Raw genomic sequence first — 60948 nt, forward strand, 5'->3', positions numbered from 1 at the left:
AGTGCGCATTTATATCCGAATACATTTTACTCGCGTTAACATATACATAAAATGCAATTGAGAACGTCTTGTTATATACAATTGCATGATCATCTATATGAAATCTTACTTCGAATGCGTGTCATATTTCGATATATATGCATGGTCAATAGAGAGCTACAGTTTAGCCAAGCAAATACACTCAAGGGAAAAAAAACTTTAGTTTAAATCGAGAGAACCGTTATACGAATTCTGTTGATGATTTCATCAATAAGCCTGATTTCAATGCTTGGAGGAAAATAATTGCAAGCGCGCCTAATAAAGTGGCCAAGTCATGACTTTCTTATATCATAGCTAATGTTTCATTTAGTGTTCATACCTGGTATTAACCTTTATATATGCTTGCGTTAAAACGCCTTGACTTCTCCATAGATGCTAATATCCAGCAAATATTTGGGACAGTCTTCGCGAAATTATTGGTAAAGATCTTTACCCGCGCGCTCATGCACGCATAAACAGTTGACAGGCGCCATTTCAAATTTGCTCATTTTGCCGCTCTAGCTGGCAGGCTTCAAGGTGCAATGACCATGCATAATTGCAATTTAATATCCGGAATGTAATTTCTAATCATGGGAGCCCAAATCAAAATTAGTGAAAATATTCCTGTTGCCCAACAGCTGATATGTTGTCCAAGCAAGATAAATTCCAATGCTCCTTTTCTGATGAATTATATATAGCGAAATATATGTGGCAAAATATCTGAAAGGTCAAACTTAAATGTTTGTAAACGTTAGCTTGGCAACTTGCCCTTTGGGCTTGTGTCAGCCCAGTTGTGCGCAATGAAGGACTGCACGCACTTTAAAACATAGCGCAAAACTCAACCTCACAAAACACGGAATTTTTTTTGTAATAAAAAAGTCACACAATGAACATCATTGATATAGGTTCATTACTCTCATACAGTCTCTATCATTTATACGATTTTGAGCCTTTTCCGCGTTCCACGTTTCCGATTCGAGAAGCAAGTCGAGAGAAATCAAATTACAACCAAAATATACATGGGGAGTGAATTGTGCTGAAATGTGCATATATCAATATATATTAAGTATTTTTTTGTGAATTAAGAGTCTAAATAAATATTTACAATGCATGAGTTATATTTATGCCATATATAAGTTATATTTATGCAATTGCCACCGTTCAACATGCCAGCAACGATCGAGCCAGATGGCTTAGATCTGGGGAGACAAAGATACCTTTTTAAGGAAATAAGACAATTTTGTAAGCGGGGCACTGAGGATCTTGTTGCTCCGGCTCTAGTTTTAGACTAGATGTACGTACATATTTAAATTGCTATATTCATGCAGTGGCGTAACGAACAGAGCCAAGGATGGGGTCTTGAGGTATACTTGGTACTGCGGGATCCCTAATTCGCTGTTTGTCATAAATCACGTTTTGCTTATACTATGATGTTTCGTTATCTATCCTGGCCCCCAATAAATGAGGATCTTTTAGTTCTCGTCGTAACCCTACCGAACGCGCGTTAGGTCACTGTATTTATGTCTTCAAATATTACCTAGGGTATTTCAATTGTTGTATAATTTGTAGCTATGTCAGACTGCATTAAAGACAACGAATTTCAAGCTGAAAGGTCCGTCCTAGGATGCGGTCCTTAATTTTGAATAGATTTTAATCAGTAGCTGCTTCGTACGGAGGCCAGATAAGTTTATCAGATGTAAATAAATTAGCTATATATACACATGGTTTAAAAGTACGATATTAATATGTAACACGCAAAATCCCTCAATTCATTTTAAAATCTGGTTTTGTCTGTTTACATACATTTAGAGACTTCCGACAATTATGCAACTTAATTAGCACCTTGCCAAGGCATATTATGCCTCGTAATGCTAATATATGGCTTGCGAGTTGTTTGGGTGCGCGGTGAAATTTGGCTTATGGAAGCTACAGAAGTATAGTAAAGCACAAATTAACCATTTAGTGCATTACCGAAATTCAAAAAACGATAATTTTTTGAAAGAAAGCTTAAGACGTGAAATTTGACGCTAATGGAATAATTGCATGCACTGAATCTTAATAGCCTTCTGTCTGCATGACGCTAAGCATAAACCATAACATGAAGCGCACAAAATAGCATTCGATTATAGGCTAAATTGATAGAACCCCACTATTTCCTTTACAAGCCTTCTATACTAAGGAACTGAATACGTTTCTGGGAGTATTTCTGTGTAGCACATTCTGCGCTTCTTCTACAAAGTTGTAGCATTGCAAATGTTTAATCTAATATGTTGAACCAAATCCAATGCGATTGAACGAAATTCCGGCAAACGTTTCAACGAACGGTAAATCAAACGGTTGAACGCTTTCGGACCAATTTTCAAACGTTTTTTCCTAAGCGTTCGAACGGGCAATTTCGAACGATGAACGATCTCGAAAATCGTTTCAACGAACGCTTCAAGCGTTTGAACGGCAAACGAACGGATAACGAACGATATTTTCGAACGAACGAAATAGCGTTAACGTATGTTTTCCCCTGGAAGGTCACATATATCATTTTACTATTATGATGATGGTAATGTATGTAATGACTTACTTGAATAACTTATACAGAAATTATGGTGTGGTTTGTATTTAGAAATTTAAGGTCATACTATAGATTGGAATTTTTCTTGCAACTTGCAAGCCATTCTACTCTTAGAGATATAAAATTGGCAAATATGAGTTTTTTTGCTGATGATGTTTATTGCACATGTCAATTGTCTAATATTCTTCACTGAATTTACTAAATGACATCACTCAAGAGTAGAATTGCATGGCAAGTTGCAGGAAAAATTGCATATTTAAATATAAGGACTCTTCCCTTTGACTAATTACATCATTTGTCTGTTGTTTAACGTGATTGAGTGTTATTTCTTTTGTAATTACCCCAAAAACTAGCAATTTGGCGTGTGCTAAGTGCAAGTTTCTTTCCTAATTTCTCCTCCATAAATCTTTGACAGGAATGGGTGGTAAAACGTTTCCTTTTATCTTTTTCACCAACATCAAAACATTCTTTCATGATTTCTTTTTGTTGTTCAGTAAAACGAGTACGTTTTCCAGCTTTCACTTTTTTACCACTCCCTGCTAAAAGAAAACACCAAAGAAGATTTCGTTCACTTTCGTTATTCTTCTTGTTGCTAATTAACTCCCCAATATTTAGCGTTTTTGCGTTGTTAGTAAGCCCCAGTACCACAGCTAGGGAATGACGCTTTTAAATCATCCAGTGTTTTCCATTTGGATTCTTTAGCATGGGTGCATGAAGCAGCATGTTTTAACATACATCCTCTGCGTAGAAAAACTTTGGCATTTAGGACATGTGGTGCTCGATGGTCGATTTGTTTTATTTGCATTACTTTGCAAAATCCCTTTGTTGGTTTCTTTCATGCCCGACGGCTTCTCCTTTTTGGGTGCTGTTGTATTGTATCTTGGTTCGACATTCTCTGATAGTTTTTCGTCGTATTCTGAGGTAACTCCAGTCGACAAGGACGAGTGTGTCATATAGCCAGGCCATGATGTTAGAATTTTCTTGGGTAAAACCTTCATAATTGTACCTTTATCAGTTAATTCTCTAGCAACAATTGAGTTGTAGGTTTCTCCTGGGCTTTTCACGAAAGTAAAATCTGCAAATGATGTTATACCGTCCAAAGTTTTTGCGCTGCGTGGCTCGTTAAATCTGTTGATGTGTATTTCGTATACGTGTGTTCCTTTCAAGTTCTCTTTGGTTCCTTCAACGATGTCAGCACTGTCTAGTAAATCGTTCCCTTTTTTCATCCAAGATTTCAGCGCGAATTTAAATGTTGCAAAATGCGAATCAAGTGAAGTTTTTCCTTTTGGGCTTCAAAAAACGAATATCGAACAATATCCATGTTCCAAAGTTTGGAAGCACGGCTTAACCAGAAAATGATTGAGGTGTTGTGATAATGTGGCCCATTATCTGACCATACGACGAGTGATTTAACGTCAGAATGCCTTGCAGAAAAATTCTTGAATGTGGCTTCAAAAGCGCTTGCTGAGAAGTACCAATTCTGTGTGCAATCACCGTTTGAAAATACGTCGTGTATTTCTACCATTATGTCCTGTCCTGATTCTTTGGTTCTGAAGAAAAACATGCTTCCGTGGACTGAAACGCCTTTCTTACCATACCAATCCCTTTGCGGTTCCCTGAATTTCTCTAATAGGAGCTTCATCATATAGTCGCAAACCACTATTGCATGCCCAGGACGAAGTTCTTCGATTTCTTTCATGAACTGGGTTCTTTGATGCTTACCCCGAACAAGATGAGCGATGTATAGTTTCACGTTTCTTTGGACATTGATAATTTGCTCTCGGTAATAATTCTTGCGCACAGGATTGAGAGAACTTGCATTTATGGTAGCTAACAGGTCGTCAAAAAGCGTGAACCTCTGAATACACTGTTCGCAAATTTCGTGATGGTTCGTGCAAGATGATTTTTCGTTAAGTAGCAAATCCATACTGTGAAAGGGACAGGTAGAATGTTGCTGAAGCTCGGATGAAAATTTCGACAGGAGATGTCCTTTAAGAATCTTACACCTCTTCGCTAGATTGTCAAGTTGATCCGTTTGTGGATTAACTTCTACCATTAGTACAGGGCAGTCAACTGGAAGAGGGTTGTGTTGCTTATACTCGTCATCTCGATCGGTTATATCAACCATAGTAACGGTTGTCTCATCAATATCTGCGTCTTCAAACTCTTCTTCCTCGTTTTCGACGCTGCTCGTATCGCCATTGATTTCTTTCTCTAGCATTTCGATCAATTCAAACAACTTTTTCCAATTCTGAGCGCCAACTTCGTCGCAAATATTGCACAATCCAGTCATTCTAGCCATCTCTTTGAAATTACCGGCGCTTAACCCATCTCGAAACTTCGATTCGGATATTGGTTTTCTTCCTTCTTTCTTGCATTCTTCAACATATTTCTTGTACAAATGAAGTTTTCCGTCCTTCAGCCACATTACAGGTTGTTGATCGTTTTCAAACATGTCGGAGATCCAAGACGATTTTGATCCTTCACACGATGCCATTCGGTGTGATGATCGACAAGTGTTGTCCGGATGATGGATGAAATTCAGAACAAAAGCGAGATCTTCAGGTGGTATTCGATATCTCTTGACCTTCTCTGTAGGTGGAGGTGTGGCTCCTGGACCATACAGCTTTGCATGCTTTCTGGCTTCCGTTAACTCGTAGTCTGTGCAATGGATTGCTTTCTTTATTTCTTTATTTTTAAAATGTGGCGCAATCGAGCTTAGCAATCGGATCTTTCCAGCCGGGCCTTTACTTTCTTTTTCATACGTGTCGGATATGCCTCCAAATATGTTGCGTACATTCATATTATTTTGCTCATCATTAACGTTTTTGTGTAGAGCAGTGTTATTTATAGCATCTTGTACTAACTGCACTCCTTCGCCACGAGAAATATTATTACAGTCACGTATCACTCCCGACAACATACTTCTTGCTGACGCCTTCATTCTCCTTTTGGTCGCCGCACTTGCCTCTGAGTAGCTAACGCGCGGTCTTCCTGATTAGACGTTTTTTTTATTCTTGGTGTGGAAGGAATAGTGCATGTGGGTGGGGACAGAAGTGGTGTCTCAGGCTTTTTTCTTTTGTTGTAAGATACGATTTTGGTTCTGCATCTTTTGCACACCTTATCATCTTTTGCAACCTGGAACTTTTCTATAGCATTATTAAAGCATTCTTCATCTAATCCACCTAATGGCAACGCATATAGTCTCTTTAACTTTCGTTTTGGGGTGGTGCAGCCAATAACGGGACATACTTTCTCACGGCTTTTTACCATTTTGGACAGCCAACAACATGTACACACTCGGGAGTCCTTGCACTTTTCTAGATCTGCTGTTACAATACCCAACTTCGCAAAATTATTCACTGTTATTCGCCTACATTTGTTGTCCACGCCAACACTGTTGTTACACAGGAAGCATTTCTCATTTTCCTGCGCAACTTCGTCCGAGCCCTAAATAGGGAATTGTAATATGTAAAATGATGCTAAAGTGCCGTTTAGCTTAAGCTATTTCATAAACAATTTTGACCATTTGCTAAACAATGCATATATTTTTGTGGGTAGTAAACACGAAAATAACAAATATACCAAACATAATATTGAAAGACACATTAGACTATCAAACAACGGTTAATTAAACGTTTTATTGACTGCCACTGTCAGCTGTTAAATCAGCATCATCCAGCTATATGATATAAATTTCCGTATAATCAGCCTTATTATTTTTGGGTAAGGGCTAATATATTTGGAATGCTATCAGGAATGGCGTTAGTAAATGTGAGTGTACATGGGGGGCTCTTATTCGGAGGTCTCTCCATAAGACTTAGTCCCACCTTAAAGGTGGTATATATACATTGGGGAGGAGAGGTGCGTGTTTATAGGACTTAAGTAAGTTGGTACTCTTGATACTGTGATTATATATCTAGTATTTGCTTTTTTTAGAGAGGAAAAGTACATATTTCTAGCATAAAATGCAAATGCTTTCACCATTGTTGCGTTATTTAACTTTTTTTGTGACAAGACAAGAATTTTGGTTATGAGCATGCGCAAAATTCAACATACGGGGTAATATATTCATGTGCACGATATCGAGGCAGGCAATCAATCATCGAAATTCGAGTATATTTCAAAAACGTGCCCTCGAGGGTATTTTAGCAAAGAGAAACAATCTCTATATTTCTCCTGGAAAATAATTAACTGCTGATTCATGTATCATAAAAACAAGACCCGTTCACATAAAGGATGCATCGCAAAGGTAGTACAGTTATGATATCTGACATATTTCAAGAAATTTAGTTCATAATGCTGATGCAATGCTTGGCAAAAATAGAGAAGGTAGGCGAAAGTTGTATAATTATATGGGTTTGGAAATTTCTCTTCCTATGCACAAACGAACTTAAATATTGGTTTCTTTTGCGGTTGTTGTTTTGTGTAATATTGCGATTAAAACTAAAAAATCAACTGTTCTCAACTGCTCACGAGTTTCGACTATTTACACATGCAACACAACGTTCGATTCAATTGTCTATAATTCAAAATTGATCCGATCATGTTTATTCGCCAACAAGGAAGGAACAGCTCAATACAATTCTTCTTTCTGCATAACATTTAAATGAAAATAAGAAATGACTTGTAAGTTAAAACTTTTAACAGATGGCCTGTCTTCACGTTCACCTAATTTTATCAAGTTCTTCTCTGATCATGCCTGCTAAAACCACTTTGATCTGGTTATATGAAACCTTTTGATTTAGAGCATCTCTGATCTGCCGAAGGGTCGGTAAACCCCGTTCAATCAAACGAGCAATCTTATCCGTAAGATGGCCGTGAATGTTCAATTCACTTGCTAGCTTTTCTATTGAAATCATTGGAGCTCCAGCACAGTAGGCATCTATTAAGTATACTTCGGCAGTTGGAATCTCCACTTGTAGAGCCTTGGCAATTTCCGCTATGTCTGAATAACTTTTTCCAAACATTTTTGCTGCTTTAATCTTTTTTGGCGATGATTTGTTTTTCCCATAGAGCGCCATTAAACCTTTGTTCTGTTGTATAAAGTATATATACGGAATTACCAGTCAAAACTATCGAAATGTTTTAGCGTTTTCACTTTTGTGCATGTTCATTTCATATATCTATATAATATTGCTTATAATGAAACATACATCTATATGTTTCATAATAAGCTATATGATAGCTATATGTTTCATTATAAACATAATAAAAATTGCATAGTTCAGCCAGGATTTGAAAAAGTAGCTAGGCGATGGCATGTGTGTACATGTACTAAAATAAACCGTAGTGAGTTCATGTGTTGAAAAACTTGAGCCAGTTAAGAAACACGCGATTCCATTTTGTACTTTTATGATATAATTCACGTCGTGAAGGGGTAGTGTATAGTTTTTTTTTCTCTTAAGTGATAAATAACCAGGTATTCTCTTACTAGTTACCAACTTCATTTGAATTATTTCGTATTCGTGAAAAATTCAGTAACCATTACACTGTTTATTATAATTACGGTAGGAGACATAAATTTGTACTATGTATACCTTTATTTCTCCACCACTGCTGGTTGAAATTGAAGGAACTTCGCTTTCCATCTTCTCTTAAATGCAAATTTAGTCTGTAAATGAGCATAATTTTTTATAAACAATGTACTCGGTATTAGGACAGTGGCGTAGTAGTAAGTGTATTTTCAAAACAAACATTTTCCTGTCACAATAATTATAGCGGTTAACAACGAACGGGAAAAATATTGTGAACGTTGTATATTTCGCTTTCACTCAATAGGTATTTCATTGCTTTTGTACATAAACTATATGTATATATAGCCATTTCAATTTCATCAGTTTGTTACACGAAGGGCAAGCCCAAGGTTAAGGCCATTTATAGCGTACGTTTCGACTGTTGCAATACACGAAAGTTGCAGTTAGGGCATATGATGTTACAACAAAAATTGTACTAACCTTTATCAAATGAACTTTATGCTTTTTATGCTTGCTTTTTAACTTTTCATTTTTTCCCGCCAAAAGTTTTTTAGTATCGCTGACTTGCAGTTTGCTGTAATCCGGGTATAAGCACCCGGGTTTTTTACCCTTCGGTGCAAAAGCCTGGTTACCAAGCTTTGATCGTTTTTTTTAAAAATTACGCGAGTTCCTAAAAAATCTCCTCTTAAAAATGATGACCAGCGAAAATATTAAACGGCGGGTACAAGTTTTGGTCTAAAAAGTCGGTTTATAGCGAGTTTTTATTCGCGTATTTCCTAACTTTTTCATTTTTTAACTTTTAATATCATCTGCATACCTGAATGTGTGCACGAAGCATCGACAATTTTATTCACAACATTGTCAAAATTGTCCGAGAGTACTGAATTAAACACTAGCTGTGGTGACGACCGACGCTTGATGTGAAGTTTCAAGTCTTTGATCTCGTCTCCAATGCTTCCAAGCAGGGCAATAATAGTGACATTTTTCTTTATTTTTGTCATAAACTCATCCTTAAATCTGCTTTGATTTTCCACCCTAGCGTCCGTTCCGTTGCTCAATAATAGCAACAAAATGACGTCGTCCACGTTAGGACGGGAAGTTTTGTTGATACTGCCGTTGTTGAACACCTTAAATTGAAGATGAGAATTTGTCGTCTTATATTATTTTCTCTTTTACTTGAAACGAGCAGGCATTCCAAACAAAAATAATTCAAACTTAATTAATTGTTGACAACAATCAGTGAAAATGTAATCGTACTGATAAAAATCTATGTTTGATGATTCAGTAATTTCTTCAAACGATTGCTGATTCAGACTTAATTTGGTCCGTTTTTAGGCTAAAAGCAAGCAAATGCAGTAGAAGAGGGAAACTTTCAACAATTGATTACAGAATGACAGATATTCCAGGAGTTTCTGAGTGCTTTTGCCAGTGGGTGTGACTTACTTTAGTTACGTGCTCGAGTTCATATGATTTTCTTATGATGGTCGTATTTCTGCTCGGATCAGTGCTATTTTCAAAACTATCCAACCACTTTATCAATTCTGTTTTACTCGTAAGTTCCCCTACTTTCAATAATTCTCTTCCTGTGTTGTTGCTTGAGACACTAATGAAACCAAGATGGGTTCCATGTTCCTCCACGCCCAGTATCTCATTTCTAACAAAATTCTTCAAAAATCTTTTCACGTGCGGATTTAAGCCCAAAAAATTATAATCGTCCCAAAGAACGAGAATATCTTTTTTGCAATCTGAAACTTTGTACAATGCACTTGTTCATTAAAAAGTTCATGAAATGATCTAAAATTGCGTTATGATATAGAATGTAATTCTTTAAAATTGAAGGCGTCTTTGCCCCATTTGGTGCTGCTGATAAAAAGAGAAGGGGAGGGGTGGGGAAGCTATATCGTCCTCTCTGTTCGGGCGTTCCTGATAGCAATAATAAGTAGCTAGTGTAGTTCTATACCTCTTCTGTTAGCAAAGTTCCTGACCATTTCTTTAAGCCCTAAATATTAAGTGAAAAACGTGTATAATGTCGTTACTTAACTACTATGAAAATGAGATTTTCTATACAGCATGCTATGCTAACATGCAGATACATTATATACACATGCATGCATAGATGGATGACGCATGACTGCAAAACGTTTTTCCGATTTAAACACTTCTTTATTAACATATATAAGGATTTAGACCTTCACGTGCGTATGGAAACTAGCCCTAATTAAAACAAGCTAAGCGTGGCCGTCAACATTTTTGAATGATCCAATTCTTGAATGTGTTCCATAAATAAATACTTGCCTTCATATTTACAGGAGCGAACATAAACCATAATATCGCATGATTTCTCCCGCCCTCCATACAGTTGAAATATATTCTTGATTTTATTAAAACCAACAGGAAAACTCTGTGGTGATCTTACGTCTGGCTCCACTTTTAGACGACGGATTTGAAACTTGTGCTGGCATGAAATATTTGGTTTCATCCATGATACTGGATCTGACATGTTACGGTATGTAATACGGTCAATTTTTTTCTCTAGAACATCGCATGTGCATTTGTCTTCTAATAAAAAAAAATCAAATCAATCATGATTAAAATAATAGTTTATTAAATGCTTTTGTTGTTTACTTATTTTGTTACGTTTAAAACATAAAGAGCCAAAATTTTTTCCAGTAAAGCTTAGCAAGCTTCTGCATGGCTAGAAATATTTCGAAGAGGTGATCAAATGAATGAATGAATGAATGAATGAATGAATGAATGAATGAATGAATGAATGAATGAATGAATGAACGAACGAACGAATGAATGAATGAATGAATGAATGAATGAATGAATGAATGAATGAATGAATGAATGAATGAATGAATGAATGAATGAATGAATGAATGAATGAATGAATGAATGAATGAATGAATGAATGAATGAATGAATGAATGAATGATGAATGAATGAATGAATGAATGAAGAATGAATGAATGAATGAATGAATGAATGAATGAATGAATGAATGAAGAATGAATGAATGAATGAATGAATGAATGAATGAATGAATGAATGAATGAATGAATGAATGAATGAATGAATGAATGAATGAATGAATGAATGAATGAATGAATTGAAAATGAATGAATGAATGAATGAATGAATGAATGAATGAATGAATGAATGAATGAATGAATGAATGAATGAATGAATGAATGAATGAGTGAATCAACCAATCAATCAATCAATCAATCAATCAATCAATCAATCAATCTAACTATCAATCAACCAATCCACCAAATCTACCAATCAATCAATCAATCAATCAATCAGCAAAATGACAACAACTGTGACATTAGCAATAACAACAAAAAACCTACCTACAATGGGACACAACTTTATGTAGTCATTAAATCTTTCATCAAGATAGTGAAATGTTTCGTTGCAACACTGTGATATTTTGATATCATTGTCATTTAAACATTCTCTTTCCCATTGCTTTCTGTCTTTAACAAATTCAGACCACCCTCCTTCACAAAACTCAGTCTCATCTTCTTCCCCAAAAACAAGGTTTGTGGCAAAATAAATCATTATAACCGTCTTTAAAACTTCTTTACAGTTGCCAAATATGATTGGTTTACGTTGGCTTCGTCCAATTCCCATTCTATGAAAATTATTTATGCCATAAATTATTACAACATTTGATAAATCCGTTCACGGTGAAGGCTATTTCAGATATGTCAGAGCACCTCGGTACCAGGCCATAATATCCAATATGGCAACCAGACATGAGGAGTGCATATTTTAAAAATCCTTTAAAATTCGTAAAGTTTATATAAAAATTTAGGATATATAAGTAGACGTGGTAGTTATTTTTTTTCCCACAAGAAAATTCATTTTAGAATAATTGATACAAGTACATTATTGTATACTATAATAGTAGCTATATGAGGATAAACTACTGTTCCTGCTGTAAGCTTGTAACTATCTGCCAGAAATTATTTAGAGGCACCGGAAGTAATCAAAGGCAGGGGTGGAGGTAGGATAACAGATAAGGCATTTTTGTTTACTAAGTCTGTCTTTATTCAATTATTTAAAATTATATGAAAATGCAAACAGTGACAAACTAGACAATCCTAACTTGGAAAAGTTAGACTGGTAAGATTCATACATCCAATGTCCATGAGCATGCATATATAGGGCAGGCTCCCCCATTGCCCCAGCACCTTTGAAGTTACCTGTTGTGTTAGTGTTACTCAGAAAGTGATTAATATGGAATTACTATGTTAAATTTAATTAGAAAGGTCTATATAACCCTTTGTTAAGATAATATTGATATTTTGTCAGCAAATAACTAGGTTCAATCAGGGAAAATTGGCAACAGCATGCAGTAAAATGTGTTTCTGAGAGTTTCTGAGGGAATTTCTTTAACATTTATTTTATTGATCATGTATTCTGCAGAAATTAAGTTTAACGTTATAGTGGCCAGCGTTATCGGGTACTAATTCATTCCGGTCGGAATCTATATATATATATATATATATATATATATATATATATATATATATATATATAATTACTAAAGGTATATAAAGGGTAATTACTAAAGGTATATAAATGACATTAGGTTATTGACTTCTATATTCATCCTTGAAGAAGGGGCATGCCCCGAAACGTAGGAGGTGAATAAATATTGATTTAGATACCAAAGTTTATTTTGTGATTTACTTATATATATATATATATATAATATATATATAATATATATAATATAATATATATATATATATATATATATATATATAGCTAGAGTCATATTTGCATAGTTTACATTAAGGTCATCAGCTTATTTGTACCTCAATGGGTTATAAAAGTTTTCAATATTATCTAATTGCAGCCCTGGACCCTGGAATCTGGTCTTATTAATGAATAATATTCATTCCTCCATAGACTCAATTACTCCTGATTAGCCTAATGAATTTAGTCTTCTTGAGTTTGTACCATAAACAGAAAATTGTAAAAGTTGCTGCAGATTGAAGATACACTGCTCAGTCAATGCATGTTTAATTATATTTATTTTTTTTATAAAATATAACAATGGTTATAAAAATACCAGCCAACAACATATTAAGGATAACACTGCAGATTCATAACAATGTGTATAATGTGCTTAATACATCTCAGTTCAATGTTCCAGCAAATTGCATGACAATTAATAAGCGATCTCTAGCTTGCTTTATTTCATAGCATCTTCATCCTGAAAAATATAAATGGAGATCTGATCAAGATTTATTCACAATGTGCAGGAAGTTAAAAAATCAATTAATTATAAGCCATGATAATTGATAAATTCATTAAATTGATTTGAATTTGACAAGCGAAACAAGATAATAATTATATTAACTAGGTTTTAACAGTCACCATCATCAGAGGTTGAAATTTGCACTTTTGCAGCAAAAATCTTATTACTTTGTATCAGCACCCACTCAGCACTTTGTTAGTCAGATCATGTTAATTAATGCTTGAATCTAGTAGACTCACTGGAGGAGTGGGGGGAAGGTTTACCTATTTACATTATTGTTTGCTATCATGAAAACAAAACAGACCAAACTCAAAGATTGACATTGCCAGGAATTTAATTCCTTCCCCACACAAGTCAAGAAAAATGATAAAGGCAAAAAACTTAAATTGTTATAAAAACCAGCTTACCTGGATGCTATGAAATAACAGCCGAATGAGAAAAATCATTCCCCCGATAAGTCAATTAAGCCATTCACAACGTCAGACGTAGAGCACAAAGCTACGTCTCCTTTCCATTTGTTGAACAGGAAAAAAGATGAACACTTCCTTTTTTGATGAAATACAAAAATATATACACCGAGAGCAGAAAATATTTTCATAAAAATCGGGAGGGTGATGGACGTAGTTTTTGACTTTGTATCGCGGTATGTCAGTGGTAACTACCATGAGCGAAATGAACCATGTGGCGTCAGCAAAGCTCAAAATCCGCCACCTTCTTGCCGACACGATTTGGCCGGGAGCAAGTCCTCCGGAATTTTAATATAGCTCCGTGGGCGGTAGTCCTAGAACCTGGCAAGCGGGTATGAAACGTACACCCAGCCGCTTCCAGCCGCCTGCGTCTACCGAATGACAAAAGTCGAGTTATCGACTCGTGCCCAAGCCCCCAACTCGCGCGGCCGTATGTGCTTCCACAGGCTGTTGTCACGAATAGGGAGCAATAAGAAAAACATGGATACAGTTTGAGACAAAGCGGAGTAAGAAAAATAATTTATTATATACGAGCTTATAAGTGTTTTAAAATATGGTACGTGCATGTCGCGATAAAAATGTAGTATATTTCTATAATTTTCAGTAATGCTGTTTTGCAAAAGACAGGACGCACAGACAGGACGCACAGACAGGACGCTGGTTTGGCAACGCGGTGCGATTTTTCAGAGTTTTTAAAACTATAAAAGCAAACAAAGTTTAACCGTTCATTATACGTACATTCTTGTTGATTAGTTAATGATAATATTCCCCGAGCGGGCGCGGAGCGCCTGCGAGGGTACTAATTCCGCTCGGAGATTAGGAGTTACACCCGGAACCCGGTAGAACATAGCCGAATCCAAAGTTGTCCAAATTCTTTGTCATGGACGGTCGACGTTGGGTGGTTTTGTAAGTTATGCGCATGCGCGAGTAACGTCTGGTAATCAACGAACGTTCTGATTGGCTAAGACAGAAAGTTTGTATTTCAATAAGAACGTCAGCAATTTAAATTAACTGTCATTTCGTATTTGGTAAACATTTTTGTAATTTGTAAAAGCGTTTCATAAACTTTGTGCAAAGAAAGTAAAACGAGAAGAAACAAGGTATATGAAGCATGACAGTTAGCAAAGATGAACGTGGATACGGTCAAGACAAAGCCGTGTAAGAGGAATAATTCATAATCTGCAAACTTATAAATGTTTTCAAAGACAAAGGGTACGTGTTTACTTTGTTTATTTCGTATTTGTTTCGCGATAAGAAAGCCGTATTTGTATACTTTTCAGCTTTGTATGGCGTTTATTTGTAAAATTTTCAGCTTTTTATGCAAACGCATAAACCTGTGAAAGGCTATTACACCTTTGCTTTAACTTCAAAAAGTGTTTTTGAAAGTGTAATTTGAATTTTGGTATCAAAAATACACACTATATTTATAAAGTATAAAACTTTTAGCCGCCGACTGCAATTACAGAATAAAATAACATTTGAAGTTTTTTCTTTGTCTGTGAAGATTTTGTACTGTTTTAATCGTTTGAAACTTCGATTTTAAATCGTTACTTAATTGCTGGCATGGTATAATGCAGCAAAATTGAACGGGCAATGTTTACACTAGCTTTATGATTATTTTTGTATTGAATGATGGAAACATTAGCTATAATATACTCGGTAAAATATAATAGGACTGATTTGAGTTTTGTGTCATCTCATAATATAAGTTTAGGTCAGGTTAACTCAGGAAATTGTGTACTTGGTTTGAAATAGCGAGGGGTTTCTGCATGCATGCATTTCTAGTATATTTTGAATGCTCTGGCGTCCAAGGACTTAAAATTTTGCTTGTCGGAATTCAACGTCAAAAATTATGCAGTTTGTTCTGTGTTTAATATGAGTTTGTTTTATTCGCTATAGATTTCTGTCCATTCTTCGTCAGCTAGAGGCTCTTCACGATATGCTAAACCGAGCACAATTTTCAGTTGTCATCTTTGAATATTGGGCGCACTTATTAAAAAAAATGCTCGCTTCAAACCACGCTTCAAATTAGGGCTCGTATTCTTTAGAATTTTCTTTTTTAACAATGCAAAACATAAAATTAAAATATTCTTGATAAAATTTGGGTTTGCGGTCGAAAATATTTGAAATACTGTGTACAAAACAGCATAGAACCCCAGGAAATAATACAATAAGTTTACACTGACTCATGCACTTGCGTGATGTCGCGAAAATTGCTAGTACCAGTGTTCTGTTACTGACTGCCATGGGTTCAAAAATATATAGATCAACATTCAAAATGCCTTTAAAATTTTTTCGTTTTGCGGACCCATGCATCGTATTTTCGATTGTCTTTTCATTTAGCATTTTATTTCTGGAGCACTTTAACTGGGGGCTAATATTCATATAATTACTCACGTTCAGCGTCATTAGTTTCTTTTCAAATTGATTTTTTTACTGTCTGCTAACATGATGTACAGCTGCCATCAAAGACCGTTTAAACTCTGTCGGATTCACATAGTCACGACATCAGTTTAACTTGTTATACGGTATCCCCGTACCCAGATTTTTTTCATTTGTAATATCATGCTAAAGTAATCATGCTATCATAATTTTACGATTAAAACTCGCACATGCAGACATGGCTAATTTTCAGTGATATCGGGACCATGCGAATCCGATGTAGTGTAAAAAGGGCCAAAAAGCTATGTTACAGAGGTAGGTTAGGCGCAAAGATAAGCAAAGCCAAACAGAAAGTGCCTTCTTAATCCGTTATACAAAACATTTCAAATGTGTATAAATAATGTGGTTAAATTGCCTGAGGAGACTGATTCTTTTAAAGTTGAAGAAACACTCTCTTAAGAAAAATCTGTACCATGAATACGAAAGACGATGTTATTAATATTATATTTAACGAAATTTCATCGTACATCACACTTAGCTTTGGCCTTGGTTCAACGTCGCACTTTAGTCGCGTCGAATGCAATTCAAACAATAGATGATAATGAGTTTAACATCCCATTAACTATTGTTCGAATTGTATTCGACGCGATCAAAATGCGACGTTTAACCTAGGCCTTTAATTTACTATCGGAATCACAATATTCGAACGGATACTGATTGATTTCATAATTTCGTTGATAGAGCTATAATTTGGAGTAACATATTTTTTAGTTTAGCAGATCGTACAAAATTCCCAAGACAGACAACCGAACCACTACCTTTTTACCTTTAAACTATAGCGGTCTGCTTAATGCCCGGGGTCTGTGCTTAATGCAACAGTTCTATTTATTTTTTCATAATCACACTCGATATAAAACTGAAAATAGATGTAAAATTATTAAATTACAAGCTAGAAAAGCCACAGCTCTTTTGCCATGAACATCTGGTGGTGCACAGTCTAAGACAGAATACATTTTTGCTAAGATTGAAAATAGCCTATAATTTTGTTGTTGTTGGGCTAATGCATATTATAATGTCTACTCTAATCATGTATAGCATTATTGTATAATTTATAATCTACGAGCTTATAGGTCTTTTAAAATGGTACGTGTCGCGATATGGATGTAGTATATTTCTATAATTTTCAGTAATGCTGTTTTGCAAAAGACAGGACGCAGAGTCAGGACGCTAGTTTGGCAACGCGGTGGGATTTTTAAAGTTTTTAAAACTCTAAAAGCAAACAAAGTTTAACCGTTTATTATACGTACATTCTTGTTGATTATTAATTTTAACGATAACTATATTTTGAATGCTCTGGGGCCGGTTGTTCAAAAGCCGGTTAGCTTAACCCTGGGTTAAAACAAATCTTTACGTTAATATTTTTAATCGCTTGTTTACCAAGTTGAATATCTTTTTTCATAAATATATTCTGGACCGATAAAAGTTATATTTTCTAACGTTTCAAAATGGATAGTGGTTCAAAAGCACATAAACTAAAACACTGGATTAAAATTTAAACCAGGGTTAGCGCTAACCTAGCTTTGAACAACTGGCCCCAGGCGTCCATGGACTTAAAATTTTGTTTGTCGGAATTGAACGTTAGAAATTATGCAGTTTGTTCGTTGTTTAATATGAGTTTGTTTCATTTGCCATAGATTTCTGTCCATTCTTAGTCAGCTAGAGGCTCTTCACGATATGCTAAACCGAGCACAATTTTCAGTTGTCATCTTTGAATATTGGGCGCACTTATTAAAAAAAAAATGCTCGCTTCAAACCACGCTTCAAATTAAGGCTCGTATTCTTTAGAATTTTCTTTTTTAACAATGCAAAACATAAAATTAAAATAATCTTGATAAAATTTTGGTCTGCGGTCGAAAATATTTGAAATACTGTGAACAAAACAGCATAGAACCCCAGGAAATAAGACAATGAGTTTACACCGACTCACTTGCGTGACGTCGCGAAAATTTCTAGTACCAGTGTTCTGTTACTGACAGCCATGGGTTCAAAAATATATAGATCAACATTCAAAATGCCTTTAAAATTTTTTCGCTTTTCAGACCCATGCATCCGTATTTTCGATAGTGTAAAAATTGCATTTTGTGTCTGGGACACTTGAATTGGGGGCTAATATTCATATAATTATTCACGTTCAGCGTCATTAGTTTCTTTTGAAATTGATTTTTTTACTGTCTGCTAACATGATGTACAGCTGCCATCAAAGACCGTTTACACTATGCCGGATTCACATAGTCACGACATCAGTTTAACCGTTTTACGGTATCCCCGTACCCAGATTCTTTTTCATTTGCAATATCATGCTAAAGTAATCATGCTATCATAATTTTACGATTAAAACTCGCACATGCAGACATGGCTAATTTTCAGTGATATCGGGACCATGCGAATCCGATGCAGTGTAAAAGGGGCCAAAAAGCTATGTTACAGAGGTAGGTTAGGGCGCAAAGATAAGAAAGGCCAAACAGAAAGTGCCTTCTTAATCCGTTATACAAAACATTTCAAATGTGTATAATGTGGTTAAACTGCCTGATGAGACCGATTCTTTTAAAGTTGAAGAAACATTCCCTTCAGAAAAAATTGTCCCATGAATACTAAAGACAATGTTATTAATATTATATTGACGTCGCACTTTAGTCGCGACGAATGCAATTCAAACAATAGATGATAATGAGTTTAACATCCCATTAACTATTGTTTCAATTGCATTCGACGCGATCAAAATGCGACGTTTAACCTAGGCCTTTAATTTACTATCGCGGAATCACAATATTAAAACAGATAATGATTGTAATAACTTGTAGGTACACCACGTAAGTATTAAATACTGCAAAGCTTTCGGTCCGTTAACCCGGACCTTCATCAGTGCAATTACTTGAATACACGTTTGCGCGTCACTTAAATATCATGTTAGTCGTGATTAGTTTGCTCGCGCTATTAATTAAACCGTTTCATTTAATTTTTTTTTTTTTTTTTTTTTTTTTTTCGATAAAGAAATTATTGCAATTATTATTCAATTTAGTACTAGGGAAATTTACAATAATCAATCATGCATTAAAATTAAGTATAATAGTTCTACAGACTATTTACAAAAACAACTTAACTAGACTACTCGCTAATGTTGGAGTTCCATTCCGACAACGTAATGTCGTTAGTTGATGTGATGGACGCAGTCCTCCAACTTCGACTGCCACGAACACACACCACGCGAGCTCTAAGCAAAGCAAAGGCGATCTTTCGTCGTAACCAGCTAACCACCATAGATGTAGAATGATTCTTCTTGTCAGCCAGCTTCGCACCCAGGAAGGAAAGAAAATGTTGGGTCTCTCTTCCGCATCCGCCAAAGGCGCTGAAGACGACCGGTGTGAAGGAGCCATGCTCGACCTCAACAATCCGTTGGTTGTAATGTCGCTTCTTTTCCCGTTCGTTGGCTTCAAACGAGCTGCTCAACGTCTGGCGTCGATGTGTAGAGGCGTATGGGTTAAACACCCTTACATCAAAAAATGCCTTTTCACATCTCTGCCAGAAACCTCTCGCAGCAATGTCCACTCTGGCGTCATCGGCTGAGTTAGCACTGGATGGAAGAACCTCGCCAGTCAAAGGAGCAAGAGCAGGTTCAATTGAAACATCGTAAGCAACGTCATCGATAGCAGCAGCAAGTAGATCACGGATCTCATTATGTCTTCGATGGATAAAACCTCCTTTCAGGCACGACAGGGCATGATCTACCGTGAACGATTTTCCACAAGCGCAGAAAGATGGAAGGCGTTTCAAAGGCCATCGATAACGCATGTAGATTGCATCAAAGAACTCACGCTTGGTCAAGATGTAGCCCTCTTCAGCAAGTGGCAGAGCAGTTAGCCAAGCTGAGGATCCTTTCAACTGGGCGAGGTCATTTGCTCGAATCTGCTCTTCACTCATGCTCGATCTCAAGTTCTGTAGCAGCAACGAGTTCCTAGCTTGACGTTGTTTTGCAATCTCACGGCGAAGATCGTGGATGGAATCTCCATGTTCTGCTGATGGTGTACCATTCTGGTGGATGATTCTACTTGAGAGAAGATGACAGATGGTTGTGGAGTTCAAATGTTCTTCATCACAGATGTCGTTAAAGATCGGAATACCAAGACCTCCCATACGAGCTGGAAGCGAAACCAATTGTCGCTCATGGATGGACAAGCTACGGTTATCGAAGAGTGCAGGAAGGAGCTTCAGGTTGATGGTGTCGTCAACAAGCTGCATCGCGGTCTTGATACCTGGAACGGCACGAATGTGGTAAGTAAATCTGTGCCGAAAACCCGAGACAAACGCCGTGTATGCTGCTTGGGGTTGGAATTTGGCAATTTCACTCAAAACGTGAAGTTGCTGGCACCATTTACTAACTAAAGAACTAATATACTTATCTTTTCCGTCATCCGATCCAAGATATCCTCCAAGGTACTTATGCCCTTCACTTGAAATTCGTACATTAGTTCCAGCGAAGATCTCAATGGCAGTCTGCTCCAGGTGTGGCTTCACAATCAACCAGGATTTATCAGCTCGCGGGTAGTAACCAAGACTCGGACCATGTACGGCAATCTTCTCCCACCAGGCACGCAGTTGCATTGCATTAGCTTACCTGCCCCACTAAGGTCATCCGCGTACGCAACATGCCTTACATCACTAGCTTCACCAGATTTAATCATGAGCAGGAGTGGAGTAATGGCGACGGCGTATAACGGCATGGCTAACGGATCACCTTGCGTGGTACCTTCAGCTGATGCAATTTCTTTACCACCTTGCACGAACAATCTTGAAGCTGTTACATAACAATTGAACGTATAAACAGCCATTGCAGGACAAATGTACTGAATGTTATGTAACATGATCTTGCGGTTGATGGAATTGAACGCATTGGTGGCGTCTACCAGTAAGACAGCGTCTGTTTCTTCTTCTTCAAAAATCTTCGACATGGCGTGAACAGCAGCCTCGCAGCCTGATTGTTGTCCTGCACATAGCTGCAAGTCTCCTGCGCTATCCATGATTTGTGGTTTAATGGCTAAGACAATTGATTTTCCAATTATCCGTCGTAGAACCTCTCCAATCCCAATCGGTCTGACACCAGGGTTCTTGTCCAGAGGTATTAAGCGACACGCTAAGAAGGTCTCTAAGCTGGTGGTCTGATCTGCTCCAATAACGACCTTCTGGGTTGCAAGTGTTCTCGCCATTAACGCTATTGCGGATCGTAGATCTTTGCCAGCATCTCCATAGTTGCGAGACACCAAAATATGCCGCCATCCAAGTGCGTCAAGACCTGAAGGACCAGCAGCACCTTGAGTCCTCAATGCTGCTTTTGCTATGGCTGCCTCGTCGATGTTGGCGAATAACGATGGATCGACATATGGAACTTCACCATCAATCATGACGGAATGATCCTCAGGTTGTGCAGGTGGATGTTTCTGCAAGAGGTCCTTGTACACAGCGTCATTAAGAGGAAGAACTCCACCACATGATTGTTCATCCAACAAACGTAGAGCTGCGTTCACTTTGCCACGAAACATGAGACTAGCGAAGGTCTTGGAAAGCTGTTCATTCGAAACCTTTCTAGTAGCCAGTAGTGTCGACTGGATGGTTCTGCATTCCCGAAGTAACCCATCAAAGTTACCTTGTTGCCACAAAGCCATGCGCCGAGACAGACAAGTCACATGGTCTTTCGATCTCGATTTGAAACTCGGTTTTTGTAAGAGAAGAGCAGGCATGATCATAGTAAGTTTTAAAGAAATATCATGCAAGATCTCCGAGTTACTGTTCCAAGCGTTAACAAGTCTCTCCAGTTCCCTGACGTATGACTTTCCAGCAGCTCCACTCGGCAACATAAACAGATTTTTGCGCCAAAAAACCACCTCTTCATAGGCTGCGTTAACAACTTGCTTTAGATCGTCTTTAGTGAGGCTGCCCCAAACACATGGTGATCCGCTATTTTGAGAACTTGAGGGAGTAACCGGATCGACAACAATAGAACCAGGCATACTTGATGTTTGTCCATCTTGTTGACTCGCTCCACCAGTTGCGTGTTTTTTCCTGCATGAATTTAAATGTAGCGACCGTCCTCGTTCCGAACCAAATTGTCTCGGGCACAAATTACATTGAAATGCGCGCTCTCCGCCTTTGCTTTCTTGCGGCATAGTTTCTAATTAGCGTGCTTCGTCACCAACCAATTTACCAAATCACGTAGCACGCGGTTAACGGAATAACGTTCGCAAATATAATTTAACGGTCCAAACTCGAGAAATAGCAAAATATTTGCGTAAAAGTTCCAAAAATATATATAATATAACCAATTCGAACTCACAGAATTCACAGTTGAAGTAGCACTGGAAATTATTCACGCTAAAAGCAATGAACGCGTAACCACTCCAATGACCAATGTTCGATGTCCAAATCTTGATAAAGTCACAAAATGCGCGAAAACACCAAGTTAACAAAAAATAACACCAACGTTGTTTTAAAGATAAGATTCATTTAATTAAGTTCTAATCAATGCGCGCGCCCTAGACAAGTATTTGACTAAGAGACACCGAAAAGAGCACGCCACGTACTATTAAGTGGCTTTCCCTCTTGGACGATAGTTTGATGTTTATAAATTTCAATAGATTCTCTCATTTTACGAGAGACAGTAAACTTATCGTTTGCTAAAATGGTAGCATCGTTCCATTTAATGCGATGATCATAAGTCCACGCATGGTGAGCTACTGCAGACTTATCCAGTTTACCTTTCTCGCAGTTCGTCTTATGTTCTTTAAGACGTATTGAGAGATTTCTACCGGTTTCTCCAATGTAAACCAAACCACATTCACATGGAATGCGGTACACACCAGGTTTCTGTTCATCGACGCCATCCTTGTGTGTGTAAAGAGCGCGAAACAATTTGTTATTGCTAGAATGGTAAACTTGTATTCCAACTTCTTTTAAAATCCTAACGATTTTATATGAAGCTGGGCCAATATATGGTAAACAGACAGAGGATAGATATTCCGTGTCTTGCCTCTGTCTTTGCTGTTCATTCATAGCATGTTCTATGAATTTCTTAGGATAACCATTCATGTGCAGAACATCCTTCAAATGCTTTAACTCTGAGTCAATGCTATTTGAATCACAAATTGTTTTGGCACGGTTGATTAATGTTTTGCATACTGATCTTTTAATGCTAGGATGGTGAAATGAACTATAATTCAGATATCTGTCAGTGTGTGTTGGTTTTCTATAAACTTTATGGCCCAAAGTCCCGTTCTCTTTTACATCAAATAAGATATCTAAGAAAGATATAGAGTTATCTTTCTGTATTTCTAATGTGAATTTAATTGAAGGGTGTATACTATTAATGTGATCTAAAAATTTATTCAAATTTTCTAAACCATGCGACCAACTACTTAATGTGTCATCTACATATCTAAACCAGAAACCAGGTTTTAAACATGCTGTAGCTATAGCTTTCTTTTCAAATTCTTCCATGAAAAAATTAGCCATAACTGGTGATAAGGGACTACCCATAGGAGCACCATGAGTTTGCTCGTAGTATTTCTCCCGCCACTGAAAACTAGTTGTATTCAGGCACAATTTCAGTAGTTCATATATACTCTCAGGAGAAAGGCTAGTCCTTTTAGAGAGGGTATCATCGGAAAGCAGCCTGTCTTTCGCAATGTTACACGCCTCATCTACTGGTACATTAGTAAATAAACTAACTACGTCGAAACTGACAAGAATTTCATTTTTACCTAATCTAACATCTTGCATATTCGTAACAAATTCTTTAGAATTAACTACATGATGTTCAGTTTGACCAACAACTGGTTTTAAAATTCTAGCAAGATATTTAGCTAAATTATAAGTCGGTGAACCTTGGGATGCAACTATAGGCCTAAGAGGTACACCTGATTTATGTATTTTGGGTAAACCATAAAATTTTGGGCACACACTACATGAAGGTCTCAAATAATCATGAAGGTTTTGAGACAAAATACCTGATTTCCTAAGTTCAGATAGTTTAGAACATACTTTACGTTCAATATTGGCTGTAGGATCACGTTTTAGCTCTTTATATGTTGGAGTTTCAAGAAGAGCATGGATTTTACTTTCGTACTCTGCACGATTTAATAAAACCGTAGCATTACCCTTATCAGCCTTTAAAATATGTATAGACTTATCTGCCCTTAGGTTCCTCACTGCATCCTTCTGCTCCTTGGAAAGATTAGACTTGGGTAAAGTTGTACGTCGCAAGACCTCAGTTACTTTAACACGAATGTTGGATGCTATATCATCTCTGAGATGATTCAACTTTGGTTCCAGATGTTGAACGATTTCTTCTTTAGGAATCTTGTGTGGTACAACAGCGAAATTTAAACCCAATGCCAAGACTTCTTCTTCAACCGGCATAAGTTTTCGCGCACTTTGGTTAACAACAGTGCGTCTTAGAGTGTCAACAGCCAAATCTTCTTGTCTTCTTTTATCTTTTGATCTTTCGGACGTCAATCTTGTGTATTTGGCGATCTGTGTTGAGCGAGCTTTATTAAAGGTACGCGTAAAAGAAGCATCTATCATTCTTTTTGCAACAGCAAAATGTTCTTCTTCAAAAGTTAACCAAAGTTCTTCTGTAAGAGTAGCGATGTTGTCATCCACTCCGCTTAGTTGTTTACGCGTCCAAGCAATTCTTTCTCGTAACAGTGCCAACTCGGCTTTCTTCAAGATTTTGCCTGCATGCTTAGTATGGAAACAATTAAACATACGCAAACCTTTAGGAACAACTTCGTTGTCTCGACACCTTTTCAGGAAGGTTAAGTTGTTGATTAATCTTGAGCGTTGTTGTGAAAGCCGGTCAAGTCGTTTAAATGATTTATGAAAATACTCTCCATAGAGTTCTGTAATAATTTTCTTGTATGATTGCATGGCGACTTTAGTAATTATAATAACTTGTAGGTACACCACGTAAGTATTAAATACTGCAAAGCTTTCGGTCCGTTAACCCGGACCTTCATCAGTGCAATTACTTGAATACACGTTTGCGCGTCACTTAAATATCATGTTAGTCGTGATTAGTTTGCTCGCGCTATTAATTAAACCGTTTCATTTAATTAAGTTCTAATCAATGCGCGCGCCCTAGACAAGTATTTGACTAAGAGACACCGAAAAGAGCACGCCACGTACTATTAAGTGGCTTTCCCTCTTGGACGATAGTTTGATGTTTATAAATTTCAATAGATTCTCTCATTTTACGAGAGACAGTAAACTTATCCTTCCTGAAAAGGTGTCGAGACAACGAAGTTGTTCCTAAAGGTTTGCGTATGTTTAATTGTTTCCATACTAAGCATGCAGGCAAAATCTTGAAGAAAGCCGAGTTGGCACTGTTACGAGAAAGAATTGCTTGGACGCGTAAACAACTAAGCGGAGTGGATGACAACATCGCTACTCTTACAGAAGAACTTTGGTTAACTTTTGAAGAAGAACATTTTGCTGTTGCAAAAAGAATGATAGATGCTTCTTTTACGCGTACCTTTAATAAAGCTCGCTCAACACAGATCGCCAAATACACAAGATTGACGTCCGAAAGATCAAAAGATAAAAGAAGACAAGAAGATTTGGCTGTTGACACTCTAAGACGCACTGTTGTTAACCAAAGTGCGCGAAAACTTATGCCGGTTGAAGAAGAAGTCTTGGCATTGGGTTTAAATTTCGCTGTTGTACCACACAAGATTCCTAAAGAAGAAATCGTTCAACATCTGGAACCAAAGTTGAATCATCTCAGAGATGATATAGCATCCAACATTCGTGTTAAAGTAACTGAGGTCTTGCGACGTACAACTTTACCCAAGTCTAATCTTTCCAAGGAGCAGAAGGATGCAGTGAGGAACCTAAGGGCAGATAAGTCTATACATATTTTAAAGGCTGATAAGGGTAATGCTACGGTTTTATTAAATCGTGCAGAGTACGAAAGTAAAATCCATGCTCTTCTTGAAACTCCAACATATAAAGAGCTAAAACGTGATCCTACAGCCAATATTGAACGTAAAGTATGTTCTAAACTATCTGAACTTAGGAAATCAGGTATTTTGTCTCAAAACCTTCATGATTATTTGAGACCTTCATGTAGTGTGTGCCCAAAATTTTATGGTTTACCCAAAATACATAAATCAGGTGTACCTCTTAGGCCTATAGTTGCATCCCAAGGTTCACCGACTTATAATTTAGCTAAATATCTTGCTAGAATTTTAAAACCAGTTGTTGGTCAAACTGAACATCATGTAGTTAATTCTAAAGAATTTGTTACGAATATGCAAGATGTTAGATTAGGTAAAAATGAAATTCTTGTCAGTTTCGACGTAGTTAGTTTATTTACTAATGTACCAGTAGATGAGGCGTGTAACATTGCGAAAGACAGGCTGCTTTCCGATGATACCCTCTCTAAAAGGACTAGCCTTTCTCCTGAGAGTATATATGAACTACTGAAATTGTGCCTGAATACAACTAGTTTTCAGTGGCGGGAGAAATACTACGAGCAAACTCATGGTGCTCCTATGGGTAGTCCCTTATCACCAGTTATGGCTAATTTATTCATGGAAGAATTTGAAAAGAAAGCTATAGCTACAGCATGTTTAAAACCTGGTTTCTGGTTTAGATATGTAGATGACACATTAAGTAGTTGGTCGCATGGTTTAGAAAATTTGAATAAATTTTTAGATCACATTAATAGTATACACCCTTCAATTAAATTCACATTAGAAATACAGAAAGATAACTCTATATCTTTCTTAGATATCTTATTTGATGTAAAAGAGAACGGGACTTTGGGCCATAAAGTTTATAGAAAACCAACACACACTGACAGATATCTGAATTATAGTTCATTTCACCATCCTAGCATTAAAAGATCAGTATGCAAAACATTAATCAACCGTGCCAAAACAATTTGTGATTCAAATAGCATTGACTCAGAGTTAAAGCATTTGAAGGATGTTCTGCACATGAATGGTTATCCTAAGAAATTCATAGAACATGCTATGAATGAACAGCAAAGACAGAGGCAAGACACGGAATATCTATCCTCTGTCTGTTTACCATATATTGGCCCAGCTTCATATAAAATCGTTAGGATTTTAAAAGAAGTTGGAATACAAGTTTACCATTCTAGCAATAACAAATTGTTTCGCGCTCTTTACACACACAAGGATGGCGTCGATGAACAACAGAAACCTGGTGTGTACCGCATTCCATGTGAATGTGGTTTGGTTTACATTGGAGAAACCGGTAGAAATCTCTCAATACGTCTTAAAGAACATAAGACGAACTGCGAGAAAGGTAAACTGGATAAGTCTGCAGTAGCTCACCATGCGTGGACTTATGATCATCGCATTAAATGGAACGATGCTACCATTTTAGCAAACGATAAGTTTACTGTCTCTCGTAAAATGAGAGAATCTATTGAAATTTATAAACATCAAACTATCGTCCAAGAGGGAAAGCCACTTAATAGTACGTGGCGTGCTCTTTTCGGTGTCTCTTAGTCAAATACTTGTCTAGGGCGCGCGCATTGATTAGAACTTAATTAAATGAAACGGTTTAATTAATAGCGCGAGCAAACTAATCACGACTAACATGATATTTAAGTGACGCGCAAACGTGTATTCAAGTAATTGCACTGATGAAGGTCCGGGTTAACGGACCGAAAGCTTTGCAGTATTTAATACTTACGTGGTGTACCTACAAGTTATTATAATTACTAAAGTCGCCATGCAATCATACAAGAAAATTATTAGATAATGATTGATTTCATAATTTCGTTGGTAGAGCTATAATTTGAAGTAACCTATTTTTTAGTTTAACAGATCGTAGAAAATACCCAAGACAGACAACCGAACCACAACTTTTTTACATATAAACTATAGCGGTCTGCTTAATGCGCGTTGTCTGTGCTTAATGCAACAGTTCTATTTAGTTTTTCATAATCACACTCGATATAAAACTGGAAATAGATGTAAAATTATTAAAGTACAAGCTACAAAAGCCACAGCTCTTTTGCCATAAACATCTGGTGATGCACAGTCTAAGACAGAATACTATTTTTGATAAGATTGAAGATACCCTATAATTTTGTTGTTGTTGGGCTAATGCATATTATATAATGTCTACTCTAATTATGTATAGCATTATGATAATACCTGTGTACAAGCCAGAGCTAAAAACTTGAAGCTTCACAATTCACCCAAATGATGATAAATGTTTTCTTCGGTTGAAGGTGTAGGACAGCTGAAATCTCCAGCTGATTTTAAAGGTTTGTTGCGACGTCACTAGTCACGGGTGTAGCGGCAGAATAAATTAAAAGGTTTAATTTTAAACTCAAAATACCTTAATAACAACGATATTGGTCATGCATTTCTAAATAATATTTTTTAAATAAAAATCTACCAATGCGATTACGATTTAAGCTGTAGACTGATTTATTCCGCCTACCTTGAACCGCCATTTTTTTTTACACTTAAACGTTTTCTGGGAGGGCCAAATCTAGCCTCGTACCCAGGCGCTTTAATAAAAATCATAGTAAATTATATAACGTTGCATTCAGTTATTATATAAAGATCAGCTGAAAGAAGGCGAGCGCGCGGTGGTGCTTGGGGTGGTTTTGTTTCGCGAGGAAACGCCTGGCAGAAAATGATTGATTTCTGAAAAACATTTTATTTTTTGCGGGGGTTTTTATTGTTTATTGAATTAACGAGTCTAGCTAAATTATTGTAGGATTATACTAAAAATATATGCTGTACAATGACGTTGTCATTGAGAAATAATCCGGATATAAATTTGCCTTTATCTCTCTGTTCAAATCGGTCATGGTTCTGTGGCAATAGCAATATTTTAACACATCGGCATCTTAACATGATGTTTACAACAATTACCACTTAATGAAAACCAGGCCGTGTATTTGTTTGAACATTCATTGTTAATCGCAAATCGCGATGTCTACATGCATGTGTCGGTTTATTTGTAATCTTGACATGTTTTGCTAACAGCTAGATCACAACTATCCACAAAGTTGTTAATGACTAGCTAATGATAAATATAGAAAAACGTTGAATCCGCTTGGCTCCAGAGAGCAGAGGATTTGATTTTACGAGCAATATAATTATATGTTTATTTTTTCTTTCATTTCTATGAAGTTACATCACATGCATGCGCCAGCCACTATAGCGATTTTCTAAAATAAACATCCCCGCGTTCAATATGATAAATTATGAGAGAGGAACATATATCTAACCAGAGAGGTGCTGAAATCACCTTACGCTCGCCTGCACTGTTTGTCTAGAATAAGGCTAAACTCTGTATGAAAGGTATCTGTATGAAGCACAAATTACCGATCTTTTTATTACAAATTACAAGGCTAAAATCCGCGTTGGAAGGTAATATTAAGCACAAACTTCAGATATTAGTTGTGACCTCAGAATTACTGGCCAAAACTGGCCTCGGAATTACATTAGTTTTATTTGTGACCAATATTTCTTCCGTTTCTCGCAATCCGCGCACGTGATATCAACAGGTAAGTTAACGGACCAGGCAAAAGTCCCTGCTTTAAGCCGGGTGCACACACAACGATTTTACGGTAGTTGGTCCATTCTGGTTTAGACATATAGGCAGCCCTTGCCCAGACATGTTTTCCTTCTCGCGGCGCTCGCGCCTCGCGCCTCGCGCGTGTGTATATGGTCTAATATTATGACCAAGTATGGATCGCCAGTCGCCACATTTTGATGAAAACATCCATCTAGACAATCTAGACAGGAATCGGCCGACTAAAATCGTCGTGTGTGCGCCTAGCTTTATGAAATAAACAAGATTGGATTTTTATATCTACACAAAAAAGGATTATGCATCAAACAACGAAAAGGTATGTACATAAATCTTATAGGTGCTTTAATAATATATTTGCATGTGTATCTACATAAATAATATGCAAATATATGTCACATGCGTTGCCATTTGCCTTTGCATTCCGAGCCTATCGGCTTTCTACTTATAAATACTTATGTGCTAAAGCTTGTAATTGCGAATTATCTGACAATATTCTTTAAACTTTAACGTTGGACTATGTTTTATATATTTTCACTCCCTGAATGATTTCTATATTAAGCGATTGAATTTTGATACGGCATGTCACAACACAATCTCATAATTTATAATTGTACATGTACAATACAAACAAATGGTGGCATACGGGTAAAAATATTTGAAAGTTTCTCATATGGCTTAGGGTTGTACAAATAGTTTCGTTAAATATGATTCAGCTACAACTTTGAACTAAAAAAAACAGGGCTACACAATAGCCATGAAAATCGTAATGAGCGTGATAACTCTGGATAACTCTAACATTGACCTTATCATGATGCTAATAAGCTTAACATTTGCCTTATCGTTTGATAATTTTGAGCAAAGCTCTCTTTATTATTGTATAAATGTGTACCAAATGACACTGAATAGTCACAATGCATATCGATGACTTATATTTATGATGATTCCTCTGATGTAAAGCCATAATATTTAAAAAATATAGCATGTTAACATTGACCTTATCAGTATGCTAATTAGCTTAACATTCACCTTATCATTTGATAATTTTGAACAAAATTCCCATTATTTTTGTGTAAATGTGTACTAAATGTCACCATATAGTCACAAGACATATCGATGAGCTATATTTATGATGAATCTTCTGATACAAAGCCATAATATTTAAAAAATATAACATCTTAACATTGACCTTATCATTATGCTAATTAGCTTAACATTCACCTTATCATTTGATAATTTTGAGCAAAACTCTCTTTATTATTGTATAAATGTGTACCAAATGGCAATAAATAGTCACAATGCATATTGATGACTTATATTGATAATGATTCCTCTGATGTAAAGCCAAAGTATAGAAAAAATATAGCATTTTAACATTGACCTTATCATTATATTTTGTTGTATAATGTTCACTCCCCCCTGGTAAATGGTTCTTTGCAACAAATAGACTCCTTAAGTAGATAAGTTGAAAATAATGGGAAAATAAAAGTGGCATCTTAACATTCTACTTATCATGTAGTGTGGACGCGGACGGGGACGGGGACGAGGACGGGGACGGGGACGGGGACGGGAATGCGGACGCCAAGACTATAGCAATAGCTCTCTTGCACTAAAGTGCAGGCGAGCTAAAAAACCATATGTACAATGAAACACAATTCTTAATTCATAATTATGATTAAGAAAGGCTGCTATTTATGCTTCCATGTCCATTTCAGTGAAAGAACATTCCATCTTTCGCCTCGTGAAATATTCCTACAATTGTATATCATAAACATTCATTATTACTCTAATAATTAATAACATTAATATGATCAATTCTACAACACTCTGCTACAGTATTAAAATGCCATTACGCAGTGAAATAATGTTTTCTAGGCCTGTGTTGTAAATTACCAACAATCCTGCGTGGAATACTGTTCTAAAAATCAGGCTGCCGGAGTTTCATCTCACTTTTTGTCATAGATCGTCGATTGTTGTTCCAGTTGTACCATGTCATTCCACCTGAAGATATACCTGCCCTGGGGAATAAACCGTTGAGATTGGAGTTGCCACATGTGTTGTCATGGTTACTGTACCACCATGCACCAGTGTGGAGAACAGCACAGTTAAATTCACTCGACATGTCGTTATCTCTATCTTTGGTACTGAATTTTGCCCCGTTATTTTCAATCAACGAATCTCCAGCATTTTCTGAAATTAAATTATATTAATTTTCAGTTAGCATTGGCTATAGCAGATAAGGCCTTCACCGCGTCTGCAGAAACAACGGTACAAACTTGTTCCGTGTATAATAAGAATATTAGATATAACTATTCTTTTAGGCCTTACTTTGCACACCTTTTCTTGCATATGAACTAAAGTAATCGTATTTCATTGAGTTGCAGTAAAATGGTGACAATTTTTGTCACCTGGGAAATTGGTATGTAAAGGTTGCACTCCACTGTCGCTTTCTTGCACGTAACCTATTTAATCTTTGATTTCATAAGATTTGACGTGCGTGTGCGTCAAAAAACGCGACAGTGGGAAACAGGTCTAAATTTATGGCCCGCCAGAGTCGGCCAGACTTTTACTATTACATCAATCTTATCAGTTACTAGTGCCAGTTCACCTTTTAGGCAAAAAATATACAAGGCTTATTAAAAGCAATTCCACGGTTTTTATCATTAGTTTCTCGTAAGTTATCATGCTTTATAAAACAAGCTATTCTCCACTATTCGGTTTGTCTTGTGTTCGTAACTAAGCCTAGGAAGATTCTAAGCATCACGAGTGGAGCCCCCAAAGTACCAAAAAGAATTAAGCAAACATTTTTCTAAACTCGGTTTACAACCCACTCAATTTATTGGCACGGCAGCTCTAAATTGGGTTCCCGTATCCAATTTTATCCGTGCTCAGGGTACCAATAACATGTTCGACAGACATCGAGATGTTCCCCTCTCCTGCCGGACATGTTCCATTTTAGCCGTGCCTTGCTAAAAATCGAGGGTAGTGTAAACGGGTCTCTAATCTACTGACATGCAGAATGAAGATAACAGTGAAAATAATTTAATAAATCAATGGCATTATTAGTGGAGTGTCTTATGTTACACCAGAAAGCTTAATTTTAAGCCCGAGAGCTTTAGATTTTAATCCCGCTTCCGCTACAAAATTCATCATATTGAGTATAAATGTTGGGAATTGTATTTCAATACGATATCATTCCTGGTCCCAGAGACTCTTTTGCCAAGCAAAACAATTATATTCGTTCAAAGTTAAAACTCGTAAAGTCGTAGGCAAAGAGCTTCTAAGGTTCTAGAAGAATTTTATATTTTGTTAAAATGCTATTGAGATGAAATATATATATATATATATAATTATATATATATATATATATATATATATATATATATATATATATATATATATATATGTTATATATATATATATATATATATATATATTTATATATATATATATATATATATATATAATATATATATATATATATATATATATATATATATATATATATATATATATATATATATATATATATATAGATATAGATTGATAGATACTCGAAATCTAATTAGAATTGCATATGTTGTGTAATATGATTGAAATCCCATGCAAAATCATATGCAATTCTAATTAGACTTCGAGTATCTATCTATCTATCTATCTGCGGCCAACGTTTTTGCAAATGGTGTATATATATATATATATATTATATATATATTATATATATATATATATATATATATATATGTATATATATATATATTATATATATATATATACAGTCGTTCTCATTAAGGTTGTCACCTAGAAATATATAAAAATACCTAAATATCGATCACGTGATTGTACTGCATACGTTAATTTTATGGGAAATCGTTGGAAATGTATCGTGAAAATTTCTTAAATGTCATACTAAGGTAAACAAGATTAATAATAATAAAGAAACAAGAGGTAAGTGAACAAAATAAGCCATGTTTAATGGTCACGTGATTGATATTTAAATATTTGTATATATATATTGACATGGACAACCTTAATGATAACGACTGTATATATATATATATATATATATATATATATATATATATATATATATATATATATATATATATATATATATATATATAAACAAAGCAAAAATGAGGTGAAAAAGATCACAGTAAGACCCATCAAAGAAGCAAGGTTGTTTACGTTTGAAGAATGTATCGGACAAGAGACGTGGTCAGCGGTTTATGATGCTCCATGTATTGACACCAAGGTAAACGCTTTTTTATCGATCACTAATGCAATGATTGATAACTGTTTTCCAACCAAAACTGTGAAGGTCCATAAAGATGATAAGCCCTTTATGACTGGGAGGATTAAACAAATGATATCTAATAGAAATAAAATGTATGGATGCGGGAGAATGGACGAGTATAAATCGCTTCGTAATAAAATTGTTAGAGAAATTCGGAAAGCGAAACAAAAGTATTACAGTGAGAAAATCAAACCTGCTCGATGTTCTAATTCGAAGCAGTGGTGGAATAATATTAAGAACATTATTGGGAAGAATAAACAGGATTTTGTCCTAAGTAACCCAGAATCTGATACCCCACTAAATCCAAAAGATACAGCTAATCTAATGAACGAGTACTTTACCAGTCTTACTAGTAATTACCCTGAAGTACATGATAATTGGCTTAATTTTGGAACGGATGAGCAATTACCGAACGTAACTGTAGACAGTGTAGCAAAAAAGTAAACTTAACCCGAATAAAGCAAGTGGTCTGTTTGACCCAAATGTGAAGATAATAAAACTTTTTGCGAAATATTTCGCTGAACCGTTAAGCTACATTTTTAATGAGTCATTTACCTCCAGAATATTCCCAGACATTTGGAAAATCTCAAAGGTGTGTGGAATCCCAAAAAGTAAACCTTGTGTCGCGGTGGATCTCTTAAGACCTATCTCATTGACGAGTATTCTATCTAAGGTACAAGAATCCTACGCTATTGAATGGATTTACGAGGATGTCCATGATAAGATCAGTGGTAGTCAATTTGGAGGTTTGCCTGGAACGTCGACAATACATGCGTTGATTTACTTGTTACACAAATGGTATAAAGCAATGGATAGCCCAGGAAAGATTGTTCGTATCATGTTTCTTGACTTCCGGAAGGCATATGATCTGATTGATCATAACTTGTTGTTAGATAATTTCATTAAAATTGGCGTTCGTCCGGCCATGGTTGGCTGGTTTGCATCATACCTAACTAATAGATCACAAGTAACGTCCTTCCAAGGAGAGCAGTCCGACCGTAAAAGAGTTAAGGGTGGTGTCCCACAGGGAAGCAAGTTGGGTCCAATCGCTTTTATAATTAAAATAAACCAACTACCAGCGTCTATTGCATCGAATGATCAGGATCAAACACGGAATGCCGTAGAAGAGCAGGATGCAGCGATGTTTATGGACGACACCACAATATCGGAAGTAATCAATGTGATTGATCATCTAGATGATCAACCAATCGGTAATACCCAGGAAAATGTAGATAAAGTGGTACAATTTGCAACGGACGAAGGAATGGAATTGAATGATAAAAAGTGCATGGAGATGATAATTGACTTCAGGAAAAACGTAACCTCGATAGCCCCAATCCTTATTGGTAGCCATAACGTCTCCCGTACAAAATCATACAAGCTATTGGGGATATGGTTAAGTGACGATCTTAAATGGAAAGTAAATACTGAATATATCATTAAAAAAGCGGCTAAGCGTTTGTATTTACTAAAGGTTTTAAAGAATTATGGAGCCCCTACGGGTGATTTGTTATCCTTTTACTGCTCTGTAATCCGCCCTGTGCTAGAATATGGTGCAGAGATTTGGAACGGAGGTTTAACACAAGAACAAAGGAAGAGTATTGAACGTATTCAAAAAAGAGCACTCAGGATAATACACCCAAATCAGGATTATAAGCAAGTAATAGCCGAGACGAACTTGCAAACCCTGCAAAGACGTAGGGACGAATCATGCATATCCTTAATTAAGGAAATGCTGGATCCAAATCATAAACTACATAGCTTATTACCAATGAAAGTAGAACAGGTTAGTCAAAAGGAAACAAGAACTAATAGCCAAACATTATATAATTTCTTTTGTAGAACTGAACGTTTTAAACAAAATCCTTTGGCCTATTCCATAAGTTTATATAACGCTAAATTAGTTAGTTAGCATATTTTTATAATATTTTTCATGTACGGATAGTTATGTATATAGGTTTTTTATATATAATTGCTGTAAATAATTAGTAAAACCTTTTATCTTTTATAGCTATATTGTAAACATATTGTAATTTAGCGTCATCGCTATTTAAAATGTGTAAATAAACCATTACCATATATATATATATATATATATATATTATATATATATATAATATATATATATATATATATATAATATATATATATATATATATATATATATATATATATATATACAGTAGGAGGCAAAAGTTTGAGTCCAGTCGTTGTAGAATTCCAGTATTAAATCCTGGCAGCGTATTGGAGTTAAGACATGCGTGCTAGTTTTTCAGTACTGTAAACTATATTAATTGCACACTGTTTTGGTCCTAATGATCTAAATTATAACAAAATAAAGTTCTCATTCCTTTACACTGCCCAAGATGGGTAGGAAAAAGGGCAAAGTGATGGTGCACAAGGACAAATAGTTCCATTAAGTATTGAAGGATTCTTTCCTCGTAAGATCGCAGAAGAAGTGAGAATTTAAAAAGGTGGTATGCAACTAACCTTGGAGAGGTTCGAAGAAACTAAATCCTACTCAAGCAAACTTTTAGCTGCTTTGGTCATGCTCGGTTTGGCAATATTGAAAGATATAATAGGATCCTAATTAAAGAAAAGTATCATCCAATTCTTCAAGGACATGGAATTTCATCTGGTACAAAGATGATCGCACGTCTAACTACATGATAATCACCCTAAGCACATGCACATCTTCTATGTGCCAGAAATCGTTTAGAAGCAAACTCATTCTGGTGATCTCGTTGTCATGGCTTTCCACCTCATATTCCAGATCTAAAACCTATGGAGCACTTGTAGAACCGTTTTAACCGGAAGAGGGCGAGGCACAGACCCGCCAGCCAGGCTGACTTGAGGCAAGTGGTCAACGAATGCTGGCAAGGTATTGAACGTGTGACATTAAAAAACCTATGGAATCTATGCGAGCAAGAATAAAGGTCATTTCAAGAGCAAAAAAGAGGGAACTAAGCAATGACATGTAAATGCATGTTTGCACATTAAAATACGTAAAAATGAATATCATAACATCTCATAGTTGTTGTACAGCATGTATTTTTCTGTTTACTTGTTTACTTTTTTCTAGTTCACTTATCGGTAAGGTTTTCTGTAGAATATTAATATATGCTGCTGAAACAAAGAAATACAGTCACTGGACTCAAACTTTTGCCTCCTACTGTATATATATATATATATATATATATATATATAGCCGCTGTCATTAATGTTGTCCAAATGAAGTATATCGATATACCTGTCATGTGACTGACAATGACTGTCATCGCTATTTAAAATGTGTAAATAAACCATTACCATATATATATATATTTTTATATATATATATTTTTTTATATATATATATATATATATATATATATATATATATATATTTATATATATATGTATATATATACACCCATTTGCAAAAACGTTGGCCGCAGATAGATAGATAGATACTCGAAGTCTAACTAGAAATGCAAATGACTAGATTTGCATGGGATTTCAATCATATTACACAACATATGCAATTCTAATTAGATTTCGAGTATCTATCTATCTATCTATCTGCGGCCAACGTTTTTGCAAATGGGTATATATATATATATATATATATATATATATATATATATTATATATATATATATATATATATATATATATATATATATATATATATATATATATACATATATACATACATACATATATACAAAGAATTGATTGTAACAAAGAGTTCACAGAACTTGACAAAGGTTGAAGAGCGCTCAATACCATTACGAAAATATATATTTATTTAACGACGTGGAAATTTATCACAAGGAGGAAAAAAACCTCTTCTTTTATGACCGCTCTTCAAAAGACGTCAATTTGCTTTTTTACGATTTTCTACCATAATGCATTCTGGTTAAATGTAAACCCGCCATCTTTTTCCTTATGGCCAATTATAATTATGGACTTTAGGCTCATAACAGTCGCCGCTTATATTGACTATCCGAATAACGGCGGAAATATTTCTTTGACAGAAAAATACCGCTCGTATCTCCTGACCAAGATTTCGAAAATTTCTTCCAATTTATTTCCAAAACATGCAACATTATGTTATCCGTGTTTGTTCTGTGATGACATTAAGAAAAACTAAAAATATTTTACGTGAAAACGTGAAGGAGGCTGATTTGCTAAATGTTTTGGATATCATGATATGAAATTGTAAGCGTTGGATAATTTACCTTTTGGAGCACATTTCACTCCAGCATCTTCAAAATGATAACAGTCATGGACTCCCCAGCCTCTATGGGAACAACTGGCCAGATTTTTCTCGTTCCCAGAACAACGAATATTGTCTAACCATATCTGCCCTGAACCAAACGGAACAAGATTTCCCTTATGGGCCGCAAGGGCTTTCTTGTAACCAAGTTGACGACACACAACTTGAGCATCCTTGATATCCCATTCGTCGTCACAGATTGTTCCCCATTTTCCCTTATGAAATACCTCCACACGACCAATACGCATGAAACTTAATGGCCCTTGCAGCCTCACTGTTTGATCTAAAATTATGGTAATGATCCTGTGAGTTATTACAAACTGTTCACTAAACCAACATAGAGTAAATTTAGGAGCAAAATATCATTCGAAAGACCAAAATAATTCTTTAATAATCCGGGCAAATTTAAGAATTACTATTTTATCTGTTTTAGCATTCCTAAATAAGATTCATTTAAAATGCTTTTAAAAAGAAGATGCTAGCTTTTATTAACGTAATAATTAAACTGCAGTACGTAAACAATTAAACATTCAGTCTTTTGTCATTGAACTAGCTTTTGACCAAGACGTTCCATGTCAAAAATTTATTTCCAAAAGAGGAGAGTTATTATTTAAAATTTCATTTTTGACTGACCAACGAGACATGGTTTAACTGAAGTCTGTTCGCAAGCGGAAAAAAGCTAATTGCAATGATTTCGTTGCAAGGAATGTTGGATTATCAAATTCACCTTTTTCGGAACAATTTACCCCAGCATCATCAGAATGTTGACAATTATGAATTCCCCAGTTCTTAGACGGACAATTAGTTAGTTCTTGTTCATTCCCAGTGCAATGAACGTCGTCTAACCATATCGGTCCAGTGCCAGAAGGAACATACTTTCCTTGCAAGGCCTCGTTAGCTTTTTGATAACCAAGTTGACGACACACAACTTCAGCATCTTTAATATCCCAGCTATCGTCACAGATTGTTCCCCATTTTCCCTTATGGAATACTTCCACACGACCTGTACCACTTGATCTTAATGGTCCCCGCAACCTGATAGTTGGTCCTGAAAATGAGGATGCGATAATAATAAAACGGCTGATTTTTTAAGATCACGATAAGATTTATCATCTACTCAATTATGGCTGGCAAATTAAAATTGAGCCTAAATTTTTGCCTTCCATTTTAGCCATTACTAGTAAAATACAAAATACTTGCCACGAAAGAGAGTTGACCAGTTTTTTGATACTTTATATGATTGCAAGAACCCATGCATGCAATAGACTCAGTTACACAGGGTTGAATCCACACTAAAATTGTAAAATGACTCGAAAATCCGGTTGACTACAGTACTGTCCAAAAATAACTTAACAAATAATGGTTAATCTACGTTAAATCTCGGTCTGATCGCGGTTGAACCGAGCTCAGACCGAGGTCAAACCGTGGTGACACGGAAGTTTAACACCTCGGCTTATATTAACTTGGTCTGACAGACATTTCTTAAGATTTTTTCGATATGATTATTGTGCTGTCGATCTCAGCTGTTCATAAAACTTCGTTAGGAACCGAACAGCAACTGCAACGGTCAACCGCGGTTTCTATTCGGTTGACCGCACCCGAATCGCAACCGCAACTGCAGTGTCAGGGCAGTTTTCCACTAGGCGGAATTTTTCGACCGAACGAAATTTTTTCTTCGATTTTCTTTTTAATTTTGACCGGTGAAGGGAATCCGCTACGGTCGAATTTTCACAATTGAAAAGAATATCAGACGAAAAATTCCGCCTAGTTGAGATTGGCCTATTTCTGGACAGTAGCTACCTGTATATTTACCCTCTGTGGAAAATCCACCAACGTTCAGTTTATAACCCTCAGATTCAGAACTCACAGAAAACATCGAATAGTTTACAGAAGCTATCGCATCACCAGACTTTAGTATAATTCCTGCTGTGTTTTGACCAGATTCTGTTAAACGATGTATTTTGTCTAAACCAAGCCAAAAATTCCCAGAGAGAGTGCCAAATCCTGTTTTATACTCTGACCAACCACGATAAAAATCCACACTTGCATCTTTCCTTCTCTGAATCACCGTCCATCCTCCTCCATTGGTTGTCATATCACACCAGACCATAAAAAAACTCTTACCATCCGGATTTATGATGTAAATTCCATCAGATCTCCTACCAGACTTGTACCAATGTGCGCAACTTTTATCTGAAACTCCTGAATATTTCAATAAACATAAAAAAAATTACTAGGAAATGTTTATGCCTGGTTAAAACTTACAATCTACAGCTGTAGTTGTTTTGCTGTTTCCAGTTATAGCCTCAGGCTGGGTGATTATGAGCCTAAATAGTAGCTGAACGCAACGTTATATGTTTTTCTACTAAAGCGCCTGGGTACAAGGCTGAAGATTGAAGGAAGCTGATTGATAAAATTTGGTTGCAGAAATATAAATGCCGATTACCAATGCAGTTCACTCCGGCATCATCAGAATGACGACAGTCATGGTCTCCCCAGCCTCTATGGAGACAACTGGCCAGATTTTGCTCATTCCCAGAACAATGAACATTGTCTAACCATATCTGCCCTGAACCAGAAGGAACAAGATTTCCCTGAAGGGCCGCAAGGGCTTTCTGATAACCAAGTTGACGACACACAACTTGAGCATTCTTGATATCCCATTCGTCGTGACAGACTGTTCCCCATATTCCGTTATAGAATATTTCCACACGACCAAAACCATTTGAACTTGAAGGCCCTTGTAACCGGATTGATAGATCTGGAAATTATGACAACGGACTAGTAAGCGACCTGTGGCGGTTCCAGCGTGAGTCAGATTAAACTAGAAATACATGTATGCAGCAACCCCTCGCCTCGGTTGAACGAAATTAGTTAAGCGTAGGGATGGTAACGTCATTGTTAGAAAATTTATGTGGGTTGGGGGTTTTGGAGGGTAATAGAAATTGAGAAAAGTATGGAAATATTTTTCTGCACGTGGAAACACTGTAGTCATAGCAACTCGCAATGGCCGTATATTTTTAGGTTTACCCAGTGAACTCTATACAACTGGAACGATGATTCCTGACAAACATCCCTACTTAGCTTGAAGCCAAAATAGTTTTTCTGAGTTTTGAGACGAAATACTTGACGCCACACGTTGGGCTGTGTGTCAAATTAAAGCTATTGAAAAGTTACATTTGGTGTGGAAATTTCAAGACTTAAACTGCAAAGGAAATATTTAAAAAAAACAAAAACAATTACAAATCGGCAAAAAACCGGGAAATTTTCAAATATTTTTTAGATATTTCCCTTTAAGCTCAAGTCTCGAAATTTCTACAGGAAATATAACTTTTTAATCGCTTTAATTTCATATACGGCTCAACATTAAGAGTTGAGTATTTCGGCTCAAAACTCAGATAAAGTAAAAAGCACTGGCTTCAATTTCCCCCCCTAGGTTATCATTCCAGTTTGTTTACAGTTCAATGGGTTTACCCCATTGAACTCAAAAGAACTGGAGGGCTACCTCCTGATTAAAATAGCCAAAATTATTGAAGTTAAATTTTACCTCCAGACACGCGTTTTTTACCTCCAGACACGCGTGTACATGTTGCGAGACATTCTCGCGAGGGTCTTTTCAGGAGTGAACATTTCCTCCTTATTCTTCCAACTAATAGTATAAAGGGTGAAAAATTTAAATTCTAATTTGCAGTTGGGACAAAAATAAACGTGTTTTCACATAAATATAATAAAATTACTTGATATTTTCGAGTGTCGAAGTCTTTTGCAATGAAGGAAATGATAATTCAGTTTTGTCGAAGATCTGGCTTCTGATTGGTTGATTTTTATACCTAGATCAGCTGGATGGAAAACATGAACTGCAGTAGCGGCGAAGTTACATTCGTTCGGATTTATCGTTTATTTTAACGATTTAAGCTATAATTTTGTAATTAATGCTGATTAAAGCATACCTTGAACCGCGGCGTGGTGAAATTATAAGGAAAATGTAAATAGTTTGTTCGAAAACGATCACTACTTCAAAAAGGTTTGCAGGCAACAAAACAAAAAATATATATATTGTTGTTATGTGCTAATAAAACATATAAAAATAAAATTTAACTGTAGTTTGTTGTTAAATAAATATTGTTAGAATGTTTTTTTGTAAGTTTCAGAGGGATTAAATTGATATACAATGAAATTAAATAAGTGAATTCACACAAACACTTTTGAATTGACACGGCTTCACTCCTCGTTCAACATTTTTCATAAAAAAGGGCAATTTAATTGCGAGTTTGATGCAGATAAATTTAATACACTTTACTCTGTAGTTTTCACGGATGTTTTTATCGTAAAAATACTGTGGAAAATGCACTTTATGCTAAAAGATGTTTTTAGTGCTTGCATTTTTTGAAGTTTCAAAAAACCGCGTGTTTAGTTGTGTGAAGACTGGGCATAACCCTAAGATTTGGCTTCAAATCTCCGGCCGGAGGTAGCCTTCCAGTTCTTTTGAGTTCATGGTTAACCCGCATATTTTTGTGAAAAAATGGCAAAAATACGACAAGATTCTTACCTTTTTCTGGAAGTTAAGTTACTCATCTATAGTCAGTGTTATGTGTAAATTATCTTAATTATTAAATGCCATGAAATATAACATCAGACGTCTCATACAACTTTCGAAGTTTTACGTTACCCCTCGACTGGTTTTTGCACGGGAATGTTTTGATTTTCTTTTCTTTTTGTCATTATGAAAACGGAGTTTATAAATTACATAAATGAAATTATAATGTTTATCACATAACACATTCAGATTTATAGTGAAATACATTTGAGAATATTAAAGTTGTGTGTTGTACTTTGCCGGATGAAATATTATCAAGTGTAAAATCTTTCGACTTCATTATACACGGTGAATTCGGTCGAAAATTTCGTCTTTCGTTATTTGTTAAATCGTGAAAAGTCCTGACCTCATTCGAGTTTCCCTCTAACTTAGTAAAAACACGTATATTCCATATTTATGAAAATATAAATTTGTAAATTTCATCAAAATTTTGCTAAATGACAGTTATTCATTGACGTTTGAAAATACAAATTTTTGTCTGGACCAATCAAGAGCTTAGTAGTTCACACTGGCGCATGCGCATAACGTAGGAGACTGTCCATAGCGTGAGGTCCATTGCATAATGGCGGACGACTTTGATTTCGCATTTGCAACATCGTGGGTGTAAATATTCGAGCGGAATTAGTACCCTCGCACGGTGCTCCGCACCGGCTCGGGAATTAATTAAATGATGAAGCCCAGGTTAACCAGCTCAGAGTATAATAAATACAGCGGCGTTACTATGTTAGTTAAAATTCAATTAACCTACCTTTAGTTACTACCACAATTGTTACATGGCATTCAATAACAAATGATTGAATCTCGTTGCTGTACGTGTAGCTGTAGCTCTGTGTGTAATTTCCAACAGCAAAATATCTACTGGTTGTGATCGGATTACCTGAACTTTGTATGGTTGGGCAATTCGGTTTAGGTTCTACCCAACTGACAAAGGCCCCTCCCCAAAAGTCTACATATTCTACTGTTTGCGGACATGGACATTCACAGGCTAAAAAAGGAAAACGTTTTTAAGCAGGAAGAAAAGAAAACAACTAAGGATTCTGTATACCAAAATAGCAACTGACATAATGAGGTGTTTATTTTTAATACCCCAGATCGGTACAAACTTCTAAGCGCGCTTTCCTTCATACGTTAAAAACAGCCAGACTGGTCCTGTTGTATTTGAGTACAGACAGATTACTGGTATTTTAGAGTGTTTTAAGAAATCTGCATTCAGATTTAATGTTATTTACATATATTATATTTTTAACGAAATTCTGTGTTTCAATTCAAAATACGACCGGTCTGACCATTTTGGCCGCTTAATGGAAAGCGCCCGAAGTCATTTTTCTGAGGTAGCTTTGATGGCTTATGATTGGATAAAATATTTTAAATTTTAACTTTGAGCTGAAAAAATATGAAAAAATATTTAACAATGAGTAACAAAACGAGTTTCTTGCGAAAACATCGGTATTCCATACGTCTTTAGCGGAAAGTCAATAAAAATTAACCTTCAACTCTCCCTCTCCTTCGAATAAAGCAACATAATCATGTTTCCCTTATGAAAGATAAATCTTGTTTTCTTTCGGAATTGCATGTGTTATAATTCTAATGGTGTGATGTAACACCATGGTGAGCCCAATGAAATCATGGTAATTGGAATATAAAAGGCAAACTTTTTTTAACATGCAGTCACCCTATGGTAGCCGAGCGTCCGTCATCATCTGTTTGTATGTAATTATGCAACTAATACGTGATTAAAATTTTCAAATTCGATGGGAAAGATAGAATTCTAACCCTAGAATTAGGTGAGAAAAACAGTTGATCTAACTGAGGGATTGTTGTTTCCTTGCCTCTTAGGGCTGCTTTCCACTGTCGAGTTTAATTTTTCAAGGACGGAAAAGTTTAAATGCTTCCAAATTTTTATTATTTACCACGTGAGTCAACAAATACTTTTTAAAATATGCGGAAAACTAAGTTCCTTAGACATGTATAAGGATTTAGACTTTTACATTCGTGTACGTGCGTATAAAAAACGCGACAGTGGAAAGCAGCCCTAACCTTAGCCCAGTTTATCTGCGTTACTAATCCCGGTTGTGAATAAATGAAACCAGCTAAATACTCACGAACAACAGTAAAGTTGACAAAACATTTAAATTGAACCATTTTGCCACCACGTTTATACGAGTACGGGTAGGTAATCACGTGCTTGCCCACTGAGAAATTTGCAGGAGTTGTGAGATCAGGTGGATCAACCTGGCCCCTTTTGTAATCAGAACACGTGACTTCGGGTATTGTCCAATTAACCAATCCAGTGAGGGCTCCTGGTTTTGTATATACAATGAATTCCTGTTCACTTATGCACCCACATCCTCCTAAGAAAAAGGGAAAATGGCAGGTTGTTTAAAGAAGCTGTTACTCATTGCTAGTGACATAAATGGGCAATCAGAATCGTGCATTTTGGACCTAACCATAATTTAGCAACACGTGAGTTACTTGAACAAGAAGGAATTTCGTTTTAAACTAATCGCCATATTTGTTTACATTTTTTAGGCAAAGGTAATCAGGTAAAAAGGTATATATTGTACTTCAGCAATTGAGGCATTTGAGGCAATATTCATAAATTATACGAACAATACAACAGAACACAATAAAATAAGCCAATGGACCCCTTTTGTTAGCTCAGGGTAAAACATATATAATAGAACTTTTTTTTTAATTCTCCGCGGGAAAATATTTTTTTATCCACTGTAAATAACATATATCTTATCATCTGTTTTTAAAATGATGACCGGGTACAAATTTTGGTTTAAAAAGTCGGTTTATAGCGAGTTTTCATTCGCTGACTTCGTAGCTTTTTTATTTTTTAACTTTTAACATCATCTGCATACCTGAATGTGTGCACGAAGCATCAACGATTTTATTCACAATATTGTCAAAATTGTCCGAGACAATTGAATCAAACACTAGCTGTGGTGACGACGAATGCTTGATGTGAAGTTTCAAGTCTTTGATCTCGTTTCCAATGCTTCCAACCAGGGCAATAATAGTGACATTTTTCTTTATTGTTGTCATAAACTCATCTTTAAATCTGCTTTGATTTTCCACCCTAGCATCCGTTCCATTGCTCAATAATAGCGAGCTTAAGATCACGCGACGCGGAGTGACGACGCCGCCGCTTTGACCCCAAAAAACGAGTTGTAAGTGACGGCGTCGTGCCAAGTAAAAAGAGCTTAAGAAATACGATTTCGATACACGACGCCGCCGCTTATAGCACGCCATAAAAAAAAAACGATTATAAAATATTTATCCTTTGTCTTTGATGCTCTTATACGTTAATTTTCATTGTATTCATACTGCAGCGATGTATAGCTTTAGGGAAACTAGGCAACAACTCGCTATTGCACTTGGTGAAAATATTGTTAACGATGAGGAGTTTTTGTTGTTGTGGGATGCAAACAAGTCAAAAAATCCAGACTTCCCGGTGACTATTTACCCAAAGTTTAATTTGAAGGAAAAAGATGTAGCCGAAGTCAAAGCTGAATTTCGTTTCGAAAAAAATGACCTACCTTCCTTACACGAAGTCCTGAGAATACCCGACGTTTTTAGATGCCAGCAAGGGTCGGTCTGCGATGGAATGACGGGTTTGTGCATCGTGTTGAAGAGGCTAACATACCCATGTCGATACAGTGACATGATTTCAACGTTCGGTATTTCTGTTCCTGAGTTGTGCATGGTTTACAACACTGTTATCGACTATATTTTTAACGAACATGGCCATTTAATAAGTCAATGGAATCATACATTATTAAGTCCCCAAAATCTTCAAAGATACGCTGATTCTATCGCTGCCAGAGGAGCTGCATTACAAAATTGTTTTGGCTTTGTCGATGGGACTGTTCGGCCTATTTGTCGCCCGAAACAACACCAAAAAGAAGTCTTTAATGGCCATAAAAGAGTACACAGTTTAAAGTTCCAATCTGTTGTTGTACCAAATGGCATGATTGCTAATTTGTATGGTCCAGTGGGTACGTAAGGCAATACTTGATTTAATATAAACAAATATTACACAAGGGCGTGTTCACTATGAGGGAGAGAATATTGGACAGTGGGGGAGGACACATGCTTTTAAAATTTGTTTATCACCATTATTAATCAAAATATTATAAAATTCCAAAAGGATTTGGGAAGACTTTAAACTTTAATTTTACTAAAATGGAGGGATATCTGTGTTATGTTAATTAAGAATGTAGTGCATTTTACTCATTCAAACTATGATACTCTTCTATAGAAGGAAAAAGACATGATTCACGAATGCTTGTTGAATCCAATTTATTACAAGACCTTGAAAACCTGGCTTTCTCTCCTACTAATGAGCCTTTGTGTCTCTATGGTGATCCAGCCTACCCCCTTCGATTGCAACTACAAGCTCCATTTAGAGAAGTTCAGCTTACACCCGAAATGGTAGCATACAATGAGAGTATGAGCAAAGTGCGTGTGTCTGTAGAATGGCTCTTTGGAGATATTATTAACTATTTCAAATTTATGGATTTCAAGAAGAATTTAAAAATTGGTCTTAGCCAAGTAGGCAAGATGTATATAGTTGCTGCTCTTTTAAGGAATGCATTAACATGCCTTTATACTAATGAGACCTCACAATTTTTTGATTTAAACCCTCCATCTTTACAAGAGTATTTCTCTTGAATATAATTATAATATAGTATGTGGAAACATGGAGCTTTTAAAAGACTGTTTGCAATTGCAGGCCAATTTGATGCCTTTAACCAATGAATATCAGCCCTGGGTTTGTATTATTCTGTAAGGATATTTTGATGAACAAATATACATATGGGACTTATATTCATAAGTTTATGGTGGTCAAATGACAAGAAAAAATTTCAGCTCTGACTGGATAAAGTAAAGTAACATGTTTCACTTCTCAAGAAATGTACATAGTTTGTATTAACACTAAAAAATTAAAAAGATATAAACAGTGTAATTTAATTATAACTTTTTTATAAATAACAATTTGTACATAAATTCTGAACATTTTCTCAATTTGATTAATTTAATTATATGTATTTCATATACCATATTTTATTAACAATTTAAACTACAAGCTTACTTGGATAGTTTATCAAGAAGTGCAATCAATGCTTGACTCTGTTGCTGTTGTTGTTGGAGAACTAGCATTTGCAAGGCTTGCATTTGTTGTTGTTGCTGTTGTTGCTGCTCCATCATTGCCTGCATCATATTACCCTGCTGCTCAAATAAGGTGGCTTGCTGCTTCATTTGTTGCTCCATTTTGTTTTTTTCCAATTCTACTTCTGCTCTTTTAATCTCCATTTCTTCCTTTCTCAGCTCCATTTCAATCTCTGTCTTCTCTTGCAAGTAAGCGATTGTTTCACTGCCACTGCTTCGTCTTTTCTTCTTTGGTGTTTCATTGCTTTCTTCAGCTTTTCGCTTGTTTGTTTGTGCCAAAGTCTCCATGGCTTTCCTTCTAATATCATCTGCTGCCACCTTTTCAGCTTCCATTCTCCTGTTGTTTTCATTATCAATATTTTCTTTCTCTGCCACTTGTGCTGCTTCTCTTTCCACTATTTCTTCCAATAATATATCAATCTCAGTTTGTTCAGGACTTATTCCACTTGCATTTAACTCATCTCGCATTTTTCTTTTGTATCCTGCCACTAACTTCTTGTAGTGATCCCGTACCGATTTTTGATTCACCCGGAAATTTGGTTGCTGTAGCTGACACAATCTGTCTGCAATGTCATTCCAGACTTGCCCTCTTTCAGGCGAAGATTTCTTTGTCACAAAAAGCTTGGACACCAAAATCTCTCTGCAGAAAATTACATCCTTTTCATCTGTCCACGACATGATGATAGTGCTTTTTATAGGCCTTTAAATTCAAATACAAGAAATGTGAAAATATGAACATGTCAAAACCAATAAAAAATAACGATAAAGAATATTACACAAACAAATTATTATAAAGCAAAAATTTATTTGCAAATTGCAAAGCCTTGCAAACGACAAAACTATATACAATAATTTGTTAACATTTGGCGTTTTGGTCGTGAAAAGACAAAAGACCGTATACTTACTTGGTGCTTATGGTTTCTTCAGCCATATTATACACTCAATACACAGAAAAACCTTGTAAAAACACCTTTGTTGACGACGCCGTGAAATTGTTAAAACTCGCGGCGGCGTCGAGACAAAACTCGCCAATTCCCAAATATGCGCATGCGCAGTTGGCACGATAGAAAAAATTTACTTCCGGTCGGCGGCGTCGTCACTCCGCGTCGCGTGATCTTAAGCTCGCTAATAGCAACAAAATGACGTCGTCCGCGTTAGGACGGGAAGTTTTGTTGATACTGCCGTTGTTGAACACCTTAAATTGAAGATGAGAATTTGTCGGTTTATATTATTTTTTAGTCTCTTCCTTGCATTAATTGAGCGAGCGAGCCTGAAACGAGCAGGCATTCCGAACAAAAATTATTCAACCTTAATTAATTGTTGACTACAATCAGTGAAAATGTAATCGTATACTGATAAAAGTCTATGTTTGATGATTCAGTATTTTCTTTAAACGATTACTAATTCACATTTAATTTGGACCGTTTTTAGGCCAAAAGCAAGCAAATGCAGTAGAAGAGGGAATTAAACTTTCAACAATTGATTACAGAATATTGAAAAAATGACAGATATTCCAGGAGTTTCTGAGTACTTCTGCCAGTGGGTTTGACTTACTTCAGTTACGTGCTCGAGTTCATATGATTTTCTTATGATGGTCGTATTTCTGCTTGGATCAATGTTATTTTCAAAACTATCCAACCACTTTATCAATTCTGTTTTATTCCTAAGCTCCCCGACTTTCAATAATTCTCTTCCTGTGTTGTAGCTTGAGACACTAATGAAACCAAGATGGGTTCCATGTTCCTCAACGCCCAGTTTCTTATTTCTAATAAAATTCTTCAAAAATCTTTTCACGTGCGGATTTAACCCAACAAAATTATAATTGTCCCAAAGAACGAGAATATCTTTTTTGCAATCTAAAACTACAAACAATTTGCAATAATTATTCTATAAAGAGCATGTTGTTCATTACGTTTGGCTAAGCCCGACGAACAAGGCTGTTATCAACAGTTGCCAAACTAGAACAATAAATGAAGGGGCTCATATAGTCATTTTGTCCGAAGGATCTCTTTTGCAAATGGAATAGCTTACGATAGAGATCCGACGGGTGTAACTGAATATATGAATGAGCAACACCCCCCCCCCCCAGATATCGTTCTAGTTATGTTTTTGTTCATCATCCGGGAATAACGTGCGCCTTTTTATACCTGCATGTACGTTATGTTAAGCTACATTGCATGCGAATGTGCCTTCCGGCCTCGATAGTTTAAGGACATTTTACTCCTGGAACATGTTTAAATGAGGAGACTTCTCTTCTAAACGTTAATTCAAACGAAACTTCAATCCTGATGCTAAAATGCAAAGTACTGTATAAAATATGGATGGAGCACGGGCAGGTATAGACACGTTGTCTGAGTGCTGTCCTTGAAGTTCATTTGTTGCATTTGTAACATTATCATATAACATTATATAGAATTGCATTATGATAATTATTATAGAATGTAATTCTTTGAAATGGAAGGCATTTTTGCCCCATTTGGCCTTGTTGATAAGAAGAAAAGTGGGGTGGGCAGCTATATTGCTCCCCCCTGTTCGATATTCCTGATGGCAATAATAAATAGCTAGTGTTGTTCTATACCTTTTCTGTTAGCAACGTTCTTGACCATTTCTTTAAACTCTAAATAAGTGGGAAACGTGTATAATGTCGCTGCCTAAACTACATTGAAAATTAGATTTTTTATACAGCATGCTATACTTAATGCAGATATATTACATAGATGGATGACACATGGCTGTTACACGGTGCAATTTCTCTTGCAACTTACAATGCATATCTACGTTTGAGAGATGTAAATTTGGCAAACTGTCAGGAAAGTTGTACCGTGTAGCATGGACTTAAATTCTTCCGATTTATTCACTTCTTTATTTCAAAGTTAATATACTTGACGTGCGTATGAAAAACGCTTGAGTGGAAAGCAGCCTTAATTCAAACAAGCTAAGCGTGGCTACGCTAAACACTTTAAACGATCCCACTCAGATCTAAGTTTCTGGGGGGTTTTCAACTCTTGAATGTGTTCCATACGTTCTGTTTCTTACTGCTGTTTGCAAGCTACCATGAGACGTGCTAAATTTTTTATGTTTGTTTACGTTTCAAAACTTCGGGTTTGACCGGAAATCGTTGACGTTTTTAAATAGACCAATCAACGTTTGACCTTGAAACGAACAACGTTTCGCAAGGCTTTACGAACACGTTTCGCGTTTTTAGTTTGACAGTTGCTTTGGCTACTTCCTCTTTTTGTTCGGTATGTATCAAGTTAGCAAGTATGGCAGATCCTATAGAAATGGAAAAGCTGTAGAAGGTGACCTTAGGCGGCTTGTTATTGATAGGTGTCTAGCTGCTGGAGGCGATAGGATTTCGGGGTTTCTTTCAACCTCGTTTACTGCTATCGCACACGAGTTGAAACTAAGTCCAAACTCAGTTTCAAAAATTTGGCGACGGTTTTGCGAAAGTAATTCAGAAGATCCCATTCAACGCGGTGGAGATTTTAGCAGCAAATTGACACCAGGAGATCTAGAATTAATCGAGACTCTTACGAAGATACGAGGGTCGATTTCCCTACGAGAACTTTACTCCGTTTTGGATGAACTTGGTGACGTTGGAGGCGACATTTCTCTATCTTCAATTTCGCGAGCAATAAAAAGAAAACTTTTGTCAGGGCATAGTTACTCCCGAAAACGTATTACACATGTTGCAAGAGAGCGTTTCACTCCGGAAAACATGTTATATACACAGTTGTTTGTTAATTATCTCTCATCGAAAGATCCAAAAAAAATCAAGTTTTTCGATGAATCAGGAGTGAAAACCCCAGACATTGGCACTCGTCGTTACGGCCACGCGCCTTTAGGACAACGATGCGTCGAAGTAATTAGAAAAATGGAATCCCCAAACATTACTTTAAACTTACTCGTATCATTAGATGGACCGATGTACTTTAATTTGGTTGAGGGCCCAACAAATACTATTCAGTTTCTTAATTTCTTTGCGGAAGCTTCCGAAGCTACTAACTTGATGTCGGAAGGTCCCGCCATTGAAGTTGGAGATATCATTGTTATGGACAATTTGGGAATTCATCATTATGACGGCGGTCGTATTTTGGAGGAATATCTTGAAGAAATGGGAGTGGAGCTCATATTCACCCCCACTTACTCCCCTGACCTAAATCCTGTTGAACTATGTTTCGCTAAGATAAAAACGAAATTGAACGGAGAATTTTCCGATACTGTACATGAAAACCTTAAACTTGCCGTCATGGATGCTGTTGAAACAATAACCCCAACAGACATGGTGGGTTACTACCAGGCTACTTCGTACATGTTCCCACAATGAAACTTACTTGTCAAGTTCACAATTACTAAAATCTAAATTAGTTAGTTTTCTTCAGTTCGTGAACTTTTATGTCAACTACGTGCAAACGTGAAAAATTGGTGAGAGAGTTGTGTTTCTAACTTTTGTAGTCAACGAAATTGAAAACTAATCTGAAATCGACAACGAACCCAAATAATATATAAAATATATTTCAAGTGCATGTTACACTAATTACAATATGTAATATACTGTAATGAAAAATTTAAATTTAACTAGTTTGTGAGTAACATAATAAACAACGTCAACGCAATTATATTAACTATTAACATGGATAGTTAAGAGATTATTATTGTGATTTTATCATCCATGCTATTAAAACCCTGAATGTTTTAAATCAAAACAAAACAAGTTCATTAGACATTACATTACGTTTTAGCTACTTCTTGTGTACATTTGTCGCTACGCTTGATAACCAGTAAAAGAGTTTTTACTAAAGGACAGCAATAGCTCGGCTGTTTCGTTATCATCCCTTTCAATCGTCTGTTCTGGCTGCACTTGGGGTTCGCCCTTGTCTTCGTCAGGCTTTGTTTGCGTATGCATTGCCATTGGTAGCATAGGTACGGCTGTTGGCATCTGTGCAGTAGCGTCAGGAAAAGACATGGGTATAGCTGTGCTAGATTGGGCATAGCTGGACAAATATTGTTCTGCATTTTGTGCAAAAGGGTTATAAACATTAGTGGGTAACGCGGGAAAGCGTGCGAAAGATGGCGGGTAAACTGGTTGATAAATGACCGTCGGATGGGGCTCGCATGAAGATTTAGATTTAGAACTAGTGTCAAGCATACTTTGCTTCACTACCATACTAAGCTGTTCTTGTTCTTCGTCTTCGTTGCTTGGTGCACTTCGAAAAATCGAACTGCAACGTTCAGACCTCGGTTCAGACGGGAAATTAACACCGTATGTTTCGAGAAGTGGCTTTGTGGGATTACTTCCTTTGGATTTTGTTTGTTTCATGACCATAGAGCTTGATGTTGCGCTTGCTGGTTTTTGATTCAATATCGTACTCAAAATTTCTGACAGCTTGTGCTTCGGGGGTATTTTACCACCGAAGTTCTTTTTGCAATAATCTTCGACGAGGTAAACATGTCTCCGTAAAAGACACCAATTTTTGTGGCCATTGCTAAAGTATTTATCTTCGTCTTCCTGCAAGAGGCTTTCCTCTATTTTGTTTGCAAGTGTTTTCTTTATTTCATTAGATGCATCTTGTTGTTGTGCAATGTTTCTCTCAAGAGTAATGATTTCATGTTTAAGTTTTTGTATGTTGGAACGCAATTGTTTAGTATTGAGTTCGCCAGGGTGCAATTTTTGCTCGCCGCAGCTAAAAACTGACTCGCATTTTCCATACGTACAACAACGCGCTGTGTGGCCAAGCCGAAGATGACAATTACGGCACATATTCCCATCGCCAATATTAGATCTTGCCAGAGAAATGTTATTTTTGGGTTACTTTCGTCTTCGGTTTCGAGTTCTCGAAGCCTTGACTTTTTGCTTTCCAAGTCGGACTCCATTTTCTTCAAATCTTTCCAATGGACTATCAAACTTCCTGTTAATACAAAATCTTTATCGGATGACAATAGTTCCTTATTGCCGGTTCTTGGTTCACTCTGTATATCTAACAGTTCTAGGAGATCTGGATCAGGCGATGTACTAAGAGGTTTCGTAAAGTTTAGTTTTCTTTTAGAGTCGTTTGAGCTACATTGGCGTTTGTTGGCAGGAGCCTCACGGTGATGACTGGTGGGCGTAAAATCGTTGTCAACTCGAATACAGACACGTAAAAGTTCATCATTTTGAGGGATTGGCGAGGATGATTGAGCAGCATCGCTAATATCAGACTGTTTATTCATAGTAACGTATGTACCTTCATCGTCGCGATATTGTAAACGAAGCTTGTCTTCTCCGTCAAAAAACCTACCAACTGCTCCAGAAACCATATTTGATAATTCGTCTAATGTCATCGATGCGAACGCATGTTTAGAAATAATCGTTGTCTTACATCTGTCGTAGCTAGGACCGTATAGTATTTTTATTTGAATATTCATTTTTTTGCTCAAATATATTACTGTATTATGTGCTCTCCAAATTCCAAAAGGCGAAACGTGTTCGTAAAGCCTTGCGAAACGTTGTTCGTTTCAAGGTCAAACGTTGATTGGTCTATTTAAAAACGTCAACGATTTCCGGTCAAACCCGAAGTTTTGAAACGTAAACTAACATGAAAAATTTAGCACGTCTCATGGTAGCTTGCAAACAGCAGTAATATTCACGTGGGCAAGACAATGTTTCTTTCGCAAAGCACTCGAGCTATATTTTATGTTACTGTGAGGTCTATAATTATGGTGCAATCACCCAATGTTTTATGATGGCTTCTCTTAAAATATCAAATTAAATAAACTACTTGCCTTCATATTTACAGGGTCGAACATAAACCATAACGTCACATGATTTCTCCCGCCCTCCATACAGTTGAAATATATTCTTGATTTTATTAAAACCAACAGGAAAACTGTGCGGTGATCTTACGTCTGGCTCCACTTTTAGACGACGGAGTTGAAACTTGTGTTGACATGAAATATTTGGTTTCATCCATGATACTGGGTCCGACATGTTACGGTAAGTATAGCGGTCAATTTTTTTCTCTAGAACATCGCATGTGCATTTGCCTTCTAATGAAAAAAAAATTCAAACTAGATTCTAAGAATGCAATGAACGTTCATGCTATCATGATTAAGAACGTTTTAGATAATAATAGGTTAGTAAATCCTTTTGTTGTTTATTTGTTAAATTTAAAACACAAAGAGCCAAAATAAATTTTCCGGTAAAGCTTGGCAAGCTTTTCCGTGGCTGTGAAATATTTCGAAGAGGCGATCAATCAATCAATCGATCAATCAATTAATCGACCAATTAATCACAAGAACAGTAGCAATAACAATTGCAACAAATAACTTACCCACAATGGGACACAACTTTATGTAGTCATTAAACCTTTCATCAAGATAGTGAAATGTCTCGTTACAACACTGTGATATTTTGATATCATCGTCATTTAAACATTCTCTTTCCCATTGCTTTCTGTCTTGAACAAATTCAGACCATCCTCTTTTACAAAACTTAGACTCTTTTTCTCCAAAAACGACGTTTGCAGTCAAAAAAGTCATTATAACCATCTGTAAAACTTCTTTACAGTTGCCAAATATGATTGGTTTACGTTGGCTTCGTCCAATTCCCATTCTATGAAAATGATTTATGCCATGTATATTATTACAACATTTGAGATAAATTCCGTTCATTGGTGATTCAGATGGTGAGCTTTTATAATATTTTTAAATGTTGAATCGACAACAACTTAATTGAATGTATTTTCTTGAAGATCGGTTAGAAGATGAAACTTGGTTCTTAGCCCACATACAACTCAATATCTTTTACTTAAATGAGGTGGACCTAAAAACTGTACGTTCGATTGTGCATTGGAGGCTGGTGTACGTATACCGAAATAATATTTTCCGCGCTTAATACAAAACAAAATAATTTCAAATAATTGACATCATTGTTTTTTTGCCATCATCAAAATTTGCAATAAGCCTTACTTAATAAGTTTATATCATGACTACAAAAGAATACGAAAAATATTTCTTTTTATTTTTTTACTCTGTAGAGAAGCGTTTCACAGCGGGCCGGAATTTTGCATCCGGCCCGCTGCAAAATGCATCTGGCCCGCTGTGAAAAATGCAAGCAAAACGACAAAACCAAAGCAACGTACGGCTAAAATGTGTGAAAACCTTTCCGGAAAAGGCTAAATGAATGTTAAAAATAAAAAACATACCCGAAAAACTTCTCTTTTTTGGATTTTTACGCCTTTTTTCGCTTGTCAATACGTTGTTTTTGTGGGTAGCCTGCGCATGCGCGGCTAACCACTATGTAGTCGAAAAAGTGTCCGGATCTGTGTGTGTTTGTGGGTGCCACATCTTCGGCAATCGTCGGATATACGAAAGGCTACCCACATGTACGCATTGCGTACCTATTTTTTTAATCGATTCGCCGTGATTTAGTTGCTATGGTAACAATATTTGCCATTTCATTGGCTGTTTCCCGACTAGGATATATTTATAAGGAGTTGTTGACGGATTAAAATTCTAAAATGGCTTGCAGAATTTGAAATTTTTATAGTTTATTCATTAAATTTGTTGTATTTTTTTGTGTTTTATAAAGTCAAAAAAGTCAATGTTAAAAAAAAACACGTTATTTACCGGCAGCTTCGGTCCGGATGCAAAAAACTGTGCCCTCGGTCTCAAAAACATCCCTCGGCCTACGGCCTCGGGCCGTTTTCGAGACCTCCGGCACAGTTTTTTGCATCCGGACCTCGCAGCCGGTAAATAACATACATGTAATTTACACGTTTCATTTAGCTATCCGAATCGAAATTATTCACATGAATGAATTAGTCCAAAATGAATCTGTCTATTAATTATACCGTAATAAAAAGTAATATACAAATCACAATAAATGTTTTCCTCGGGTGTAACTATGGGACTTGAAGTTTCCAGTTGAGAAATAATTTGTCGAGTGGAAGATCGGCGCTGATAGACTATGCCAAAATTAGGTTGACAAATTAGGGAGACATAAGTTTATCAACAATCTCTTACATGCAGCTTCCAACGGAATTTTTACTGATGTGCTTCTATCCGCAGTCCTGCATGACGTTTCTGCTTTCGAATTCTATACGCATGTATGAATTTATTTACATACTAATTTAAGCAGGCTGTGTTTTAAGTAGCCTAGAAGCCTCAACCCAATCCATTATTTGAAAGAATCATTGGACAACACCTCGCCCTGCGGCATCGCATGGGTTTGGTTGGTAAACAATAGAAACAGCTTCGCCAACGAGCGATCTCGAAACACGGCCAAAATTAAAACGGGTCAAAATATTCGAGAAATACCTCATTTTAGGGTCTTTTTACATGGAGCGAGTTATCCCAGCTAGGCGAGGTGAAAACTGCATAATTTATAATGAAAGACTAATCAGGTTAAACCTTTAATGTGATGCACTTTTCACCTCGCCTAGCCGGGATAACTCGCTGAACATAAACACCATAGTTCATATTCATTTAGACGCGTTGCGATCCTAAATGTTGTTCGATATTCAGACAATAGGTTATAATTTATAAAGTATATATTGTAGAACGTAAATGTTGTTGGCTTGCCAGTTGCGGATCTGGGGGTAGTCAGAATATATCACTACACCTTAATAAAATCGCAATCGCATTGGTAGATTTTTATTTCAACGGTGTTTTCAATTTTAAATTATTTTATCGGCGCAATTTATTTTGACTACCCCTAGATCTGCCATTGAGCTCAACGTACTGTAAACGAGTATACGATCGTACTATAGTGGACGAGGAACTGCGTGATCGAGTTTCGATGTTGTGAAAATCTCAAGAGCTCCAAAATTATGACTTGATAAACAAATAAAGCTTATAATTAATCATAATTAGTCGTCCACATTCGTGAGCAGCTTTACCGGCATTAACTGTGATTGTATTTACAACAATGGAGAGGACAATGTATTTCTAATTGTTTGCGTTTATTTATACATATATAGGCTGAACATTAATGACATGTATAATTATATTATTTCACTGCAAATATAGTCAAGAATTGCTTGTAACTTGCTTCAAAGGTAAAATCGAAATCGGTCAATCGATGCGGAATATTGTTTAGAATAATTGTGCCAAGTTTCATTCCGATCAAACAAGTAATGCTAGAGCCTTAGGTTTTTTTTAAGGAGCGTCGCCCCCTAACAAAAATATAATAAAATAAACCATATGTTTACATACAGACATGACGTTCACTCAGGACTGTCTAACCCTTTGGAATATATTAAAAACCTTTGTTCGTATGAAAACCTTATATAGTTTATATCAACGTGTAAAACGCGACCACATCTTAAAAACTGCGAATTAGCAGCTGTAGTGTTGTAGACACGCCTCCTGATTGACAATCGGACAAGGGGGCTAAATATAGAAAGACAGAAAGTTAAAGTAGTAAACCGACACAAGGAAGCTAAGGCGAACGATGCAAAAGCAAAAACAAAAGGAAGAAAATACGCAAATGAAAGGAGACATGCAAAACCATTGGCACTAAAAGTGGGGGACAAAGTCATACTTAAACAGAGAAAGAGAAACAAGTTTACAACAAAATTCGAACTGGAACCATATAATTATAATAACCGAAAGGAAAGGAACTCAGATAAATGCTGAAAATCGGAGGCACGTAGTCACAAGGAATGCATCCTTTTTTTAAACAGATAAATGGTGATGCGAGAGAATCAGATGAGAGTGAGGACCTCGACGAACGAAAAGCAACAACAACAGGATTGAACAACGGAGAGCAAACATCAACACTGCAAAGATCGACCAGAAACCGCATTCAAACCGAACAGTATTGAAATCCTATAAATCTTGATAAACCTTTAGATTATCGAACATACATTAGGTTTATACACGAACAGAAAAAGTAATTAAGGTTGATATTGGATATACAGGGTGTCCCAAAAAAAACGAAAACTATTGAAATCACTCATTGTTAAAATTTGAATGCCGTGTTCACGAATTTCAGCCCGTGGGGATTTAATGCAACTTATAAAATGCTAAATGCTTTTTGCTGCTAGAGAAAGGGGACATGTCGAAGGACATGGTCCTTGAGATGCACATTTAAATAATGTTATCCATATTTGTAAATTGTAAATATTGTTAATAAATATCATTTTTGCGAACAAGCAAATTTGACTGCATCATGATGCATGCATAAAAATGCTTATGGCAACCCCTATTTATACACTTGTGGGCCCAACAGAGTGCTTAGGCATTCAAACTGTAACAATGGCATTGTTATGGGTGATTTCAATAGTTTTCGTTTTTTTGGGACACCCTGTAGATTGCATTTACGTTTAAAGGAAAGGAGGGATGTAGTGTTGCATGTAGACACGCCTCCTGATTGACAATCGGACAAGGGGGCTAAATATAGAAAGACAGAAAGAGAGAAGTATTGTATGAAGGGGAGCGTTAGAAGCGGAGAATATATGTATTTCAAAATTCAACAGCAGCGATATTGTTAAAATAGAACCAAAATCCACATGTACCCGTTTACAGTGCATCCGATTTATTTGCACGGCCCGGCTAAAATTGCTACCTGTGCCCATTCCGCCCGCGCTCTAAAATCCGACGTTAAACTTCGAATAGAATTGATAACGAGGTTTATCACCTCAAGGATTAGATAATGAGGTTTATCACCTCAAGGAATATAATAGATAATGAGGTTTATCACCTCTTATCTCTTAAGTAAATTAGCTTGTAGGTACACCACGTAAATATAAAAACACTGGAAAGCTTTCGGTCTGTTAACCCAGGCCTTCAACAGTGCAACGTAACTATGTGATAACGGATTAACGGACCGAAAGCTTTGCAGTATTTAGATACTTACGTGATGTACCTACAAGTTACTTTATTTATTTGATGTCACCATGCAAACTTACAAGAATATTATTATCTCTTGTTGAATTGCATTCGACGCGAACAAAATGTGACGTTTCATCAGGGGCTTTAATTTACTATCCGAATCACAATATTCTTAAGGAAATGATCGATTTCATAATTTCGCTGAAGTGGAGAGCAATAATTGAAAGTAGCCTATTTTTTTAGTTTAGTAGATCGTAGAAACTGCCCATGGCCGTGCCAAAACGGCTACTACTTTTTCAGTTACTGTACCTATAGATTAGCGGTCTGGGGCCGGTTGTATCAAGCCCGTTTAGCTTAAACGGTGTATAAGTCAAAATTAAATAACACTCTTACATCTCTCTTGAATGAGTCAACTTGAATTCTATGCACTGAACATGTAGTTGTAAACAGTATTTTTGTGTGAAGGTAAAAAACATTTAGTTCGCTTGTTCTATAAAACAATAGACTTGCTTTCTATTTTGAACTTATCCACCGTTTAAGCTGAACGGTCTTGATACAACCGGTTCCTGCTAAGTGTCCGGCGTTTGTGCCTATTGCGACAATTCTATTTTTCATATTAATTTTACACTCGACGTAAAACCGAAAAAAGATGTAAAATTATTAAAGTCAAAGAAGCTACAGCTCGTTTGTCATAAACATCTGGTGATGCAGTTTCTAAGTCGGAATTCGATTCTTGCTAAGATTCAAAATAGTCTATAATTATATAGTTGTTGGATTAATGATGTCTACCATAAATATGTAGATTTATATGATAATACTTCATACCTGTGTATAAAACAGCGCTGAAAAATTGAACCACAATTCACCAAATGAATGTTTTCTTTGTTTGAACGTACAGGACAATAATATAGACAGACATTTCCATCTGTTTTCTAAGGTTTGTAGTGACGTCACTTGAGGGGCGGATCTAGC

At 36.2% G+C, this 60948-nt stretch overlaps 4 protein-coding genes across 4 annotated transcripts; 2 read left to right on the forward strand and 2 right to left on the reverse strand.

Moving 5' to 3' along the window:
* Positions 1–38216: 38216 nt before the first annotated feature.
* Positions 38217–40891, reverse strand: LOC114519769 (deleted in malignant brain tumors 1 protein-like; the record flags this gene model as incomplete). The annotated part of the gene is made up of 5 exons (XM_028539941.1): positions 38217–38257; positions 38350–38670; positions 39115–39435; positions 40200–40589; positions 40834–40891. Coding segments are annotated over 5 exons (1131 nt in total), but the record flags the coding sequence as incomplete, so codon positions are not given.
* A 5433-nt stretch (positions 40892–46324) lies between these two features.
* Positions 46325–47685, forward strand: LOC114519770. The gene is made up of 2 exons (XM_028539942.1): positions 46325–46988; positions 47252–47685. Exons 1-2 carry the CDS (start codon positions 46325–46327, stop codon positions 47662–47664), a joined length of 1077 nt encoding a protein of 358 aa, XP_028395743.1. The 3' UTR covers positions 47665–47685.
* Positions 47686–47955: 270 nt separating this feature from the next.
* Positions 47956–49185, reverse strand: LOC114519822 (UPF0746 protein DDB_G0281095-like). The gene is made up of 2 exons (XM_028540001.1): positions 49068–49185; positions 47956–48862 (listed from the first exon to the last, which is right to left on the reverse strand). Exons 1-2 carry the CDS (start codon positions 49091–49093, stop codon positions 48082–48084), a joined length of 807 nt encoding a protein of 268 aa, XP_028395802.1. The 5' UTR covers positions 49094–49185; the 3' UTR covers positions 47956–48081.
* A 2221-nt stretch (positions 49186–51406) lies between these two features.
* LOC114519771 lies at positions 51407–52489 on the forward strand. Its single transcript, XM_028539944.1, has one exon. The coding sequence runs from the start codon at positions 51407–51409 to the stop codon at positions 52487–52489; it is 1083 nt and encodes a 360-aa protein (XP_028395745.1).
* Positions 52490–60948: the final 8459 nt, after the last annotated feature.

The sequence above is a fragment of the Dendronephthya gigantea genome, unplaced genomic scaffold (genome assembly GCF_004324835.1).
Source record: "Dendronephthya gigantea isolate DGI-Jeju-01 unplaced genomic scaffold, DenGig_1.0 000014F, whole genome shotgun sequence".
Lineage (NCBI taxonomy): Eukaryota > Metazoa > Cnidaria > Anthozoa > Malacalcyonacea > Nephtheidae > Dendronephthya > Dendronephthya gigantea.

Excerpts from the sequence above, each read along its gene's own strand:
- LOC114519770 (XM_028539942.1), top strand. The coding sequence starts at position 46,325 with ATGTATAGCTTTAGGGAAACTAGGCAACAACTCGCTATTGCACTTGGT. Across the intron at positions 46,989-47,251 it reads TAATTTGTATGGTCCAGTGG|AAGGAAAAAGACATGATTCA; the intron begins GTACGTAAGGCA and ends ACTCTTCTATAG.
- LOC114519771 (XM_028539944.1), top strand. The coding sequence starts at position 51,407 with ATGTATCAAGTTAGCAAGTATGGCAGATCCTATAGAAATGGAAAAGCT.
- LOC114519822 (XM_028540001.1), bottom strand. The coding sequence starts at position 49,093 with ATGGCTGAAGAAACCATAAGCACCAA. Across the intron at positions 48,863-49,067 it reads GAAGAAACCATAAGCACCAA|GCCTATAAAAAGCACTATCA; the intron begins GTAAGTATACGG and ends TTGAATTTAAAG.